Source organism: Mauremys reevesii, linkage group 14 (genome assembly GCF_016161935.1).
Source record: "Mauremys reevesii isolate NIE-2019 linkage group 14, ASM1616193v1, whole genome shotgun sequence".
Classification (NCBI taxonomy): domain Eukaryota; kingdom Metazoa; phylum Chordata; order Testudines; family Geoemydidae; genus Mauremys; species Mauremys reevesii.
Window position 1 is genome coordinate 32,126,619 of NC_052636.1, and position 71,377 is coordinate 32,197,995.

Here is a 71,377-nt window from a genome sequence, read left to right on the forward strand (position 1 = left end):
ACAGGACTGGGTAGAGGCATTTCAGTGTATGTATTTAATTTAGAAACTTTTCATTCACATCTAAACACCTTGGAGCTAAGTTGGGTTGATACATTTCCACATACAGTGGTACAGTTGTAATTAGGTGCTTAATCAGATGCTCATGCAGCACAAAGCAGTCAATAATGGGTGTGCTTTCATTCATTAACTTGACTGTGTGCTGTGCATCGCTTTGAAAAAAAGATGCTGTTGTAGAACCAATGTGAATGAAATTGTTTTTAGTTCTTCACTGTATCATTGTAACTCCTGTTCACCATTTCATTACACTTGCCATTTTGCCTACATTGTAACTTCTGTGCAATATTGTAATTCAAAACCCATTTTAAAATGCTTACTCCATTTTGTAGAAGGCATGTGCTACAGCCTCCATTTTTGCAAGCCATACTGTAATTTTATTAGTCTAGTTAAGATGTGTGAATGAGGTATGTATGGGTGACAGAATCAACCTCCAGGACCAGCCCGTCCTGATGAAATAAAGTTCAAATACCAACGGCTAAAGAACTAGACAACAGCCCTAACTCAAGCAAGAAGCATCCACCCTAAAAAAAAAAAAAAAAAAAAGAAAAACAACAGAAGGAAGATCAAAGCCAGGTCCCAGGCTGACAGTCACGCCTGCAATTGACGGGTGATCAAGCACCAAACCCAGAGGCGGCGTGACTCAGCGAGACCTAGAGACTTTGAATCCAAACTAAAAGCCTATAAAAAGGAAGGGTGAGATGAGAGACTTTGTGTAACGTTCTGCTATCAACATCAAGGATCATTGGTGTGCGCCTGACAGAGACCCGGCTCCTCCTCGTGCTCAACTTTCCTGGCCAGTTAGCTGCCACGAGCAACGATCCCAAGCTGCAAACACAATTAGGACTGGTAACTATCCAGGAGGGAGGGAGAGGGAGAGGGAGAGGGAGAGGGAGAGAGAGTGGGTGGGTGGGTGGGTGTGTGTGTGTGTGTGTGTGTAAGTATTAAGGTATTTGCTAATAGTTATAGATAATAATAAATGTGGCATCTTTGTCTTGACTCCTAAAATGATCCTGTGTGGGTTTGTTTGAACAACACTGTGAGGGAGTGTCAAAATTTTAGGCATTAAGAAATGGTAAGTAGGTGTCAGTTCATTTCCCATGCGTTCCTCTCCTAATTTTAATTTCAGTTTTGAATCAGTATTAATACCATGTTGTTTTAACAGCAGTAGGGTCCATTTGTATAATTGTTTGCAAGATTTCATTGGATATTGTGAACCAGCCGTCTTCACCTTTTATTTTCAGATTCCTAAATACACCCCAGTGCACCTCTCCTGACAGACTGCAGGCCCTGGCCGGTGACATGTTCCTTAGAGAGCAAACACCTGACGAGCCCTTTCGCCCTAAAAGGTGCATCTGGCTCTTTGACGTTGCTTTATCCGCCCCACCAGAAAATGCTGTAGGGAACCCGGTCATTACAGCCGACCGTCACTAGGTACCGTTCTACCAGCTCTGGGCCAACATTCAAATGGTTCTGTTTGTTTATCTTTCATTCAGCTTTGCAATTCTTAGATCCCATTTTAAAACTGGAAGTGAAATAACCAAAGCAAGTTAAGAAGGGAGCGGCCTAGGGCAAAGGTGGGGGTAAAACAATAAATGGAAAGAACTGACTATGCAAAAAGGAACATCACAAACTATCAGAGCCCCAGACCCCCGCCCAACTGAACCCACCCCAGCCAGGCATATCAAGGTGGGTCCCTGAAAAATCGCCCAGCCCGTCTGGCAGTGAACGCTGCGTGTTCCAAGCAGAGCTACGGTGTGTGCGTCTGCTCTGCTGACGTGCTACTTTGGTATAGAACGAGCCACGGCCACAGGGAGCAGAGACATGGACTCCTACAAAACACAATCCCACATACACCTCCAATGCCACATCCTCCTGCCTCCCCACTGTCTGCCATCCCCTCCCTCACCTCCACATGGCCATTCTCAGCCTACTGCTAACAGTTCCTCCCAGCCTTCAGCGCTATAAATAAATAAAACATGGTGTTACAAAAGGTAGATTGTGCAGAGAAACCTGATCTGGACGTCAGTAAGGCTTTTGATACAGTTCCACATGGGAAACTATTTGTTAAATTGGAGACTATGGGGATTAATATGAGAACCGAAAGGTCAATAAAGAATTGGTTAAAGGGGAGTCTACAAGGGGGTCATACTGAACGGTGAGTTGTCAGGCTGGAGGGAGTTACTAGGGCAGTTCCTCAGATCAGTCTTGGGACCAATCTTACTCAACACTTTTATTAGTGATCTTGGCACAAGAAGTGGGAGTGGGACACAGAGCCGGGAGGGATTGCCAATACGGAGGAGGACAGGAAAATCATACAAGAAAAGATGCATGTCCTTGAAAGCTGGAGTAATCGAAATGGGATGAAAATCAATAGTGCACAAATTCGACTTGTTAGTCCCCAAGTGCAAAATTTTGCAATAAGCTGGGGGTTTGTCAATTGGAAGTGACAGAGGAGGAGACTGGTTGATCACAGGATAATTATGAGCTGCCAATGTGATGCAGCCGTGAAATAGGTTAATGCAGTGCTAGGATACATCAGGTGAGGGATTTCCAGCAGACACATAGAATCATAGATTATTAGGGTTGGAAGGGACCTCAGTAGATCATCTAGTCCAACCCCCTGCTCAAAGCAGGATCAATCCCCTGACAGATTTTTGCCCTAGATCTCTAAATGGCCCCCTCAAGGATTGAACTCACAACCCTGGGTTTAGCAGGCCAGTGCTAAAACCACTGAGCTATACATGAAAGGGTCAGTACTGTTATACAAGGCACCGATGAGACCTCATCTGACATACACCTCTACCTTCTGCCCTTAAAGTCTGTGAGTCTATAACCTGTGCTTTGTGTTGCACAGACACTGATGGAGATCAGGGCCCCATCGTGCAGCACATGGCAGAGAACCTGACTGAGACCAGCAGCCCCATTCTGCTGGGCACTGCACAGACAGAGAGGGACAGTCCTTGCCCCAAAGAGATCACAATCCAAGTAAACAATGGGGAGGAGGAAAACAGAGAGGGGCTGTGACTTCCCCAAGGTCACCAAGCAGGTCAGGGACAGAGCCAGGAACAGATCCCGTTAACGCCAGAGCCACATCACCCGCAGCTTGGAAAGGTCCCCAGACCCCACTGTATTAGGCTGCAGAAAGAGGTGGTTTGTCCATGGATGCACAGGCTGTCTTGGCAGGCAGCTCAACTGTGGTCCCTGCACACAGCTGGGTGTGTGGGTCATGGGTCAGGAGAAGTCAGTGTCCAGCCCTGTGGGGCTGTGCTCCTGGCTCATACCTCCAGCACTCACTGCTGCCCCTCCCTTACCAGCTGCACTGTTCAGCCAGCCCCAGGCCTCTGTGAGGTCACTGCCCCCCCTCCCCTATCCCCTGCAAGCCTTCAAATAGGGACATAGTGCACCAGAGCCAATCAGAGTGCACTAGTGTAAATTCTGTCTGTACTAAGGGTTTGCACCAGTGCCTAAAACACCAGGGTGGCAGAGATCTTCAGTGCCCAAAACAGCAGTACGGTGGCACTAGAACTGGGACCTAGTTCTAGCTCCATCACGGACAGTCTGGGTGACCTTGGATACGTCAATGTTTCTCCTTCCAACTTCAGTCTCTTTACCCAGCTGTCACTCACTGGGGTGGTCTCTCTCTCCAGAGCTGCTCACCACTACAGTCTGTGTGGGTGTCCCCACAGCTAAGGCAGGTCAGCTCGGGAATAGTCTTACAAGGGGGCTGGGGAGTCTCTGTCCCTGGAAGATTTTAAGAACAGGTAGGACAAAGCTCTGTCAGAGACAATCTACATACACTTGTCCTGCCTCGGCAGAAGGAGCTGGACATGACAACATCTTGAGGTCCTGTCCAGCTCTACATTGCTATGATGTTATGCAATATAGATAAGTATAAAACAACATGATGAAACCAAATGAAAACATGGTGTCAGGCAATTCAAAAAACAAAACAAAAAACTACACTGCACAGCATAAAATGACACAATACTAAGGAGAAGAAAGCAACACAATGCAAACTAACACACCTTAGAACAAAAGTACACAATGCAAAAGAGCTCAACTCAAACCAACATAACACAGACACCAAACCAGCTGAGGCAAAATAGCATCATAAAACTATGCAACACAGCATGGTGCATCATAGTTCCAAAAGGCAACAGACAAAACAGCTCAGCGTAGAACAGGACACAGCACAAAAGAGAATTCTTTCAATTAGGCCTGGAAGGGATCTTGAGAGGGCGTCTACTCCAGCCCCCTGTGCTGAGGCAGGACCAAGTATCCCTAGACATTCCCAGACTGGTGTATCTCTAACCTGGTCTTAAAAACCTCCAGTGAAGGAAATTCCACAGTCTCCTATGGAAGCCAATTGAAGGCAAACACAGGCCAAACAATGCTGCACACACACACGCTGGGCTTGGGTTTAAGGGGAGAGGCAAGAATTCAAACAATCTAGGTTCTGCCCCAAATTCTCCATGCAAACTTGAGCAAATTACTTCAGCTCTCTGAGCTTCAGTTTCCCCATCTGTAAAATGGAGTCGCCTCCCACCATTGGCCTATTTAGCCTTTGAGCTTTTTGTGGCAAGGCCTCTGTCCCTGTGGGCATGTCAACACTGCAGACACCGGCGGCTGGCCCGTGCCCGCTGACTTGGGCTCACACGGCTCAGGCTGTGGGGCTGTTTAATTGTGGTGTCCATGTTCCGGCTGGGGCTGCAGCCCAAGGTCTGGCACCCTCCCACCTCGCAAGGTCCTACAGCCTGGCCCCAGCCCGAGGCCAGACACCTACACTGCAATTCAACAGCCCCTTCACCTGAGAACTGTGAGCCTGAGTCACCTGGCATGGGCCAGCTGGGGGGTTTTAGTGGCAGGGTAGAGATACCCTTGGTGTCTGTTCAGCACCTGTCACAATGGGGACCCTGATCTCGGTGTCTGAGCAGAGCCCTGCGCAACAGGGGCCTGACCTCAGTCGGTGACTCTGCAACTCCCGGCATTACAGGATCCCTAATTTTGTTTAGGGCCCCTGCAGCAACTGGTAAAATGTGGGGGCAGGATCTCTGTCAGGGTCTGTGCAGTGCCCAGTACAGTGGTGGGGCATGATCTGGGTTGGGGTCAGTGCAGTGCCAGACTCAACGGGGACACAGATCTCAGTCGAGGTCTCTGAAGTGCCCAGCACAATGGATGCAGCAGTTTAGGTCACAGTCGTGCACCGCCTGGCTTAAAGGGGGCCGTGATCTCGGTCTAGGCCTCAGTTTTACCTGGCACAACAGTGGGGTCTGATCTCACCTGGGGTCTCTGCAGCGCCTGGAGAACAGGGCCACGCTCAGTACGATAAGAGTCCTGATCTCAGTCACACACCTGGAGAGAAAAGTGGGAAGATTTTTGAGAATTCGATATCAGTATTTCAGAACTGAGGAGAAAATGGGGCACAAACAATATATTTGCTAATGTGAGACAGAAGCACCAACATCTGGAAGATTTGACATCAGCATTTAACAGTTCAAGAGAACGGAGGGAAATTGGAGGATTATACAGGGATATTCAATCAACAACAGAATGAGATGGATTCTTCTTGCCTCACACTCACAGGGCCAGCAGGTGCTGGGGAATAGCTGGGACTGGAAAACCTGGGGCTGGGTCTTCTCCATGGGGGACACTTGCTCCTCCCTCCCCTCCCTGGCCCTTCCCAGGCCCCGTTGCCAGCAGAGAGTGGCCCCCCCAGCGCAGCCCAGAGGTGTCCCTGTCTCAGGGCCCCCCCAGCCTCTGCCCATTCACCCTCTGCCCAGCTCAGGAATCCCTCGGGGGAACCATTTCCCACCCGCACAAGGACAAATCCCTGCAGGTGGAAATGGGGGAAACCCCCAAACCTGAGACCTGAACTGGCCATTGGCGAAGGGGAGAGAAAATGGGGCACAATCGGGGGGGGGACAGGGAACTTCTCAGGGGTTGGGGGAGGGGGGGTCACCCTGGGCGCTGCTCGTGGCTCTCTAGGGAGAAAGGGGGCAGGACGGGGGAGGAGGGGGGTCCCCACGGGAGGGGGCAGCGGTAAATCCGAGGGGATCTCAGCCCCTGGCCGGGCCGGGGGCGCTGGGCTCCTGCGGGGCAGCAGCTCTGAGCCCCCGCGGGCGCTGCCCCCCCCCCCGGGAGCAGAGCCCGGCGCTGCGAGATGCTGGGGTCCCCCCCCCCGGGCACTGGGGCAGAGTCACCGCCCGGCCCCGCCCCGGGGCTCGCTCCGGGGCCTGGAGGCTGCAGCTCCGCAGCGGGGCGGGCGGAGCCCAGGCCGGGCACGGGGGGTTAATGAAGGGCTCTCCCGCCGCGATCTGCGCATGCCCAGAGCCCCACCGGCACCAACCCTTCTCCGGCCGGGAGAGGCCCCAACGGCCCCGCGCGAGCCAGGCAGAGCCGCAGCGGCTCGCGCGCGTTTGCAGATCGGTTTGGTCTCTCCAACAACGTCACTTCCGGTCCAGGGAGCATCAGGAACTACATCTCCCAGCCTGCCCCGGGATCGCGTTCGCCCTCTCCGCAGCCCAGGGAAGGGAGGGTTCCAGCAGCTGTTACTGCGCATGCTCCGTGCGAGCCCCGCTGGGGGCGGGAGAACAAAGCTGCTGCTGCCGTCTCCGCGTGAGCCGGACCCGGGCTGAGCCGCTGCTGCTCCCCGGGGGGGGGTGTTTCTCCAGCTGGGCCTCGGGCAGCCCCGGGCTCTGCCCGCCCCAGCCCCGCCCGGAGCCCTCGGGCAGCAGGATCCGCCCCAGCTGGGATGGGGGGGCGGGGCCCGGCGGGGGGGCCCTGGGGGTGTCGGGCGGGGGCGGTGCATTAAATTGCTCTCAATAGCGCTGTGCTACTCCCGGGCACTGCGCATGCTCAGTAGCAGCTGCTGAAGCCGCTGCCCTTCCTCCCCTGCCCGTATCAGCCGGAACGTTCCGCCGGAGGCGGGGCTGGGACGGGCGAGGAGCAACAGGGGCGGGGGCTGAGCAGGGAATTGATGGTGGGGAGTCAGGAAGGTGGGGGCGGGGCTGGGGCTAAAGGGAAGATCCGGGCGGGGGCACTGGAGTTGAGCTGGAGGGTGCAGGGGGGGAAGGTCATTGGGGCGGGAAATATGAATTGGTTTGTGCAGCCAGGAAATTCCCGCGGGGGGGGGGGGGAGTGAGTTCACTGAATCCTGCCCTGTTTGTGCCCCGTCCTCCCACATACAAAGTCTCTCCAGCTTTTCCCCTTTTCCCCCTGGTCTCTCTGTATTTCTCAAGTGTCAATTCAAAATCTCTCCAATGGGGCAGTTTTTCCCACCCATTTTATCTGCAGTGATTTGTCCTCATTTAGGTGGGAAATTGTTGCCCTGAGTCATTCCCCAGCACATGGCTGCCCCTGGAATGGGGATGGGAAGAGGAGCCCGTTTTCATCCCCACCTTGGCAGAGAAGAGCACGTGTCCCCCATGGAGACTGCCCAGACCCGAGTTTCCCAATCCCACCACTGCCCCCAAACTACCAACACAGTTTCCCCCAGCCCTCAGTTGCCAGTCACCTGCCCGTCCCCCACTTCCGCCCCCTTCCTTTATCCAGGGAGCCTTCCAGCTCCCCCTCCCCCCTTAAATCAGCTCCTCACAGGGCTCCCTAGAAAGGAAGGAGAAAACTCGAAAGAGGTTCCTACTGGCGCTCTTAAAAAGCCCGAATACTCTCTCAGTCCTCAGAGAGAGACCTGGAGAAGGAGACTTGCTGAAGCAAAGCCACAGGGGTCTCTGAGGTTTCCCTGGCCCCTCGCCCCTGTCCTGCCTGGCTGATGTCAGCATCTCTCTGTGAGGTCACCACCTCCCCACCACCTCTGACCAATAGTCTGAGGTCCTGCCAAAGGCCTTTGTGATGTCACTGCCACACCCCTCCCTTGCTGTGCCAATGTCCTGCCCCTGGCCAGGCACTTTGGAGGTTTGAGCTACTCCCTGGGGATCACCCCACTCAAGGAGCTTTTCTGCAGAGCATCCTCAGATGTCTGAGCACACAAGTGCCATGGCAACGAACACACATGACACCAAAATGAGATCATTAATATACTAACCTAGAAGAGAAGGACAATGCAGCATTAGTAGGGGAGAAACCCCTACTGAACATGCATTACACCTGGCAGCGTCAGCAGAACATATCGGCTACACAACTAAAGAAAGGGATCTGCACGTTGCTGTAGACCCTAATGAAGATCACACCCCACCACTGTACTGGGCACTGCACAGAACCTGACAGAGATCCTGGCCCCACATTTTGCCAGATACTGCAGGGGCCCTAAACAAAATCAGGGATCCTGTAATGCTGGGAGTTGCAGAGCCCCCAACTGAGCTCAGGCTCCCCTGTTGGTCAGGACTCTGCACACTGACCAAGATCAGGGTCCCCATTGAAACAGGTGTTGAACAGACACCAAGGGTATCTTTACCCTGCTATTAAAACCCCCCAGCTGGCCCATGCCAGGTGACTCAGGCTCATAGGGCTCAGGCGAAGGGGCTGTTTAATTGCAGTGTAGATGTCTGGGCTCGGGCTGGGGCCAGGCTGTAGGACCCTGCGAGGTGGGAGGGTGCCAGACCTTGGGCTGCAGCCCCAGCTGGAACATGGACACCACAATTAAACTGCCCCACAGCCTGAGCCGTATGAGCCCAAGTCAGTGGGCACGGGCCAGCCGCCGGTATCTAACAAGTTTGCATGGAGAATTTGGGGCAAAACTGGGAACTGAACCCAGATTGTTTGAATTCTTGCCTCTCCCCTTAACCCCAGGCCCAGCGTGTGTGTGTGCAGCGTTGTTTTGGTCTGTGTTTGCCTTGCATTGGCTTCCAAGGGAGACTGTGGAATTTCCTTCATTGGAGGTTTTTAAGACCAGGTTAGAGATACACCAGTCTGGGAATGTCTAGGGATACTTGGTCCTGCCTCAGCACAGGCGGCTGGAGTAGACGCCCTCTCAAGATCCCTTCCAGGCCTACACTGAAATAATTCTCTTTTGTGCTGTGTCCTGTTCTACGCTGAGCTGTTTTGCATGGTGCCATTTGGAACTGTGATCGCACCATGTTGTGGAGCAGTTTTACGGTGAATTGTTTTGCCTCAGCATGTTTGGTGCCTGTGTTGTGCTGGTTTGAGATGAGCTCTTTTTTTTTTTTTTTCATTGTGTAATATTGTCCTAGGGTGTGTTAGTTTGCATCGTGTTTTCTTTTCCTCTGTATTGTCATTTTATGCTGTGGCTTTTGTTGTTTGTTTTTTCTTTTTTTTTCCTGAGTTTCCTGACATTATGTTGTGGTGGGTTTTACTCTGGATGTTGTGTTTTGTACGTATATATCGCATGGCATCCTAGAAATGTAGTGCTGGACAGAACCTCAAGATGTCATCAAGTCCAGCTCTCTCTGCCGAGGCAGGACCAAGTATCTGTAGATTGTCTCTGACAGAGCTTTGTCCTATTTGTTCTTAAAAACTTCCAGGGAAAGAGACTCCCCAGCCTCCCTTGTAAGACTATTCCAGAGCTGACCTGCCTTAGCTCTGGGGACACCCACACAGACTGTAGTGGTGAGCAGCTCTGGAGAGAGGAGACCCCGGTGAGTGGGCAGCTGGGGAAAGAGACTAAAGTTGGGAGGAGAAACATTGACGTGGCCAAGGTCACCCAGGCTGTCTGTGACCGAGCTAGAAATAGGTTCTAGTGCCACCGCACTGCTGTTTTGGCACTGAAGGTCTCTGCCACCCTGGTGTTTTAGGCACTGGTGCAAACCCTTAGTGTAGACAGAAGTTACACTAGTGCACTCTGATTGGTACTGGTGCACCAGGTCCCAGTTTGAAGGTTTGAGGTGGTGGAGGCGGGGGGAAGTGACCTCACAGAGGCCTGGGGCTGGCTGACCAGTGCAGCTGGGAAGGGAGGGGCAGCAGTGAGTGCTGGAGGTATGAGCCAGGAGCGCAGCCCCACAGGGCTGGACACTGACTTCTCCTGACCCAGGGGACACCCCCTAGCGAGGTGGTTTGTTCAGGGATGCACAGGCTGTCTTGGCAGGACAGCTCAGCTGCAGTCCCTGCACACCTCTTCCTGCAGCCTAATACAGTGTGCTCGGGGGCTTTTCCAAGCTGCGGGTGACGGGGCTGTGGAGTTAACAGGGTCTGTTCCTGGCTCTGTCACAGGATTGCATTATGTTTTGAAACAGGCATTTAAACTATGGGTTTTTTATTGTTTTGGGGGGGTAATGAAGTGAACTATGCACATTTCTTGCAGTTGTACTCTTTCTTCTCATCTGTCAGGTTTTCTTGATTGGTTCCTTCTGTAATGCAGGGTATACGTGCCCACCTCTTGCAAGAATCACACTGGACCTTTGATAAGTAACAATTAAGAAATGAAATCACAGAAGTTATAATGTTACACATACTTTGCATTCACTCATGCTGTTCCTTCCACATGGGAGCGTTACCTAATATATGACTATCAGCATGAAGAAAATGATTACTGTTGTGGAATTTTTACAGGAATTATGATCCTTAGCCAGTTTATGGCACATATTTTCATTCAATCCTACATTTCTTACCATTGTGCAATCCTCAATTTCTTTTTCACAGTTGATAAAGTTGCAGTATATGCAGTAGTCCTCCACGCTTTCTTAAAAATAATTATAGTGTTATGAAATGATGAATATAATACAACCAACTCTGAAAATGCAAACCTTAATTTATTACTTGTCAATATTTTAATGCAGTCAATGGTTTGAACTTTTTTCTTCTTTTTTTGGAATCATATTTTCTCAAATTTTTACTTTACTGCACCTGTATCTAAAAATGCAAATTTCATTCAACTGGTCGATCAATAGCAATCATTCACCCCATTCAAATTTTTGAGTACTTAGAGATATTATTGATTCACAGTCACCATTATAGAACCAAACCTATGAGATATCCCATTTTAGGGGTATTAAAATAACTGTCTACTATGTGACAAAGTTCCACTCTTCATGTTATCTTCACATGTGCCCAATGAGTCCACAAGACATGGAAGAAAGTAATTACCTGACTCCTTCATTAGAAGAATTGCTATATGTCTTCTAAACGCAGTATTAGCCTCTTGTGTTGTTTCTACCGCACTGATGTCTTTGTGCTGCAAATACGTTTCTGCAACCTAACAACACAGATATTTAGAATACACTTAAGTACCAGAGGTGAAAGTGGGCCGGTCCAGTGTACCGGTAAGAACTGTCCACTGGTTCCTTCCCGTACATGGCTGACATGACACTTCCGCTATGGCAGTGCTTTATGCTTTAACGGCGCGGCCCCCTTTATCCCATCTCCCCGCATCAGCGGCCCAGCCATAGGGTCCGACAATGCTGTTGAATGCTCCTGGCAGGGCTGCCTACAGTGGGGGAGCGAAAGGGGCTCTGGGTTACAGTGATTTACAAGCACCTGGTGCTCCTGGCCACTGCAGCAGCTGTCAGGAAGGGCTGGCTGGTAGAATCTGGTCCCCAAGCACTGCACCTTCCACTGGAGACCCCATCCCTTCTTGGGGCCAGAAGCGCACCCCGTACACCCTGGCAAGGACACCGGTGCAGTGCCCACTGGTAATCTCTGGCATTTACTTTCAACATGGATAAGTAAACATACATAACCAATATTAATGGCAATTTGGTATTGTGGAAGTAGGGAAAGAATTAACAAGGATTTGAAGGGGATTTTAATGCATGTCAGTCAGTTAGCAAGAGTCAGGCTAGTAGTTAGCAAGAGTCAGGCCACACTGTAACCCTAATGACGTGAGACTTGTAGAAGCGAGGATGGTGTGAGGCGAGAGGGAAAGAACTGTGTAAGGAGTTATTACGACCTTGCAACTGATAACCAAATATGTAGACTGGTGTTTCCTAGAAGTGAGAAAAATAAGATAGCAGGATGGCTTATGTACAAACAAAATGCAGTTGTTGCTCATTATTGTCTGTATTATTGCTTGTTATTGTCTGTAACAAAGGTATAAATGCTTGCTGTAATTGTTTACCTGTTGAGAGACCTGTCCGGGACTGGGGCGACCCTGTGTCCTAGGGCACTCTCTCCCTCTATTGTAATTACTGGAGAAATAATAAAGTATTTGATTTTGCTGCACCCAAAGAAAAAGCGAGAACTGAGTTTTTCTCCGACAGTATTCAATAACTTTAAGATGAGTGGTCCGCAGTTGTGGCCATCACTTTGTCTGGGTTGCAGAACAATTTTACTGTTCCAATCAGATGAGGATTTACTAGTTAATCGTTTGATAAAGTTTTTGAAATTTTTAGAGAGTACATTAGCAGATTGCATAAATGAGCTTTGCTTTCCTTTTTTCCCCCCTCTGGTTTCTGGACATAGATAAAAATCCATTCTCTCTCTTTTTAATTAGTAATTGAAATGACTTATTGCTCACATATATACACACTTGTTTTCATATTATTGTCTCACACTTACACAAAGTATCACCTGATTTGCTGTGCCCCATGTTGATGATAATACATTCTCAAACATGCAACATGCTACTGTTTTGTGTCCACATTCTGTGAAGTCTTTCCCCAGAGTCAAGTCACACAAGTTCACTCAAAGTCCATTATTAAGCATATTCAGTAGAAGTACATGCTGTTTCAATGTTTACTTGTAGCTAACAGGAAGATATTAGTCTCACTATTGTTACATTCCCTTTAAAAAAATTTCAGTGGAACAGTTAATGTCCAATGTAAAAGTAAGTATCTAATAAATCACCTCCAATTCCTCAGGCATGTTCTTTCATATCTGATCTCATCACACAAGGGGTCAATTATTAACAATTCCTTTTTTCATCAAGGCTATCTGTAAGTTTCAATATATTCACAAATTTTATTGGTAATGAGATTTTTCAAAACTTTATACTGATTTATCAACAATCATTATGCAATTAACATATTGTCGTTTGTAATGTCTCAGTAACACACAAGATATAAGCATATTGTGAAATCAATCAATTCTTTACAGAATGTATTCTTCCAGGATACATGAACAATGTAAAGTGACAGTAGCAATTTTTTATAACATTCACATTCCTCTTTCCTTTGCATGCACTGAACTCACTGAAAACCCGCAACAAGGAAAATTATAGTACAATATAAAACATCTTACCTCAATAACCCAATGACCTGGTGTGTGGTAAGGAAGCAATAATATATCATTTTGAAGTAATTCACTCTGTTTATTTAAAAAATTAGAAATTCAATTATAGTTTCCAGTGAAGCAAACCATGAAATATACATTATACTGTATTTCCCAAATTCATTACATGTATTACTATTAGACTACTCCTCCACATCAAACATACCACTGCATTTGCTGTTTCACACTGTGTTTAACTCACTGAATTAAATTGTGCTTTTCTCATGCTATGTATGAAAGTGTGTTAGCATTCCCCACTCCCAGCCCTATGCATGCTGGCTTGGGAATATCACTACTGTAGTGTCAGCTTTTAAGAGAGCTTCACATGCAGAGCCGTAACTAGGGATTTTTGCACACAAGGCAAGGAACAGAGGCAGCATGTCTGGCTCTTCCCTATTGGAGGGAAGGCTCCACCAACGAATTTCTGCAAAAGAGCCATATGTGCCGCCCCTCTCCATTGCTGACGACCAGCGGCAATTCGGCAATGAGTACCCCAGTCCCTCTCAGAGGGAAGGACTTGCTGCCGAATTGCCGCTGAAGGAGAGACTTTCTGAGCCCCTCACTTTCCGTGCCCGAGGCAAGTGCCTGGCTCGCTTTGCTCTTGTTACGGCAATGTTCACATGCACCACGTCTAGTATTACGGTAAGTTAAAACAAGGTACAGTACATTGGGACATTAATGCTCTATTACAGTGTTTGCATTAGCATATTAAAAGCTATAACACTGAACAGACTAGTTAGGGCCGGCTGTAGGAAGTTTGGGGCCCACCCAATTCAAACATTTTCGGCAGGGCCCCAGCAGGGATGACTTTTTAAAAAAGGAAAACAAGGTTAAAAAAAAGCCTTTCCTTTCTTAGCAACCGGTTCCCTATAAAAAGTTCTGATGTAAGGGATGTGCCAGAGTATGTATTTTTGGTACCAATAGGGTTACCATAAGTCCATATTTAAAAATTCCTCCCGGACAGCAATTCAAGAATCAAAAAGTCTGACATGTCTGGGAAAATACGGCTGTATGTTAACCCTACCTACAGTTCTTTTTTACAAAGATGGGCCTGAACTAGAAATGACTCCGCTTCACATGTGTGGGTGCCCGCCACTCCCTGGGAGTGTGCTAGGGTGACCACATGTCCCGATTTTATAGAGACAGTCCCAATTTTGGGGTCTCTTTCTTATATAGGATCCTATTAACCTCCACCCCATCCCGATGTTTCACACTTGCTATCTTGTCACCCCAGGGTGTGCACATGTGTGTGGGTACCAGCTGCTCTCTTCTCCCATCATTGAAGCAGGTATGCAGGGTTACTGCCCAGGGAATTGCAAGGCACCAGTGGACATGGGGCTGGCTGCAGGCAGGGCAAGGGGTGCAGCAATGGCTGGAGACGGGGGGGTGGGGTGGGGTGGGCTGGCTGGCTTCAAGCAGGGCCATAGGGGGGTGCGGCATAGATTTGCAGTGCTGAAGACAGAGAAGTGCAGGAATGGCTGGCTTCAGGCAGGGGGGGTGCAGCAGGGGTTGGCTGGAGACAGGGCAGGGAGTGGTTGGCTGGAGACAGGGCAGGGGGTGTGGGTACAGGGGGTACAGACCACCCCGTATGGTAAGTGCTCCCTCCCCCTCCTCTCTCCCCCACCAGGGTAGCAGCAGCCGCCTGGGGCTCCCCTGCTTCCACAGCCCTGGCCATGTACACAGCTGCTGGAGCCCTGGGGGAGCGGCGGGGCTCCAGGGGCTATTTAAAGGACTGGGGCGATAGAAGCAACGGGAGCCACAGACTTTTTAAGTAGCCCACAGATCCCCACAGCCCTACCCCAGGGCTCCAGCAGTGTGGCTGTGGTGGCAATTTAAAGGGCCCCCAGGCCCTTTAAATTGTCCCCTGGAGAAGCTGGGCCACCCTGGTACAGTGCACCGACTCTTGCCAATACACCGAACCGGGGCTTGGGCGCGGGACCCTCTTAGGGGCAGGGCCCGATTCAGGGGAATTGGTTGAATTGGCCTAAAGCCGGCCCTGCCAGTATATCCAGGACATTAGTAGCACACTTTTCCCCCACCAATACCTAGTAGTTGCACTGTCTTCTCCCATAGCTACGTACGTTGCAGCTTTATTGTTAAAACTAAATTGGGAAGAAAGACAACTGATTCAGAACTTGTTTAATGGTTACTTTATTGCTAAAGGGTGTAGTGGGGTGTAGACTTGGAGAGAGGAAGGTTTCTATGATGTAGGCAAGATCAAGTATTTTATCCAAAACCAGAATACGAATGGTGCTGGTCTTCTTGGTGTCTGACCTTGAGCTATTGTCAAAAGTTTTCCTTATATTTTGGTTGAGGATTCCATTGATAAAGGGATTGGCCTCCAATACCTGGTTGTAGGACTCTTCCACGGTGTATTCTTCTTCTTGGGTTGCCCGGTCCTAATTATATTAAAGCATGTACTTTAGTCTTTGTTATTATCTGTTAAAACTCGGTAGCTTTTTATGAAGGCAGGAGTAAGATAAAAGTAGCTGCAATAGTTTCATACTTAACTAACACTGAAAATGTACATAATTTAAATCAGACTCCTAATCTTAATTTTTGCTTTATAAATAAATCCATAAGAAAAGTATGTTGGGAAACTGCTATAGGGAAGTGCACTTCTCCTATATAGGTCAAAAGGATCCTATCTGTCTGAAACTGGCTGCTCTTTCTTTCTTTGATCTGCAGAGTGACTGATGCTTTTCAGACATCAGTTGTGGGTACAGGAGGGTTTCATCTCTTGGCACCAGCTACTGTTCTCCTTTCTTGTTGTACTGATAGTGGGTGGGTGTGTCTCACCTTTCTTTAAAATCACATATGCTAGGGACAGTCTTGTCCTCTTCTCCTCTCCTGATGTCAGTGTAGATGCAGGCAGTGCAAAATGTACTACAGTCATATAGTATTTCAAATGCAAAGCTGCATTTAAATGATCTGAGGTTTGAAGAACAATGTGGAACTCGCTGTTTTACGGGATGGCTCAATTTCATTCCTGTAGTAACATAACTGGTGATAGGAAAGCAGGGAGAGAGAGAGGTGTGTGCTCTGCAAGGCTGATGGCCACGGGGCCAATGGGTGTGAGTGGGCTGGGTGGGATCTCAGGAGTCACGTCTCAGGGATCTGCCCCACTCCCCAGCACTGCTCCAGCTCTGAGCTGTCTCCACTGCCTGGGACCTGTGTGGCCCCACCTGCCTCCCCGGGGAAGAGCCACCTGGGACTGGTGCAGAGGCTGGGCCAGTCTCAGCCACTCACAGGGGACAGTCGGGGAGGGGGGAGGCTCAGCTGGATCCTGAGGGAGCCTGGCCCGGGTAGGCTCTGCTCCTGCTCCAGCCTGGCTGCTTCCACCACTCCCAAGGGGCCGGAGTTCTCCTGCCCCAGGACCAGCTCTGGCTGCACTGCCAGCTCAGCCTGGCAGACACAGTCACCTCCCATCAGGGCCGGCTACTGTGGCTGGGGGTTAGGGTGTGGGAGAGTAGGTCTCTAGTGGGTCTGGGGGGTGCTGGGCCCGGGGGGCTTTGGGGGGGTCTCTGGGTGGCCCGGCCCGGGGCGCCGGGCGTGGGCGGGGCGCCGGGCAGGGGGTTTGTGGGGGTCTCTGGGTGGCACGGCGCTGGGCGTAGGGAGTCGGAGAGGTGCCAGGCAGGGAGTTTGTGGGGGTCTCTGGGTGGTGCGGCACTGGGCGTAGGGAGTCGGAGGGGTGCCGGGCAGGGGGTTGGTGGGGGTCTCTGGGTGCTGCGGCGCTGGGCGTAGGAAGTCGGAGGGGTGCTGGGCAGGGGGTTGGTGGGGGTCTCTGGGTGGTGCGGCGCTGGGCCTAGGGAGCCGGAGGGGTGCTGGGCAGGCGGTAGCATGGTGCAGCATGGGCCCGCTCCCAAGGGGAAGACGCACGATGGCAGTGCAGGGCTGGGCTGGACAGTGTGGGTCTGGCAGCTCCCGGTTTGTAAACAGGGCCCTTGTACTGGGCTGGGTGGAGTGGGGCTGTCCCTGCCGTGCCATGACCCATCTCCCATTGCCCCCAGCCAGCCCCTCGCTCTGAGGACTCTGCCCTCTGCCCCCATTTCCCCCATGGGGGCCCACAAATATGTTTAGCACCCGGCCCACAAAAGGTTAATCCGGCCCTGTTTGGGGTGCAGGCTGTGGGATGGAGTTGGGGGGTGGGAGGGTTGCAGGCTATGGGGAGGTTGAGTGAGGGGCAGGCTCTGACCTGGGGCAGGGATAGGGGTGCAGGGGGTGCGGACACGCGGGCTCGGGAGGGAGTTGGGGGCAGGAGGGGTGCAAGCTATGGGGAGGTTGAGTAAGGGGTGCAGGCTCTGAGCTGGGGCAGGGGGTGCAGGGGGGTGTGGACACGCGGGCTCTGGGAGGGAGTTGGGGGGCGGGAGGGTTGCAGGCTATAGGGAGGTTGAGTGAGGGGTGCAGGCTCTGAGCTGGGGCAGGGGATCGGGGGGCAGGGGGTGCGGACACGCGGGCTCCGGGATGGAGTTGGGGGTGGGAGGTGCAGGCTATGGGGAGGTTGAGTGAGGGGCAGGCTCTGGGCTGGGGCAGGGGCTGGGGTGCAGGGGGTGCGGACACGCGGGCTCTGGGGGAGTTGGGGGCGGGAGGGGTGCATGCTATGGGGAGGTTGAGTGAGGGGGGCAGGCTCTGAGCTGGGGCAGGGGATGGGGTGCAGACACGTGGGCTCAGGGGGGGAATTGGCAGCTCGGCGCTGTACCAGGGGAAGGGGCTGCGGGGGTTTCACACGGACACAGACACTTTCCCACAGTCTCGGGGCGGGAGGCAGAGCCGGGGGGGCGGGGGGGTCTGGCCGGTGTGTCCCGCACTCGGGCTCCCGGCCGGAGCAGGGGCCGCCCCGCAGCGCTGGCACAGACCGAGCGGCGCTGCGGGGTCGGAGCTCGGACAGGCCGGTGCCTGGAGCCCCGGGAACCCGCCCCCCTCCACCCCCCGGGCTGACGCTGCAGAACTGAGACAGCCGGTGCCCCCCACAACCCCAACCCCCCCCAGATTTGGGAGACCAGCAGGTAGCTCGTCCTGAGGGGCCCATTTCCCCCTACCCCCTCCCTAAACAGGGGTTTTGTCCCCGCACAGGGTCTGGCAGCGTCTCCCCCCTCCCAGCTTAACCCCCACCCCTGATTTTTCCCCTTCAGCCCCTCTCCTGCCGCTACCTGCAGCAGCTTGATCCCCGCCTGGCCAGTAAATTTCTGCCCCGCTTGGACCTTGGCAGCCCCCACTGCGATTTGCCCCTTGCTGTTTTTAACCCCCCCTCCGAAGAGGAGGCAGCAAATCGTAAGTAGAAGTGAGGGCAGTGGCAACAGCAGAGATTACTGGGCATGCTCCGTTCGGGTGCGCATGCTCAGTGCAGCCCAAGTAGCAAATCTGGAGCAGGAGCTGTTTCTGTTGTTACACCGGCTTGCTGCCTAGAACTAAGAGGGAAGGAGAAAACTCGAAAGAGGTTCCTCCTGGCGCTCACGTCTGTGAACCCGAATACTCTCTCAGTCCTCAAAGAGAGACCTGGAGAAGGAGACTTGCTGGAGCAAAGCCACAGGGGTCTCTGAGGTTTCCCTGGCCCCTCGCCCCTGTCCTGCCTGGCTGATGTCAGCATCTCTCTGTGAGGTCACCACCTCCCCACCACCTTGGACCAATAGGCTGAGGTCCTGCCAAAAATCTTTGTGATGTCACTGCCACACCCCTCCCTTGCTGTGCTAATGTCCTGCCCCTGGCCAGGCACTTTTGAGGACTGAGAGAGTATTCATTTGAATTTTCTCCATGTCATCATGCAGGGATAAGGGGAAAAACAAACCTGAAGTTAAAAAAAAATGGTAATTTGTCTGAAATTTCCCAAAAAATCTGAGCTACATTTTGTCAAACAAAACTAATACACAGTTATTAGATAGAAAACCCATATCACAGAGAGGTAGAAGACACTTTCAATTTAATTTAAAGTGAAATTCCAGACTAGGTTACATCTGATGTCTCAGAATCAGGATGAGAGATTCTCCCATGATCCACTGAAACCTGCTTCACCCAGCGCTTTCTCATGCATCCGACGAAGCGGGTATTCACCCACGAAAGCTCATGCTCCAAAAGTCTGATAGTCTATAAGGTGCCACAGGATTCTTTCCTGCTTTTACAGATCCAGACTAACACGGCTACCCCTCTGATACCTCTCTCATTAGTGTTATTTACAGGAGTTTTAGCACCTTCATAACGGGAGAAAAAACAGCCGACCTTCCCAGAAGCAGCTTTGCCATTGAGGGAAAAGGGGATTTGAACGGTGCTTGGGATCCATTTGAAATCCCCTTCCAAGTCTGACACTTTCATCTCCTGCCAGACTGATTCTGATTTAGGATCAAAGACGTGTACAAGCACCATTCCCAAGCATGGACAGCCAAGAACATGACCCCACCAGACACGCTGGGAAGCGAAGGAATACGAAGGGGTGAACTGTGCATGGCTCAGGCTCAAGGTAACAGTTCTGGGGTGATGGGAAGGATGGAATGTCTGAGTCGCCCCATCTCCTTCCAGTGTCACAGAGCCTAAAATGACCCTTATTTCCCTGACACTGCTCCAGCTCTTCTTCATATTTAAATATATTATAAATGAGAAAAAAACGCAACCAAATAAATGCTGTTCAGCACAAACAAGGGTCATGAGAGAACAACAGGGAAAGACACAATGTCTCATCACAGAGTAACTTGACGTCTCTAACACTAACTTTGCACTGGGAGGAGGAGTATAAATGTGAATCTCCAGGTTTGTTTAGAAAAGGAAATGTGATGATGGTTAGCTCAGACAGGAGGAAATGTGCAAGATAACTCCACCGACTATCCATGGCCCATGTCTTTAGTGCAAGAATAGTTCTCTTTTTACATCAGGAAAGTGAACTCAAGCTAGCTAACTCCATGGCAACCACAGTGATGAGACCCAGGTAGATTTTATCTCAACGTAGCTGGTTGAAGACACCCCCCATCTCCCCCACCTGGGGTGATGACATTCCTGGTAGAAAGGACACACGCTCCAATGACTCACAGGACAATGGAGTTGATACAAAGGACCACAGGATCCAGCCCAAAGACGGGCGAGCTTCAAAAGTGGGCAACTCATGTATGGGGAGCTGAGGAACTACAGTGTGCAAAAGATGCAAACAGCCTTAACACTCACTACTGTCAACAGAATTAAAGAAAAAATCTCCTGACAGCTCTAGAGAGGGTTTTTATGAAGTTTATCTCCTTTACGAATTCTCTGATGTTTAGAAAGGCCTGAACTATGAGTGAAGCTTTTCCCACACTCGCAGCATTCATATGGTCTCTCTCCAGTGTGGACTCTGTAATGTGTAACAAGGGTTGAGCTCCGAGAGAAGCTTTTCCCACATTCACTGCATTCATAGGGTTTCTCTCCTGTGTGGACTCTCTGGTGAGAGATAAGAGAGAAGAGGTGAGTGAAACTTTTCCTGCACTCACTGCATTCATAGGGTCTCTCTCCTGTGTGGATCCTCTGATGCACAGTAAGGTGTGAGCTCCGAGAGAAGCTTTTCCACACTTGCAACATTCATAGGGTCTCTCCTGTGTGGACTCTCTGGTGAGAGATAAGGAGGAGATGTGACTGAAACTTTTCCCGCACTCACGGCATTCATAAGGTCTCTCTCCTGTGTGGATCCTCTGATGCACAGTAAGGTTTGAGCTCTGAGAGAAGCTTTTTCCACACTCGCAACATTCGTAGGGTTTCTCTCCCGTGTGCGTTGTCTGATGAGAGATAAGGGCTGATCTCTGAGTGAAGCTTTTCCCGCACTTGCAGCATTTGTAGGGTCGCTCTTCTGTGTGGATTCTCTGATGAGAGTTAAGGGTATATCTCTGAGTGAAGCTTTTCCCGCACTCACAGCATTCATAGGGTCTTTCTCCTCTGTGTATTCGCTGATGCCTACTAAGGGCTGAGGTACGATTGAAGCTTTTCCCACACTCACAGCATTTGTAAGGTGTCTCTTTCGTGTGGATTATCTCATGTTGAATAAGGGCTGAGCGGTAATGGAAGTTTTTCCCACACTCACTACATGTATTCTCTCGCTTTTCCGTGAGGATTTTCTCCTGGGACGTAGTTTCCTTGAGGTCCCTGTGAGTTCCCTGACAATTAATGGGTTCATCCACTCTCTCCTCTGAGTGGTTTCCCTGCTCTCTCTCTGGTCTGGGGTAATTTTCACCAGCTTTTCCCTGCTCATGGAGGCTGGACACACTCCCTTTGGCTCTTCGCAGTAATTCCCCATGCGCTTCGGCGAGCTCAGCATCTTCCTGCTCCTTGCTCTCCCTCACCACCCCATCACCTGCTAGAAGAGAGGAGAAATCTCAGAATTGGGGATGGAAAGGCAGAGAACAAACCCAAGTAAGTGCTGGAGAGACAGAAAATAAAAATCAGGGACTGAATTCCCCCTAACTCTCCCCCACAGGGGACAGTGGAGGGGATCAATTCTGCTCCCCACCCAGAACCGGCCTTTAGGGGGGGCCGTATGGGTGCCCCACCCAAGGGGGTGCCGGGCGCAGGGTTTGGATTCCCACCTGACCTGCTGCCGAGAGGCTTGCTGGGCTGATGAAAGCGGCACAGGGAGGCAGATAAGCAGCTGCGTGGGGGAGTGGGATAGACCTGAGCTGCAGGGGGAAATTGGACGACCAGCCGTCAGAGTCAGGTGACTGCTCCGGAGCAGAGGGGCCCCTCTCCGCCCTGTTCCACGTGTGCAGCTGCTGCTGTTCCTGTCCCCACCCCGTTCACCCCGGAGTCGCCCCGTCCACCCTCGACTGGGAGCATCCTCCTGACTGCTCTGCAGGGGAGGTGCTGATTGATGGCGGGGTGATCCCCTCCCCCCCACCCGGGTACCTGATTTCCACTGAGCTGGGGTGACGGGACAGGGGGAATCTGCGTGTGCTGCTGCCTCTCTGGGGCCGGAGCTGCCGGCAGCTGCTTGTGTCTGAACAAGCCTAGTTCAGGCTCCTGACCCTGGGAACTTTCTTAAAGAGACAGCGCGCTCACTCACTCAGGCACATACTACCTTCACACACACACACACACACACCAGGGCTCCCTGCATCCAGGTCACTTCCCCACCTGGGCTGTGCTGAGACATCAGGAGCAGCTGTTCTTCTGCCCTCCCTTACACAGCCTGCAGGAAGGTGACCTGGGTGCAGGAAGCCTGACATCGCTCCTTGCTCCTCTCCCAGCCCGCAGGGCTGTGTGGGGCGGGGAGCAGCAGTCCAGTGGGGGAGCGAGCAGCAATGCCAGCTGCTTTGTGCATCCAGGTCAGGTTCCCCACTTGGGTGCAGAAGGGGGATGCCAGGGTTAGAGGCAAAGGGGGCACAGTGCAGGGGTTGAGGGCACAGGAGAGTGGTGCAGGGGGTAGCAGTGAAGGGGTGCATAGAACCATAAAATATCAGGGTTGGAAGGGACCTCAGGGTGTATCTAGTCCACCCTTCTGCTCAAAGTAGGACCAATTCCCAACTAAATCATCCCAGCCAGGGCTTTGTCAAGCCTGACCTTAAAAACCTCTAAGGAAGGAGACTCCACCTCCTACGGAACCCATTCCAGTGCTTCACCACTCTCCTAGTGAAATAGTTTTACTAGTATCCAACCTAGTCCTCCCCCACGGCAACTTGAGGTCATTACTCCTTGTTCTGTCATCTGCTACCACTGAGAACAGTCTAGATCCATCCTCTTTGGAACCCTCCTTTAGGCAGTTGAAAGCAGCGATCAAATCCCCCCTCAGTCTTCTCTTCTGCAGACTAAAGAATCCCAGTTCCCTCAGCCTCTCCTCATAAGTCATGTGCTTCAGCCCACTAATCATTTTTTGTTGCCCTCTGCTGGACTCTTTCCAATTTTTCCACATCCTTCTTGTAGTGTGAGGCCCAAAACTGGATACAGTACTCCAGATGAGGCCTCACCAATGTCGAATAGAGGGGAACGATCTGCTGGCAATGCCCTATTTACAGCCAAAATGCCGTTAGCCTTCTTGGCAACAAGGGCACACTGTTGACTCAGCCAGCTTCTCATCCACTGTAACCCCTAGGTCCTTTTCTGCAGAACTGCTTCCTAGTCTGTAACAGTGAATGGCATTCTTCGGTCCTAAGTGCTGGACTCTGCACTGGTCCTGGTTGAACCGCATCAGGTGTCTTGTGGCCCAATCCTCTAATTTGTCTAGGTCCTCTGGGCCCTATCCCTACCCTCCATCGTATCTACCACTCTTCACAGTTTAGTGTCATCTGCAAACTTGCTGACAGTGCAGTCCACGCCATCCTCCAGATCATTAATGATTGCGGCACAGGAGTGGAGTGCAAGGGCTGGAGTGAAGGGGGCACAGTGCAGGGGTTAGGGGCTCAGGAGGGGGCAGGTATTGGGGTGCACGAGGGGGGCAGAGGTTAGGAATGAAGGGGTGTAGGGATTAGGGGTGCAGGAGGCGGAGCAGACATTTGGGGCAAAGGGACACAGTGCAGAGGTTGGGGGGAAGGGAACGTGGGTTGCCTAGGGAGCCCATGGGAGCCAGGGGCACCAAAATACAAGTTTGCCCAGGGTGCCATTTCCCCAAGGCCGGCCCTGCCCACATCCCATCCAAACACTCAGTAGGAAGGGAGGGAGCTCCAGCCAAGGTGTCAATCATCATCTGTAGGAAGCCAGGAGTGAGATCTGCTGGGGACTGTCCTGAGCTCACAGGGTCTGTGTGGGGAATCCCAGCGGGTTCTCTCAGGCACTTACAGTTTCTGGGTTGGTTTAATGTTTCCTCACCTGTGCAGGGACTTCCCAGGATCTCGCTTTCCACTGAAACAGGGAGAGCCAGGACCCACGGCTCTTCCCCTCCTTCCAGCTGGAAGATCACAGAGGGTTGAGAAACTGGAAACCCTGCTCAAGGGAAAGAAAACAAAGGAGATCAGGGGAATTCATAGGCCATTTATCATCATAAAAAACATTCTATTAGTTTAACCCCAGTCCATTTTAAACAATAAAATCACAGGGCCAGCTCCCCAGGTGCTCAAAGGTGCAGAACACTCTGCTTAGGAGGGATTTAACTATCCCCATCTTTGCTGGGAACACACACAGCCAGACACTCATTATCAAAGAGGCTCCTAAAAAACAGAGACTGGAACTGCATTTCCCAGAAAGTGAAGACTCCAGACAGAGGGCAAGTCTCCCTGGCACTGCTTCTTGCTGACAGACAGGTCCAGAGCCAAAGAGAGAGTCCAGGGGAAGCTGGGAACAGGAAGCATGGGCTGGGGGGTTCAGTGGAGTAAGGACCAGGAAGGGCAGGGATATCACTGAAGGCAGGATCTCAGCAGCATTAGATGTCAGGAAAGCACATCCTGCGGCATTAGGGAACCTAGCGAGTCAGGTATAAAGGGAGGGAGCATAAAAACCACTGTGTGGAGAAAGTTGGCAAATTAGATGGTGTAGTTCAAGAGCCACAGCCCAATTCTTCTGCCAAAGGAGAATGTGAAAAATAAGAATCAGGCCATGTGACTTCAGGAGGGACAAATTCGAAGATCCAAAGAACATGCAGAGAAGAGAGACGGCGGCTCTTGCAGGTGGGGATGGAAAAGGAAGAGTCTCCGTGGTTCATGGAGCCAATTAGTTCATCTTATCATTCATTGATCATTGTTATGGTGATCTCATGTTATTTCAGATGTAGTCACTGTGTACGAAATAGATTTAAGTTGTAGGTAGAAACAGAAGTAAGACAGGTAGAGCCCTGCACGGATACAAAATTTATATCTGCATCCGATCTGCGATCCGCAAAAATGGTCCATGGATATCTGCAGATTTTTAGGGCTCTAGGAACAAAATTTGTACCCACAGCCGATCCACAAAAATGGTCCAAATTCTCCACCTGGAGACGTGATCAAAGCGAAGGGCTAAGGCAATGAATCCTAAAATCTTCTAATATAGGCTGGAAGGGACCTCAAGAAGTCATCTACTCCATTCCCATCGCCCTGTGGCAGGATCAGGTGTAAATATGCCAGAAGTTTGTCTGACCTGTTCTTAAAACCCTCCTGGGACAATAATTCCACAACCTCTCTTTGTAATCCATTCCAGCACTCCCCTATCCTTATCGCTGGAAAGGTTTTTGTATTACCCACCCTCAACCTCCCTTGCAGCAGATCAAGCCAATTACTTCTCCTCCTACCTTCAGTGGACGTGACGAACAATTAATCACTGCTCCCTTATAACAACCCTTGACATATTTGAAGACTGTTCTCAGTTCCCCACTCACTCTTTTTTCAAAACTAAACATGCCCAGTTCTTTCAACCTTCCCTCATAAGTCATGTTCGAGGACCAGGAGGGCGCTTTTTCCTTCTGAATGGAGACGCGCAAGGTGAGGTCAGAGAAAAGGATGTTGGAGTAACTGAGACAGGAGAGGATGACTAAGAGCTCTCGCTGCACGGATGGATAGGAAAGGCCAATTGTTAAGGATATTAGGCAAAAAGAAAATGCCAGGTGTAGGCACAGCCTGGATAGGAGGCCCAGAGGGAGCTCCGTGACAAAGGTATTGCACAGTTAGGGGCCTGAGTGACAGGCAGCACAATGGTGCTGTCTGCGGCGGTAGAGAAAGAAGGTGGGGGGAGGGCTTGGGGGAAATATTAAGAGCTTTGCTTCAGCTGTTGATCTTTAGCTGATGGCTGGACATCAGTGAGGAGATGAGAGAGAGGGGCTGAGATTTCAGTTGCGACAGAAGGAGACAGGCCAGGAGCAGAGAGGCAGAACTGGGAGTTAGGCGCACAGAGATGGTAGCTGAATGTGTGTGTGCGGATGAGATTCCCCAGAAATAAAGTGCAGAGGAAGAAAAGAAGAGGCCCAAGGACAGAGCCCCGTGGAACCCAAACAGAAGGCTGGAACGGGGGTCAGCCGGCTCATTCTAAAGACACTCTAATGCAGCGACTGGAGGAGGAGAAGGATGTGACTCATCATGGACCTCTTGATGCCACCTGGCAGAGGGCACAGGGTGCCTAATGTTTTTCTGGGATCCCATGGACCAGGCACACACATATTCGTTCACCCAAAGGTGGCGTGTCAGGTGTCTGTCGAGGAACTAGTTAGGTAGGTCTTAGGTAGCTCTTAAAAGCTTTGCCAGTCCAGCTCTATTGTTGAAGGTTGTGAAAACATGCACACACACATGCGCACACACGCACACCATCCAACATGGCTCTGCTGGCCAAAGCTCAATTACAGACACAGCTATAGCGGCAAAAGCATCCATTTTTTAAAACAGCAAACTAAATGCTCATAAGCTACATTAATGCAGAGTTAAGGTTGCCCAGTGCTGTCTCCTGCCTTGCACCATATGGACGGTGAGTAAACTTAAACCTCTGCAGACCAGGAAATGAAAAGTTAATGTAAACTTTCCCCCAACCCTTAACCCTGTAGCTGGCCAGAACCAGTGAGAATGGTTCTGTGTGGGCCGTGCGAATCCCACATTTATCTGCATGCCTCCAGCTGTGTGCACTGGGCCAGCTGTAGCTGTGACTGGCTGATGGAGGGATTGGTTGCAGCAGCTGGGCAGAGCTGTGCCTGTGCTATGCAGAGAGGTGCATGTGAAACTTGGGGGTCAACTCTGCCTCATTTCCGTGCTGAGTGTTGTAGGCTTTGTCAGCAAAGGTGCCCAAGGGTGTGTTCTTGCCATGGGGGTTGTCAGCACCCTGGTGGCGTATGTTCGAGTGATCTGTGGGGCTTAGTGAGGGGTAAGTGAAGGCAGTGACTCAAAAGGAAAACTCAGGTTGAGGGCAAGGGGGTAGTAACACTGTACAAGTCTCAGATGGCCTGGGTGCAGGAGGTTCAGTACTGGAGAGCAGGCCGTGAGGAGGAAGTTGCTGTTTGCTATGATGGAGTTGAACCCGAATATTATCTTAGCAAAGAGAAGAGCATATTAGACATTCTGCTGTACTGCTCTGTTCCCAGAGCGCTCTGCAACAGGGGAGGGGAGAGGGCTAGTGTGGGTGTCTCTGGCATGTCGGGGTAATGCTGAAACAGGGCAGAGCAGAGGTGGAATTGTGGGAGTGGCATGAACCTTAACTCTGCGTTTCCCCTTCTAAAAACCGAGGGAACAGGAATCCTTACCCAGCGAGGTCACATTCTCACAGTTCTCCTGCATGACCTCCTGTAGAGGGCTCTCTGAGTGGGGTCCAGCAGAGCCCCTCTTCCCTGGTGAAATACACAGCCACCTCCTCGAAGGTCACCGGCCCTGAAAGAGCAAGAGCCCAAAACTCAGTACCTGCTGCCCCACTCACAGCCCCACTATTCATGGAGGAAAGGAGCCAATCAAATGGAAGCTCTGAGAGAGTCAGCAGAGTCCTATCCCCACACTGCTGAGAGCAGCCAGGAGACATCTGGGTGAGGGGATGAAGTGAGAGCCCCTCGTCTCTCCCAGCAGATCCACCACAGACCTATTCGCCAGAGGCTGATACAGGAGATGGAGCCCCCAGTAGGGTCCAGGCACAGCCCCATGGTGGGGAACCCTAACACCCTCCCCACTGCCAGCAGCTGGATGTGAGGGGCCGGGACATCTTCCCTACACCTCCCTGCTGGGTGCCCCCTTTCCATGTCACACCAGCCCCTGGCTAGCAGGCTGAGGGTTCAGCACTGGAAACCTGGTCAGCTTTCCTAGCCCTGCCCAGGGAGTTGCTTTGTCTGTTTCCTGTTTCACAAATTAGGGAATTTTCTCCCCCAACACCCAAGTGTTTGTTCTGAGGATCTAGGCCCATATTAACATAAGAACATAAGAACGGCTGTACCGGGTCAGACCAAAGGTCCATCTAGCCCAGTATCTGTCTACCGACAGTGGCCAATGCCAGGTGCCCCTGAGGGAGTGAACCTAACAGGCAATGATCAAGTGATCTCTCTCCTGCCATCCATCTCCATCCTCTGACGAACAGAGGCTAGGGGCACCATTCTTACCCATCCTAGCTAATAGCCATTTATGGACTTAGCCACCATGAATTTATCCAGTCCCCTTTTAAACATTGTTATAGTCCTAGCCTTCACAGCCTCCTCAGGTAGAGTTCCACAAGTTGACTGTGCGCTGCGTGAAGAAGAACTTCCTTTTATTTGTTTTAAACTTGCTGCCTATTAATTTCATTTGGTAACCCCTAGTTCTTGGATTATGGGAATAAGTAAATAACTTTTCCTTATCCACTTTCTCCACATCACTCATGATTTTGTAGACCTCTATCATATCCTTAGTCTTCTCTTTCTAAACCCCTAATCATTTTAGTTGCCCTTCTCTGAACCTTTTCTAGTGCTAGAATATCTTTTTTGAGGTGAGGAGACCACATCTGTATACAGTATTCGAGATGTGGGTGTACCATGGATTTATATAAGGGCAATAAAATATTCTCTGTCTTATTTTCTCTCCCCTTTTTAATGATTCCTAACATCCTGTTTGCTTTTTTGACCGCCTCTGCACACTGCGTGGACATCTTCAGAGAACTATCCACGATGACTCCGAGATCTTGTTCCTGACTCGTTGTAGCTAAATTAGCCCCATAATGTTGTATGTATAGTTGGGGTTATTTTTTCCCAATGTGCATTACTTTACATTTATCCACATTAAATTTCATTTGCCATTTGTTGCCCAATCACTTAGTTTTGTGAGACCTTTTGAAGTTCTTCACAATCTGCTTTGGTCTTAACTATCTTGAGCAGTTTAGTATCATCTGCAAACTTTGCCACCTCACTGTTTACCCTTTCTCCAGATCATTTATGAATAAACTGAATAGGATTGGTCCCAGGACAAGTTCCAGCAGGTTTGTCACACTCTGTCCCCACTCCCTATCCTCACCCAGACCTAACTCCCAGAAGTTGCCACCTCTTCAGTATTTCCTGCCTCTCTCCTCCAGCAGGAACCCACCAGCAACCCCCAATAACCCCTACCTGAGCTGGCTCCACTGCAGCCATTTCTCCTGTCCCATGGGAGGCTGGGATGAGCTGGAGCGAGAGGTGGGCGTCATTCTGCAGCCTGGCAGGGCGAGAAGGGCAGTTGTGGAGGTTTCAGAACAGGCTTCAGTTCATTTCAAATCACGATTCCCCCAGGCCCTTTCCCTGCAGACAGAGATTGTAGATTCTGCCAGGCTGGGAACATGCTCAGTCCCCACAGTGCAGCACAGACCTGGCCCCCGGCCCCTCCTGTCCCCCTTGTGCTCCCCCCAGCAGCAGTAACAAACCAAGACATTTTGAAGCCCTCCCAGCAACAGGGTGTGAATCAAACCCTGGACCAGACCAGACCCAAAGGAGCCCCCTTGGGGGGGGTCCCCTGACCCTGCCCCCAGGGCAGCGCACTCCTGCCGCAGGGGGAACAGGGAGAGTCCGGGGCTGGTTCTTCCTCTCTCTGCTCCTCACCTCGGTCACAGGGCAGTGACCCTGGGCAGGGACGCTGCAGTGACTGTGCGGGGGTCAGAGATCTGGGAACCTGCCCCCTCTAATTTCCCCTCACACCTCTCCCATCCCCTCCCCACTTCCCTAGCGCCCTGCCGGGCTGGGAGCCGGGTCACCGCCCGTTCGGGGCTCCCCGCGGCTGCCCCGCTCCGCCCGTGCGGGGAAGGGGGCACCGGGCGGGGGGACCCGCTTCACCCCCCGGTACCGGGCACAGCAGAGCCGGGGGGGGGCGGCTCAGACTCGCTGCGGGAAGGATCCTCCCGGCCTCAGCGCTGCAGCAGCTCTGGGCCCCCGGGGGCAGCGATGGGGGGGGGCACCGCGCAGAGCCGGGACCTGCCCCGACCCCCGGGCTCCGTCACCGGGAGCCTCAGCAGAGCCCGGGTGGTTACTAGCCGGAGAAGCCCCCGCCACCGCCGGGCCCAGAGGGGTTAATGCTGGGCTCCCCACCGCACAGACCCCGCTGGGGAAGCAGCAGCTGCTCAGCTCCCAGCTCCCGATGGAGGCAGCAGCGTCTGGTCTCTCAGGAACTGCCGGGGGCTGATCGTCCCGGTTCTTTGTTCTCCGGCTCCTGCCTCCTTCCTCCCAGCGCCTCCCCCAGTCCCAGCTGCCCCAGCCCCTCCCCGTGCCCCGCAACCCCACTCCCAGCTGCCCCAGCCCCTCCTGTGCCCCGCAACCCCCGCTCCCAGCTGCCCCAGCCCCTCCTGTGCCCCGCAACCCCGCTCCCAGCTGCCCCAGCCCCTCCTGTGCCCCGCAACCCCCTTCCCAGCTGCCCCAGCCCTCCCCGTGCCCCGCAACCCCCCGTTCCCAGCTGCCCCAGCCCCTCCCGTGCCCGCAAGCCCCCGCTCCCAGCTGCCCCAGCCCCTCCCGTGCCCCGCAAGCCCCCGCTCCCAGCTGCCCCAGCCCCTCCCCGTGCCCCGCAACCCCCGTGCCCCGCAACCCCCGTTCCCAGCTGCCCCAGCCCCTCCCCGTGCCCGCAACCCCCGCTCCCAGCTGCCCCAGCCCCTCCCCGTGCCCCGCAAGCCCCCGCTCCCAGCTGCCCCAGCCCCTCCCGTGCCCCGCAACCTCCCCGCTCCCAGCTGCCCCAGCCCCTCCCGTGCCCCGCAAACCCCCGCTCCCAGCTGCCCCAGCCCCTCCCGTGCCCGCAACCTCCCCGCTCCCAGCTGCCCCAGCCCCTCCCGTGCCCCGCAACCCCCGCTCCCAGCTGCCCCAGCCACTCCCGTGCTCCGCAACCCCCGCTCCCAGCTGCCCCAGCCCCTCCCCGTGCCCCGCAAACCCCCGCTCCCAGCTGCCCCAGCCCCTCCCCGTGCCCCCGCAAACCCCTGCTCCCAGCTGCCCCAGCCCCTCCCGTGCCCTGCCAAACCCCGCTCCCAGCTGCCCCAGCCCCTCCCCGTGCCCCGCCAACCCCCTGCTCCCAGCTGCCCCAGCCCCTCCCGTGCCCCGCCAAACCCCCACTCCCAGCTGCCCCAGCCCCTCCCCGTGCCCTGCAACCCCCTGCTCCCAGCTGCCCCAGCCCCTCCCTGTGCCCCAAACCCCGCTCCCAGCTGCCCCAGCCCCTCCCGTGCCCGCAACCCCCACTCCCAGCTGCCCCAGCCCCTCCCGTGCCCCGCAAACCCCGCTCCCAGCTGTCCCAGCCCCTCCCGGTGCCCTGCAACCCCCACCGCTCCCAGCTGCCCCAGCCCCTCCCGTGCCCCGCAACCCCCGCTCCCAGCTGCCCCAGCCCCTCCCCGTGCCCCGCAAACCCCGCTCCCAGCTGCCCCAGCCCCTCCCGTGCCCCGCAAACCCCTGCTCCCAGCTGCCCCAGCCCCTCCCTGGTAACTGGTTCTGACTTATTTCCTTGGTCCTGAAAGAGAACAACAAGGACCTGAGTCTCCTCCCTGTCAATAACCCCCTGCTCAGCCAATCAGGGTAGAGACTGAGGACGGGAGGCTGAGGGTTCTCACCAGAGAGCCCAAAGGATGGCCCAGGTCACTGGTGGGGATCACTGCCCGAGCACTATTTCAGCCCCACATTTTTGGGTGGACCTCCCACAGTGGGAGCTGCAGAGCACTCCCCCGCAACACACACACACACACACACACACACACACACACACACTCACCCCTCCTGGTGTTGGGAGGGGAACAGGTGAAAGGACAAAAGAAGCAAGAGACAAAGAGTAAGGAGGGAGGAAGAGGTGAAGCAAAAAGAACAAACCCCAATGTCCCCAGTGATTCTAAGGGACAAAATCCCAGGTGCAGAATAAAATTCTGCCTCCTTAACCTCGTGTTTTCCATGCCTAGAATTCAACTGTCACCAGATGGATCAGACTGAACAGGTTTCAAACCTCCAGGAGGCTCTTACCTTCTAAACAGGGATGGCTGTTTTCTAGTAAAATCACTGAAAGGGAAGGAGAAAACTCGAAAGAGGTTCCTCTGGCGCTCACGTCCGTGAACCCGAATACTCTCTCAGTCCTCAGAGAGAGACCTGGAGAAGGAGACTTGCTGGAGCAAAGCCACAGGGGTCTCTGAGGTTTCCCTGGCCCCTCGCCCTTGTCCTACCTGGCTGATGTCAGCATCTCTCTGTGAGGTCACCACCTCCCCACCACCTTGGACCAATAGTCTGAGGTCCTGCAAAAGGCCTTTGTGATGTCACTGACGCACCCCTCCCTTGCTGTGCCAATGTCCTGCCCCTGGCCAGGCACTTTGGAGGTTTGAGCTACTCCCTGTGGATCACCCCACTCAAGGAGCGTTCGTTCTAGGCAGCAAGCCGGCTAGACAGGAAAACATCAGACGCTGCTCCCAATGCTACACTCGGTTTTTCAGAAATTAGTCGACTTTATGGCCAGAAGAGACCATTAGAGCATCTAATCTGACCCCCTGCGTATCACAGGCCTCCTGTATGACACAATAGCTACTTTGGGGGCAAACACATTCCAGAAAGGCATCTTGTCTTCATAAAATGACATCAGGAGATGGAGAATCCACCACTTTCCTTGGTAGCTTGTTCTTGTGGTGAATCATCCTCGCTGTTGAATTTTTGTGCCTTAGTTGTAATATGAATTTATCTGTCTTCACCTTCTAGCCATTGGGTCTTATGCCTTTCTCTGCTAGATTAAAGAGCCCTTAAATACCCAATCTTTTCTCTCCATTAAGGCACTTCAATGAAGTCACCTTTCAATCTTCTTTTGATAAGCTAATCAGGTTGAGCTCTTTCAATAGCTCACTAGAAGGTATTTTTTCCAGTCCTCAGAACATTAGGTGGCTCTTTGCTGCCCCAGCTCCAATTTCACAACATCTTTTTCAAACGAGGACACCAAAACTGGAGGCAGTATTCCAGTATCAGTCTCGCTGATGCTGTGTCACCTCCTGTGAAGTTATTGATATAATCTGTAACTGTATAGATCACCATTGCGACCACCAATATTTGCAGCCAATATTACAGAGAAGTGGTCGTGTAAGGGGTCTATGGAGAGGTTCTGACTGGCAGATTATAATGATGCTATCTCTAGACGTGTATCGTTTTTTGTAGTTGACGTTATGAATATTGGCTCTATGCTGCCTGTATTTCAAACTTGTGCTCTGCTTCAGGGAATGATACCTTTGTTTAATTGATGAAAACATAAACTAGACACTTAGAGGATTGGAACTGATTTCAGCTGATGGACAGGTTTGCTAGGTTTTTATGCATTTGGACAGTGAAATGTTGAGTGTTCACATTCATTTCAAGCATCCTTGTACGGTGGAGCTCCTGAACATAATGGAGAATAGAAATGATTTTTTTTTTCAAGAGGGCACCTGGGTTTGAACCAAGGACCACTTGATCTGCAATCAAACACTCTACCCCTGAGCTATGCCCCCATTACAACAGGAGTATGGAATCGTGATCTCCAGGACTTTGAAGGACAGACCCTGCTTCATCGAGCTCCTTTGCCATTCCCAGACCACAGGTGGTTTTAAAAATGGGGTTTGATTAAACTTCTTAAATGTGGTAAACACCACAGCTTGCACACCCACCGATATAGCTTCTCCCCATGACAGAGCTGCCACCTCCTGGGGAAGTGGATTGACTACACCAACAGGAAAGCTCCCCCCCCCCCTCCCTCAGCATGGAGCAGTGGTTCTCAAGCTGTGGATCAGGAAAGCAAAGTGGGTCGTGACCCTGTTTTAATGGGGTCACCAGGGCTGGTATTAGACTTGTTGGGTCCTGGGGCTGAAGACAAAAGTCTGAGCCCCCCCACTCAGGGCTGAATCCCTCAGGCTTTGGTTTTGCCCTCCCCCCACTGGGGCTCAGTCTTTGGCACCCCCCGAGTGGAGGGGCTTGGTCCCTCTTTCCAGGGCTATGTATTAAGTTATTTTGGCAGAAGGAGGTTGCAGTGAAAGGATGTTTGAGAAACCCTGTCATAGAGCATCTCCATTACTGAGCTGCAGCAGCATAGACTCACTGTTTGAAATATTGACCTGGCCTTAGCCTCTGAATATGTCTAGGCTTGGCTCCCTGTGGCACTGTTGTGATCAGACCCTGAAAGTACAGCCATGGAGACACCACACGCCAGCCTTGTCTAGCTGGCAAGGATCAAACCTTCACAGAAAGGCCCCCATGGTGTGTTAGCCCAGCTGCCTAAGGCCTCAGCCACAACCACTTAACACAGGGGCCTTTCTACACTCTGGTTCTGTTCTCACTGAAGGGTCATTACAAATTGTTTGCTCAGACCCGCTTCCCCAGCACACTCACTGCTGTGCAGCTCTGTACGTGTGGCCATGGCTGAACAGCCAGAGTTCCTGCCCATTTCCCCAGTGGCTGGAGCATGGCTAGAGTGTGTCTGTGGTTAATGATGTTGCTGTAGATTGTTCATTCCCTGCCTTGGCAATTCAGACAGTCCCTTTTCCCGTTGTATCGCCAGCACCTCTGGGAGTCCAATAACAGAGGCAGGTTTTCTCTGGGCACTGAGATTTTTGAGGGCGTTGGTGGCTCCTTTCTTTCCTCACCCTGGAGTAAACTCAGCTTTTTATTCCATCCTTGATGGCTCATGGAATAACAAAAGCAGCATGAAGAGGAGAGTGAATATCTCACTGCCAGGGGGAAGGTGGACGCATTCCCTCTGTCTGACCATTGCCATTGCAGGAGAGAAGGTTTCAGTGGAATCGAATGCCCTGGCTCAGACAATAGACACAGGGAGGTTTTGCTGTTCATGGATCTGTGCAAAGGAAATTGTGTGTCTGTGTGAAAATGAGGAGGAATAATAAATGCCCACGTGGTGGTGCCTAAGGCAAAAGGGAACCCTAGAGGATTAGAACAGGATAAGTTCTCAGGCAACATGTTTCTTACTTTGCCCATCTGTTAGTTGTGATGATTATCGATGGAAAGATTTTGCCATTGGGTCGTGTGTTTACACAGAAATTGACATTTACCAACAAATACGTAATTCTTCCAAGCCTGCCTAGTCTGCTGGTGGTGAGTTTAGAGGGACACACTCACTCTTCCCACCCCCCATGCCAGGCCTGTGCTCTCCAGAATGTCAACTTCCCACAGAGCTGGGATCCTTCCCTCATCTCCCCCCAGACCACTGCCCTACCCCCACTTCTGGGGTCCCCTCCCAACACTGTCCAACTCCCCTGCTGGCAGGATCCCTTCCCATTCCTTTCATTTCCTGCCTCCCCTCTGAGCAAAAGCTCTGCATTGTTCCCACACTGGGAATTGAACCCAGGCCACCTGGGTGAAAACCAGGAATCCAAATCACGAGACCATATGGGACTTGTATAGTCAATAGCATGTTTACACATTCACACCCAATAATTCAAAGTAGCCATTCAAAAAACCTTCAAAAACAGACTTCAAAGAGAAATTGCAGAGTTACAATTGATTTGCAAACTTAACACCATTAATTTGAGCTTGAATAAGGACTGGGAGTAGCTGGCTCACGACAAAAGCAATTTTCCTCTCTTGGTATTGACACCTCCCCATCAATTACGGGAGAGGACCACATCCACCCTGACTGAATTAGCCTTCAACACTGGTTCTCCCCTTGTACGGTAACTCCTGTCACTTCATGTTCCAATCTATATTTATGCCTCTATCTGCAATTTTCACTCCATGCATCTGAAGAAGTGGGCTTTTACCCACGAATGCTTATGCCCAAATAAATCTGTTAGTCCTTAAGGTGCCACCGGACTCCTCATTGCTTTTAATTCTAAGCTGACCTTAACCCTTTCAGTACCCTTACAAACTCAGATGCTTCTCACCACAGGCTGGCTGGTGGCTTTTCAGCCAGGCTCTCCCCTTTCATCAGCGCTTCAGTTGCTTGGTGTGGGGGTGTCTGTAGATGTAGGTGACAGAGAGAGATAAAGCCTGGCAAATGTCTCTCCTTTTATCATGTCCTTTCTTCCCTCATGGCTTTGTCCCCCCTCCCCCCTTCAGAGTCAGGTGAGCATCACTGCATCTCTCCAAGCAAGTCTGAGCAATTCCCCTGGGGTGTCCTCATGCAGGTGAGTTATTGCATTGTAGCTCCCTTGCTGGACAATGGCTGTCGATGGGTTGTTTGACACCCTGTCTGGGTGTTGGTTACTTTCCTTGCTGGTGCCACTGGGGAGCTAATATTTGGCTGACTCCCCCACCTTGCAGCACAGTGACAACCACACTGCACAATTCTCATAACTTCATATGCATGAATGGTCTACATCTATGGGTAGAGAAGTGACTTTCAGCAGATCATATCCTTTCCCTGATACCTTACAAGTCATGCTCTATATGTAAGATCACGATGATATGAAAATGAGGATTAAGGGGTTACAGCCGCTCCCCCAAAGGTATAGTATGTCACACTGAGATTCTATTTTCCTTTGTTCTGTAACAGCATTACAGAGATCCAATGACTGACCAATGGCATTTCCAAGTGCTAAAATAGCAAGCGGTGTTGGTCTCTCATTGGCCATCAGCGACTGAAGATGTGGTTTAATGAGCCGGATCTTCAAGGCGAGGGTGGCTCTGTCCACTGCCTTCCGTTGCGCTGCTGGGCCTCAAGTCCCTGGTGGCCAATATGTGATGCTGGGAGAAGAGAGTGGGGTGGCAAGTGGCGGCAGGACTTTTGCCACCAGGGTCTAGCTGCCCAACTTCCTCCTTGTACTGCTGGCCCCCCGTCGCCTTCAGGTAACCCAGGAACTACGGCAGGAATAGGGCGAGGAAGCAAGTAAAGCCGAGCAAGGAAGGCAAAAGTGAATCTTGTCTTCATGGGCCGCTCGCAATGACGTCCTTTTTCTGTGCCACAGCTGACAACAACATCCCAGACGGAAAAGCAGGAGGCCAAAAAGAAACCGAGCAGCTGCTGAAGTAGTTCAGTTGGGAGCGTGCTAGACTAACAGGCTCTTCTATCCCCCTTTGTGCACAGGTGGGATGTTTTCTGAAAATGCAGCAGTTCCTTTAACTGCCACGAGTCGCTCATTTCAGGCTATGCAGCAGGAAAAGGCAGCATGGGCTTCTGCACCGAGTTGGCCCACCTGCCCTTTCATTCTTCTCTTGCTCTTTGTCAGCAAGGGGAAGAAAAAGAAGCTCTCCCTCAAGCTGGAGTCACAAGGGTGACGTAAGGACGACTTCCTGAGCCCCGGCTCCAGTCTTCTGCTCTGCCCAGCTGACCCATCGAAGGGCTGTCACCACTTTCTCCAGGTTTGTCCATCGGTCTGTGCTAGGGTGAGCAACAGCCAAGCAGATGGAGTTTCTGTAGTGTAGTGGTTATCACGTTTGCTTTACACGCAAAAGGTCCCTGGTGCAGAAACATGCTGGCTTCCTTTTCCCAGATCCCCTTGCTGTTCAGGAAGGCCTCCTCCTTCTCCTATTGGCCTGTCCCTGGGATAACTCCAACCCCTGCATGACAGAGGGTGCTGACAGCAGTGGAGAAAGCACCTTGGCGGCAGGCTGGAGAACCTAGAGGAGTGCGGCGTATCACCTTTTGGAGGCTTGTGGCTTGGCCTCCTCTGCTGTTGGAGGTTGGCTGGGGGAGGCCGGCTCTTCCTGCTGGCCTCCTCTGCGTGACTTGCCAAAGGAGGAAGTGAGGCAGGAATGGGGGAAAAGAGGAAAGTCGAGCTGAGGAAGGCAGGGCAGAAGCGAAGCACCTCAGTGCGGCTAAGTGGGGTTAGTAGAGCGTCACCATTTGTTCTGCAAAGCCGGGGGAGGTGCGGTTGGCTGCTGGGAGGCAGAATCCTGTGCCTGCCTCTTGGCTTCCCAGGGGTGGCTCCTTGCAGCCCAGGAGAAGAGGGGTTCTAGGGGGAAGGAAAAGCAGCAATGGCGAGGCTGAGTGGGCTCCTTTCTGGCTGACATGGTGGGCTGTGGTGGGTCTGGGAGTTGCCTGTAAGCCATAAGTGGACTTGGTGGAGTGAAAACCGCTGCTCCATTCTGGCTGACCTGGGGGCTTGGGAGTGGGGGCAGGGCGCTAGCTGTGAGCAAATGGGATCCAGGAAGCCCCAGCCTGCCCCTCCAGGGGCCCAGTCTTCTTCTTCTCTCCTGCCATGGGGAGCCCGGCCTAGAGCCTGCCCAGCATGCACTGCAGCTCGAGCATTAAGCCTTCCTGTGGCATAACCGAACTGCGGCCTAGTGTAATAAGGTGTAAAATTAAGATTGTGAATTTATCTTTAATTTCCATGGTAACTTACTTTGCTCTTTTATGCCTACCACTTATAATCCTTAAAACTCCATCTTTCTGTAGTTAATAAATCTGTTTTACGCTGTACTGAAACTGGTGTATTTTGCTTGAAGTTCTTGGGAAATCGCAGCTCCATTACAATGCTGGTTCATGTACTATTCACAGTGAGGGAGAGGTGGACCCTGTGTAATAAGCTCACACTGATCAGGCTTCTGATTAAGGCAAGATGGTATGGTCCAGGGGTGCAAGGCTGCAGAGCTGGGGGGAATTGGCGGGAGGCTCTCTATCATTAGTGTTATGAGTGGCTGGGAGAAGCATTCATGTAACAGTTGGATGTGTCCCTACCTGTAGATGTCTGTGTAAGTGCAATATCTGCCAGAGATTCACAGCTCCTCACAACATCATAGTGTGAGAGGGAGCCCAGGCAGTGGGACACAGGGCTCAGGTGTCCCACTGTTCAGGTTGCATCCCATAGATCCCATCATAGACTTTCAACAACCACAGCAGATGTTCACTGAAACAGTGAGAGAGATGGCAAAATAGTGATCTCCAGTGCCTGCAGACATCAAATTATCAGGAATTCTGCGCACAGAGAGGACCCTGCAAGTGGAAAATGCCTTTGGAAAAGACCCTTCTCTCCCCAGCTGTGGTCGTACAGTGCTTAGTGCTCTGCGTTGTGGCCTCAAGAGCCATGGATGCAAGTTGAGTTATGGCGACCTTTTCCTTGTCTCCACGTTTCTTAGGTGCCTCCTTCCAACACTTGTCAGAAAAAACTACCGATTTCTTTTGGAAGCATTGCAAGGCAGAGGCAGTCCTCTCTGTTTCCTCAAAAATTGATCAAAAGGTGGGAGGAGTGGACACATTTCGCAAGGCACTACTGGGTGCTACATCTCTAACCTTGAGGAGCTTGGTTTGTTTTCCTTAACCAAAAGAAGGTTGAGAGGAGATATGATTGCTCTCTTTAAATATATCAGAGGGATAAATACCAGGGAGGGAGAGGAATTATTTCAGCTCAGTACTAATGTGGACACGAGAAGAAATGGATATAAATTGGCAGTCGGGAAGTTTAGGCTTGAAATTAGACAAAGGTTTCTAACCATCAGGGGAGTGAAATTCTGGAACAGCCTACCGAGGGAAACGGTGGGGGCGAAGGACCTCTCTGGCTTTAAGATTAAGCTTGATAAGTTTATGGAGGGAATGGTTTGATAGGAGAACGTGATTTAGTCAATAGGTCAATAACGTGCGACCACTGGTATTTAGTACCGAGGGTCAATGTTGGGCTATTGAAAGTCTTTTTCCTGAGTGTCTGGCTGGAGAGTCTTGCCCGCATGCTCGGGGTTCAGCTGATCGCCATATTTGGGGTCGGGAAGGAATTTTCCTCCAGGGTAGATTGGCAGTGGCCCTGGAGGTTTTTTCGCCTTCCTCCGCAGCATGGGGCAGGGGTCGCTTGCTGGAGGATTATCTGCTACTTGAAGTCTTTAAATCAGGATTTGGGGACTTCAACAGCTGAGTCAAGGGAGAGAATTATTTCAGGAGTGGGTGGGTCAGCTTTTGTGGCCTGCATCTTGCGGGAGGTCAGACTAGATGATCATAATGGTCCCTTCTGATCTTAAGTTCTATGATTCTATGATTCTATGAACCTCCACTTTATCTGGCAGGTTCCTCTGGGACTTTTCTCCCAGCTGCTCCATTTTTCATCAGTGACAATCAAAAGGAAGATGACATGACATCTGTGTGCAGACATCCCCAGCGAATCACAAGGACGTGTGGCGCAGGCTTTTGTGTCGCAGCAATTGCAGTTGAAGCAACCACCATGCTAATGCCAGTCACAGCAGCCTTTTCATCAGCTCCAGGCTTGTGATCTGATTCTTTCCAATGTTTCTCTCCAAAGAAACCTTTTCCTTAGCAAGCAATTACTTGGATACCAAGGGAGGTCTCTTCTGTTTCCCGGAAAGACACAGGAAAATGTGAGCAGGGGAGACAAAAGTCATAGAACAAGGCACCACTGGGAGTTGAACCCAGGATCTCCTGTTTACTAGACAGGTGCTTTAAGCCAGCTAAGCCATGGTGCCTGCCTCAAGAAAGTATTTGCCACTGTTCCATTTGATGGTCCAGGACAACACCTGCAAATTCCAAACTACAGACGTTCCCCATTTCCCTCAAGACTTGCAAGGAAGAACTGGCAGGCCAAGCCAGGATCTCCTGCTTACTAGGAAGACACTTCAGCCAGCTCTTCCCAAAGATCACTATCCAGAGACCTTTAAACAGACACTGCAGATGTTCACCGACAAAGAGATGCCAAAATGGAGTTCTCCACTGCCTGCAGCCATCATGCTACCAGGAGTTCTGTGCACAGAGAGGCCCCTGCTGGTGGGAAAGGCTTTGGTAGAGACTCTTCTGACACCAGCCATTCTCATATAGTGTTTAGCGCTCTGTGTTGTGGCTTCAGCATCCAGAGATGCCAGTTCAGTTAGGGGACATTTTTCCTGTCTCCACATTTGTCTAATGGCTCCTTTCAACACTTGTCACCAAAAAGACCTGTTTCTTTTGCAAGCGATGTACAGCCAGGCAAAGGCAGTCTTCTCCATTTCCTCAAAAGATCACCAAGCTGTGGGGAGAGGAGACACATTCAGCCAAGCTGGATGCTGAATCTCCTCTTTATTCAGCAGGAGTCTGTGAAGGACATAAATCTCCATTGTGTAGAGGTCAAGAATAGGAGTTTATTACACACAGTGCTGGCGGAGTGGGCTTATTAGGCTCAGAGACACTATTAATTAATTAATTACAATAGAATATATAGATTTTCCATGGGTGAGGGAAAGTGACGGCGAAGGCAGTTCCAAAACCTAGGATAGGTTTTGCAGCAAGACAAGATAGCACAGTAGCCAATGGTTAACAGGTCACATAATGTCTCCACCCATGGTCTCAAGTTAGCAAGTTAACATTTCATTAATACTTTGATAATATGTTATTAGTATAAAATATATATGTTGAATTCTGATTTGAGGTCCATAGGAATGGAGCAACTCCTTTGATTGTCCAACAGGTACATTCCTAGGGGTTAAAGCAAAGAAAGAGTGAAAGTATATGGCAATAAAGATTGTTTTCTGTGTGTCTTAAGGCAGGCATTGGTCCCTCGGAAGGGAGGTGGAAGGATGCCATATCTTATACTGACGTGCCAACTTTTCATAAACTCAAGGTTGGCTCTGTGGGAAAACGTCTCCTACAGAAGAGACTAACACAATAGGAACAGGGATTCTTTGCTCAATCTGCAACTCTGAATAAGACACAATTATTTAGTTCTTAGCTCCAACACCTGCCAATTTGCTGACCAGGCCTATCTTAGCAAGCAAGGCTTTCTGTTTACCCAGCTTTCTCTTAGCTGATCACTATTTGCTAGGCCTCTCGTCCCCTGACCATACTCTGGATTTTGGGTCTGGAAAAGAGCTGGCACAAGCCATAGACCAGGTTGTTATATAAAATGCACATGGATTTTAACCCTTCACATACAGTAATAGCAAAATTCTTGGTTCAGGCTTGTAGCAGTGATGGAATAAACTGCAGGTTCAAATCAAGTCTCGGGAGTCCATCCACAGCTGGGATGGGTCAGTCAGTCCTTTGTACAGAGCTTCAGTTTGTAGCAAAGTCCCTCCAGAGGTAAAAAGCAGGATTGGAGACGAGGCATCAGCCTTTTATAGTTTCTTGCCATGTGGTCTTTGCTTTCTTTGTCACAAGGACACTCTATCCAGCACGTGGCACAGAAAAACCTTAGAGTTCTCTCCATAGGCAGGTCCCTGCAGACCTTGCTGTGTCACAAGGTGTATCTGCCTTCTCTCAGTGGGTCGATTGTGTAGCTGATAGTCCTTAATGGGCCATCAAGCAGGCTAGGCAGAACTGACACCAACTTGTCCGGGGTGTTCCCCAGAAGCATATCACAAGTTTGAAATATCGACAGCATAGAGCCAATATTAATAACGTCAACTACAAAAATGATACACAACTAGAGATAGCATCATTATAATCAGCCAGTCAGAACCTCTCCATGGACCCCTTACACGACAACCTTTCTACAATATTGGCTGCAAATATAGAACAGTGGTTGCAATGGTGATCTATACAGTTACAAATCATGTCAATAACATCACAGGAGCTGACACGGCATCAGTGAGACTGATATTGGAAAACTGCCTCCAGTTTTGGTGTCCTCATTTGAAAAAGATGTTGTGAAATTGGAGCTGGGGCAGCAAAGAGCCACCTAATGTTCTGAGGGCTGGAGAAAAATGCCTTCTAGGGAGCTATTGAAAGAGCTCAACCTGTTTAACTTATCAAAAGATTGAAAGGTGATTTCACTGAAGTGTTGAAGTGCCTTCATGCAGAGAAAAGATTGGGTATTAAAGGGCTCTTTAATTGAGCAGAGAAAGGCATAACAAGACCAAATGGCTGGAAGGTGAAAAGGGACAAATTCATATTACAACTAAGGCACAAAAATTCAACAGCGAGGATGATTCACCACAGGAACAAGCTACCAAGGAAAGTGGTGGATTCTCCATCTCCTGAGGTCATTTAATGAAGACAAGATGCCTTTCTGGAATGTGTTTGCCCCCAAAGTAGCTATTGTGTCATACAGGAGGCCTGTGATATGCAGGGGGTCAGATTAGATGCTCTAATGGTCTCTTCTGGCCATAAAGTCGACTAATTTCTGAAAAACTGAGTGTAGCATTAGGAGCAACGTCTGATGTTTCCCTGTCTAGCCGGCTTGCTGCCTAGAATGAACGCTCCTTGAGTGGGGTGATCCACAGGGAGTAGCTCAAACCTCCAAAGTGCCTGGCCGGGGCAGGACATTGGCACAGCAAGGGAGGGGTGCGGCAGTGATATCACAAAGGCCTTTGGCAGGACCTCAGCCTATTGGTCGGAGGTGGTGACCTCACAGAGAGATGCTGACATCAGGCAGGCAGGACAGGGGCGAGGGGCCAGGGAAACCTCAGAGACCCCTGTGGCTTTGCTTCAGCAAGTCTCCTTCTCCAGGTCTCTCTTTGAGGACTGAGAGAGTATTCAGGTTCACGGACGTGAGCGCCAGGAGGAACCTCTTTCAAGTTTTCTCCTTTCCTTTTAGTGATTTTACTAGAAAACAGCCATCCCTATTTAGAACGTTAAGAGCCTCCTCGAGGGAAGGGGTGTCATGGGGTGTCACAGTTCGGATGCTGGTGGCCCCCCCATGTATGGAAGTTCCCGCCCCCTGCTCTGTGTTCGCAGGGCCGGAGAGCAGCATTCCACGTCAGTGATTTGCTCCTGGCTGCCGGAGCAGAGCAGCAGGCTCAACTGCCAGAACTTCCTGGAGCTAGGAAAGGGGAGGGGCCCAGCCTCTGTAGCAGAAATGCAGGGCAGGTAAGTTCACGGCGGGCATTGTGGGATACTGGCAGAGGCCAGTTATGGTGATTTAATGACCAGCAGCATTTACACTGGCACTCTGTCACTGTAAGTTTGCTGCAAAAAGCTCTAGGCCTCTCATCGAAGTGGTTTTATTTTGTCACCAAAACAGGGCAGTTTTGTCGCCAGACGTGGCATTGCAGTGTGTACACCAGCCACACCAACTTGCCGACCAAGGGAGCGTTGTGTGTTCTTCACACACCCGAGCAATATATTTCTGCTGAAACAACTTTGTAGTGCAGACCTGGCCAAAGATTCACTCAACACACACAGCTTGCAAGGAAAACGTCACCTGCTCCTCTGCTTTGCAGAATCCAAACACAAGGAAAGCTTGTCAGGGCCTGGTGGAGATGGCAGGGAGTCAGGTGTGGGCAGACACTATGTCTTACACCCAGGCAGGCAGCATGGCTTAGCTGACTAAAGCCCCTGCTTTGTAAATAGGTGATCATGGGTTCAACTCCCAGTGGTGGCTGTTGGGGCACCTGCTATTGGCTACTGTCAGAGGACAAGATTCAGAGCTAGATGGGCCTTTGGTCTAGCCCAGTGTGGTTTTTCTCATGGTTTAAATTACACTCATGGGCACTGATAATAGAGTTACTGAAAGTTTGGGAGTTAGGCGCTGATAGATCAGTGGTCCAAGCCCCTTGTAGACACCCCCCCTCCCTCTGGGACAGGGGCAGGTCTGAGCTCTCTCACCAAATGCTCATTGGGGCCGCAAGAACCTGAGTGGCTCATTTCATTTGCACCCTGGGTTGAGTCCTGCTCTGTGCACCGTGTCTGAGAATGAAAATCCTAAACCACCCTTTGAAATGACAAATGCAGCAGGACATGTCATTGTCCCAGCCCCAAAGCAGACAGACCAATGGAGAAATGCCGTCGAGTCCAAGGTAATACTTCACTGCGGTTTTACCATTTCCACTTGCTAACCTCCCTCCTATCTGCCCAGCCCAGGTGTCCTCTGCCTCAGCTGCTGCTCCCGGCCTGCTCTAGAGTCAAACATGCAGGGCCCCCAGGGGAACAGAGGCTGGGACAGGGCAGCAGCCTGGGCTGTGCTGGGCAGATGCTGGAAGTTCTCGTTCCCTGAGAACTGGCCTGGCTCCCTTCTCAACAGCAAACAACTCAATTCCACGCCCCCTCCACAGAAAAATCAGCCTGGAGCTAAGGGCAGCAGGGGACGATTCCCTCGAGTTCCCACCGAGGCAGGAGAGAACCCAGGGCCTTTCTAGCAGAGCTTATGGAACTGACGTGGGGAAACCAGCCTTTAATAACAGGCAGTTCAAGTTTAAGCTCAGTGTTTTTAACAATTTTTACAACCTTAAATCACCCTTCAATCGCAGTGTCACTATCCATAACATTGCTTCAGCCTTATAGGTTCCCAAGTGCAAAACTAAACATCTCTTCAAACACAAGAGAGTGCAGATCAGTCAGTGTTCAGAGTCATCCCACATAAAAGAATCATGTTGTGGTACATATTGGCCTCATCATGTGGCCGTTCCCTTTCCCTCCGCTCTGTTAAAAGGTTTAGTATTTTGCACAGAAACTTTCTTCCCTCAGGAGAGACCTGGGAACCAAGGCTGCCAGATAAACACCTTTAAGAGGAGGCGTAACCTGTCAAAAAATGATCTCCCTCCTTCAGTTCAGTGACAGCCTGAAATGTTACTTATCCCGGCAGAGCCGGAGGATTGAAAGCAGCTACATCAAATACCTGTGTAGCTAGCAGGAATGAACACAAACACTCCCTGGTACCTGAAGAGATGTTTAGTTTTACCCTTGGTAAACTAGAAGTCTAAAGGCAAGGAAGGTGGTGCCATAATAAAGAGTGAAACACAAAACAATTATCATAGTTATACCCATAGTGACTGCAAAATATTTCTATATTCTTCTTCTTATCAGTGTATTATTTTCTCTGGCGTCTATACATTGACTATACTTTGACCAAGAAATTTGAATCTTGATAAAATAATCGACTACCCCTGGTTACGGCAATGGACTTGATACGCACTCGGGCGTCCCTACCCAAGTTCAGGTACTAACAACAGTGGCTGCCTTTTAGCCATAGCTTTTAATCAGGGCAATACACTGATCCTGTGAAATCATTTCCCAGCCGGAGTCCATCGCCCACATTCCTTAGGGCATTGGGCCACCATGTGGACGTTTCATTTCCCTCCTCAATTTCACACAGAGACACAATTTCCCTTGCACAGATCCATGAACAGCAAAACCTCCCTGTGTCTCTTGTCTGAGCCAGGGCATTCGATTCCATTGACACCTTCTCTCCTGCAATGGCAATGGTCATGCAGACAGGATGAGGCCACCTTCACCTCTGACAGTGAGATATTGGATCAGCTCTTTCTTTACGCTGCTGTTGTTAGTCCATGAAACATCAGGGATGGATGCAAGGCTGAGTTCATGCACCAACCCCCTGAAACATTTCAGTGCCCTAGAGGAATCCTGACTCCGGCTATTGGCATGATCTGGTGGAGATTCGAATAGGAACGGGACGGTCTGAATTGTCAGTGTGGGGAATGAACAACAATCTATAGCAATGTCGTTATCCACAAACACACTCTAATCATGCTCCAGCTGGAAGGGAAATGGGCAGAAACACTTGTTGTTCAGCCATGGACACACTTACACTAATGCACAGCCAGGAGTGTGCTGGGGGAGCTCGTCAGAGCAATGTGAAGTGACAATTCAATGAGAACAGAATCATTGTGTAGTGGAGCACCTATACACCAAGTAGTTGTGGCCGAGTGGTTAAGGCGATGGACTCAAAATCCATTGGGGTCTCCCCAGGCAAGTTTGAATCCTGCCAACTACGGAAGCATTAGTGTATTGTCACTGCTCTTGTTGTAGTGCCTGAGCATCCACAGAGCCAGACCTGGTCTCACTCTGAGGCTGTCTACACTTAAAATGCTGCTGTGACAGTGCTACAGCACTGTGGAGTAGACAGTTGCTACAGTGAGTGGAGGGGTTTTCCATCCCTGTAATAGCTACATTGACAGAACAATCTTTCCTTTCATTTAGCACTATTTAACCACGGCTTAGATCAGCTTAATTATACTGATTCCAGGGTTTTTCACACCCTGAAAGACGTACTTCTTAGAGGGTTTATCCCATCACGCCCCCATTCCCTGGTCCTTCTCGCATGACCTGAGAGCAGCAATACCCGCAGTTCAAGAGGTGCAAACAATTCAATGTTTATTGGGGTAAACTTCCAGCAAGCAATGATTCCAATTTCCTTCCTTGGTATCGCCCTTCCCAACTCTGACACCACAGAGGCTTGTCTGTGTCCCTGTTCCCATTCCCTCTTCCTATTCCCCCCCTTAGCAAAACATAACTCCAATTCCCCTACCCCCAATCCCATTCCCCCCCTTACTTCCTGATTGACTGCAGACTATATAGTAAAACTGGAGTTCTGCTTAGCTATACCTTAACCAATCATTTTACTGAAATGTAACTAACCAATCCTAACATATTGTAACATGATTATCTAACCAGTTATACCCCACCACCTGAATTGCTTTACACCCAACAAATTAATTATCCAGCAGACAGAGGTTGTGGATGCTGGTTGCTTAACTGTCTGGCCCCCAGGGCAGGATTTTGAGGGTCTCAGAATGCCAGCACCCATCTTTTGTTCGCTTAAAACGTGAGCAGGGAGATTCCAACACCACAGAACTCATGGAACTCCAGGAAACGTGTAACTTTAGGTCTGGGTGAGTGTGCCTAAAAATCAGCTGTGCTGGAGAAGGTCTCTAGGAGTTGAAAGAGATGTGCCATCTTGGCCTCCCTAAAGAGTGTCATCAAATATTAATGAAAACTAGGGTTGATAAGTCACATTCTTTGTAGTGTTAGGATTGTGGACTGGTCCAAAGTGCCAATTTTAAGGCTCTTTTTTCCTCTCTCTTGGGTGTTCTGGTTTCTGCATAGAGACGTGGTTTCAAATCCCACTTCTGACATGACCATTTTCTTTTATCTGGAGAAAATGGCCTCACTTCAATCTCCTTTACAACAATAGAACACCATTTGTTTAGCTTTTCTATTCCAGTAGTTGTGAGAGAAGTTCCAAACTAGGGGGAAACAGGGCCTTTTCTCTCGACCGATCAAGTTTTGTCTTCCTTCATTCCAAGCCATTTTCTCAGATACATCCGTACTTCCCACACTTTTTTGTTCAGCGTTCTTTGCTTTTATGAAATTTTAGGGTCATCATTTAATTGCCACACAACTGTACTTATGAAGTGAAGTGAAACACAATATTTTTTGGATATTCTTGCAGAAGAGTTTTGCTTTCTGACCTGGAATTGAACAGGGGCTACCCAAGAGGGATAATGCTACTCCCTTTTCTTGCCTCATCCGAAAAAACATACATTCCTGATGCCCTTTGTTTCCTTGCCCTTTTTAGGGTAAATTTACACTTCTCAGAAGTAGAATCCTTTACAAAACCACTCAAAATCTCAGCAGTGTCGTAAGCAATGGCTTCCGGAAACGTGCCCAGCTTTTCTTTAATTTGGTGACACACGTCCAGGCAAGGGACTGGATACAGGCCTGGATCAGAATCTTCGTTACCAGAGCAAGAATTCCTATTTAAAAAGAGATATTTTTCTGCTGCTATTAGATTTCCAACATTGATTTCATTTTATACACATTTTGAGCATCTATTAAGGATAAATTGATTAAAAATACCACTTCTCTTTCCTCAACATCTGCATCATGAAAGGGAGCATTCCGAATAGGAAAGATCTTCTGTGGGGCATGGGTTACAAAAATGCTTTGGGAATCAAATACATGGGCATTTTGCCAAGTTAAAAATCACTTAATGTGGAATTCTCTCCCCAAATCATCCGAGAAAATACTGACAAATAATTGAACTACACTGTGATCATATGCACTTCCTTCAGTTAGTTGGGCTTCTGCTGTTGTTCACCATTTCCGAATAGAGATTTTAAATCACTGCTGTTTCTTTGTTAGCATGTGCAGTAAATTGGAGAGTTCTCCACTGTTGACAGAACTGCACTTGAACTTTCTCCGTGTCATCATGGAGGGGTGGGGAAAAAGCAAAGCTGAAGTGACAAATGAGGACTTTAGGAAATCGGTCATTTGTCTTCAATTCTCCAAGAAATCTGAGCTACGTCCTATCGAACTGAACTAATATCCAATTGGGTGAGCAAACAGCCTTCAGGAAAGAGAGAAACCCACATCACAGAGAGACAGAATACATGGCAATGAAAGTATCAAGAGAAATTCCAGAGCAGGTTACATCTGATTAGTTAGAATCAGGACAAGAGATTCTCCCATCACATTCTCCTCTGATCCATTCAAAGCAGCTTCACTCAGCACTCTCTCAATAGTCAGTTATGTTATTTACAAAATTGTAAGTATCCCAGCATCCCATAATGGGGGACAAAATAGTCCTCTTGCCAGAAGTGGCTTTACCAATAGATGAAACCTGGAATTTAAACGCCAAATAATCACACTATGTTTGGGATCCATTTAAATTCCCCTTCCAGGTCTTTCACATGTTCATCTCCAGTCATAGCGACTCTGATATAGGAGGAAAGAAATCAAAGCATCATCTCCAAGCACAGACAGCTGAGAACTCTTCCTCACATGACATTTTGAGACGTGGAGGGATAGAATGTGATGAAAATAAACTCTGCACAGAGAAGCCAAAATGTAACAGTTCTGGAGTGATAGGGAAGGAGGGAATCTCTGAACCACCCCATCTCCTTCCAGTGTCACAGAGGCTGAAATGACACTTTTTTCCCCTGCTCCTCTTTATTTAACTATAACATGAAAAATTCCCAATGTAACTGCTCTTCAGCACAACCCAGAGCAACGTGAGAACAACTGGCAAGGATACAATCTGTATCACTGGCGACTCTAACAATCACTTTGCAATAGGAGCAATGGTATAAATGTGATGCTCCCTGGTTCCTCATAGGAAGGGCACAGTCCAGTTACTTGTGGGATAATTGAGTTGATAGAAAGGACAAATGGGCCAACCTCAAAAGAAGGCAAACTACAAAAGGCATAAATGGGCCACTCATCTGGCCAAGCTGAGGGATAACAGTGCTGCAAACAGTTCAAACAGATTTAAAAAGTTACTATGTTGGAATCAGGAAAAAATATTAAAGAAAAAAAATTGATAGCCCTAGAGGTTTTTATGGTGTTCACTGCCCTTGCAGATTCTCTGATGGCTAATATGGGCTGAGTGCCAAGAGAAGGTTTTCCCACACTCCCGGCATGCGTAGGGCCTGTTCCCCGGTGTGGATTCTTTGATGTCTAGAAAGGTGTGAGCTGTTAGTGAAGTTTTTCCCACACTCATGGCATTCGTAGGGCCTGTCCCCTGTGTGGCTCCTCTGATGTCTAGAAAGGTTTGATCTGTGAGTGAAGCTTTTCCCACACTCACGGCATTCATAGAGCCTCTCCCCTGTGTGGATTCTCTGATGGGTAAAAAGGGCTGATCTGCGATTGAAGGTTTTCCCACACTCACGGCATTCATAGGGCCTCTCCCCTGTGTGAATTCTCTGATGAACAGAAAGGTTGATCTTTGAGTGAAGGTTTTCCCACACTCACGGCATTTGTAGGGCCTGTCCCCTGTGTGGATTCTCCGATGTCTAGAAAGGGCTGATCTGTGAGTGAAGCTTTTCCCACACTCACGACATTCACAGGGCCTTCCCCCTGTGTGGATTCTCTGATGTTTAGAAAGGTCTGAGCTGCTAGTGAAGTTTTTCCCACACTCACAGCATTCATAGGGCCTGTCCCCTGTGTGGATTCTCTGATGTTTAGAAAGGTCTGATCTGCGATTGAAGGTTTTCCCACACTCACGGCATTCGTAGGGCCTGTCCCCTGTGTGGATTATCTGATGTTTAGAAAGGTCTGATCTGCAATTGAAGGTTTTCCCACACTCACGGCATTCGTAGGGCCTCTCCCCTGTGTGGATTCTCTGATGAACAGAAAGGGCTGATCTGTGAGTGAAGCTTTTCCCACACTCACAGCATTCATAGGGCCTGTCCCCTGTGTGGATTCTCTGATGTCTAGAAAGGACTGATCTTTGAGTGAAGCTTTTCCCACACTCACGGCATTCGTAGGGCCTGTCCCTTGTGTGGATTCTCTGATGATTAAGAAGGGCTGAGTAGTCACATAAGTTTTTTCCACACACTGTGCATGTATTTTTTCTCTTTCCAATGATGATTTCCTGCTTTGTTGTGGTTTCCTTGAGGTCCTTCTGAGTTCCCTGAGAGGAAATACGTTTACCCATTTTCACCCCCGGCTGGTTTCCTTGTTCTCTCTCTGGTCTGTGCTGAATCTCACAGGATTTTTCCTCCTCATGACTCCTGGACACATTGCTTTTTGATCTTTGCAATAATGCTCTGTGTTTATCCACTTGCTGAACATTTTTCTGCTGAGAATTCTGCTCCTCTTTCTCACATGCCATTGCATCACCTGCTGTGAAAAAGACAGAAACATCAAACAGGGATGAAAAGTGAAAAGCCAAAACAAACTAAGTGCTGGAGGAGGTCAAATAAAAATCACAAACTGAACTCCCCCGTACTCTTCCCCAAAACAGGAGAGAGGAGGGGATCAATTTGGCTTTCAAATCCCACCCAAATACGCAGGGGGAAGGGAGGAAGCTACTGCTGGTGTCTGCTAGGATCTACGGGAAGCCATGAGCTATAGTTACCCTGAGGATATGACCCCTGCTGGCAACAATAATGAACTGAGACACCTCTCAAGGGCTTGGTAGGGCATCCCAGATGTTTCCTTCAGGCACTTTCACACTCAGAGTTGGTTTAATGTTTCCTCACCTCTGCAGGGAGATCTCAGGGTCTGTTTTCCCTCTGAACCCTGCAGGTCTGAGACCCACGGCTCTTCCCCTTGTTCCAGCTGGGAGATCACATCAGGTTTGGAAAATGGAAACCCTGCTCAGAAGAAAGAAAACAAAGGAGTTCCATTGATTTCATAAAACTTTCTCATAAAAACATTCTATTAATTTAACTTTAATACTTAGTGTGACCCAGTGTGCCTGGGCTAGTCCTCACTGAAAATGCCAAGACCAGGGCAGGCTGAAAAACGGAGAGCAGAGGCTCCCCAAACTGGTCGTTAACACGGAAGTTAAACTCACCAACCAGTCACCAACTGTGCTTCTGATCCCCCACACTGGTTATCGAGAAACTGAAAAAAGAAATCACATGGCCCCCTTTATTGCATCCCAGTTCTCTGGCTCCTAATCAGCACCTAGGTCCAGCCCAGTGAGAGGTTATTTAAAAACTCTACTCACATAAACAAAGTGTTCCTCTGACCCCAGAGTCAGCCACATCAACAGATCAGTATAGGTTTGGATCTTACTCAAAATACTACGATGCCAGCCAATCATTGGCATCTAAACTAAAGGTTTATAAGCAAGAAAGCATCTAAACTAAAGGTTTATAAGCAAGAAAGCATCTAAACTAAAGGTTTATTATAAAAGAAAAAGAAAAAGGGAGTTGTTAAATGGGAAAGCAGTCAGACACATTCAGAAATCTATACATCTGGTTCTTAGCAGTATTGGTGAGTTTCTGGCTTGAAAGGCTCTCTGGTAAACATCCACATTATTCAGTCCTTTGTTCAAGCCTTCAGCTTGTAGAGAAGTTGCTCCAGAGGTAGGAAGAGGAATTGAAGACAAAATGGAGATGATGCAGCTGCCCTTTATATTCCTTTTGCCAAGTGGCTTCTAATTCCTGTGTCCCAAACACAAGCTTCACAGCACATGGCATGGAAAAGCCTTGGAGTTCTCAGTACACAGTGTGATACAGCATGGCCAGAGGGCAGCAGGAGAGGGTTAGAAGGGAGCCTTATTCCCTGTAGAGGGAGGAAGGTTTGCTATAGATTAACTAGAGCACCTGAAGCCAATTAGAGCACCAGCAGTCAGTCAGGTGATAAAAACCCCTGCTTCAGTCAGACAGTGTGGGAGTTGGAGCAGGAAGGTTTGGTTGGAGCAGAGAGCAGTTTGAAGGAGTTGGAGCAGAGAACAGTTTTGAAGAGAGACAAAAGGAAAGTTTGGAGGAGTGCTATGTGGGCTGAGAAATCCAAAGACCCTAGGTAAGGGCACCTGGCTTGTGTAGAAGGAAGGCAAGAAGCCCCTCCACAAGCTGAAGGGCAGGAGAGGGAAGTAGCCCAGGGGAAGGAACCGCCAGTTCAAGTGGTTCACCACTAACCTCAGGGCCCCTGGGTTGGGACCTGGAGAAGAGGGCGGGCCCAGGTCCCTCCCTCTCCCCTCCCCTCCTCAAGGACACTAGTGGGGTAATTAAAATACCGATTCAGAGGCAAGCAATGGCACCCTGAACCTTCCCCAAAGAAGAGAAAGCGCGAGACCCAGCATAACAGTATCGGCAATTTGCCACAGTATTTATAATAAAATAATATAAAGTGTCTCTCAATTCCATACAGTGTCACTTAATAAACCAGTGAATTCCCAGGACCGGTTCCTCAGGTGTTTGAAGATGCCGAACACCTTGCTTGTGAGGGACTAGAATACCCACATATATGTTGGGAACACACAGACACTGTGCTAGTCTGTTCCCCTATGTTCACTCGTCTAGAAAATTATGATCAATTTTGTTCATAGTATGTGTCAGAGCTGAATCCCCACTCTGTCACTCCAAGTGCAGAAAGTGGGGGCCCGACAGGATTCTACAAATTAATTTGTGCCACTCTAGGCTTGTATTAAAGCCCCAAAGTTACAGCTTTTCTCTGACCTTGGCTTGGTAAATGCTGCCACCACCCAAATGCAAAAAAAACCCCAAACCCTTGGACCCAGGAAGGAGCACTTGAGAATTCTTCCCTCTGGGGCACCCTCAAGCTCTTTCACCTCCCCTCCGGGAAGGAGCTGAGAAAGAAAACAAAGGAAATTAGCTGTGGCTACCAGCTAATCAAACAACACACAGAAACCTCTTAGGACACCAAAAATCCAATCCTGTTCTTAAAAGAGGTAAATTTTATTAAAATTGAAAAGGAAAACAATACATCTGGAACTTAGGCTTTTGCTAGATCTTAAAAGAAAATTTTTGTAAGCACCCAAAATAGCTTTCTTGGGGGTTCAGCTTAAAGCTTACAAGCAAACAAAAGCATCTGGGATAGCATAGAGGAGATCCAAAAGCCAAAATAAAAAATAAACCTGATTGTGTCTGTCTAAACATTCCCTATCCAAATCATTTCTTCTAGGTATGGAAGATGAATTTTCATACCCGCTTCAAGCCATACATAGCATTGCTACTCCATGTCGCCTTCTCCGGAGAACAACAGACAAAGGGAAAGTTACTTTCCCATTTAACAAAGTTCTAGCCTTTCCATTGGCTCTTTTGGTCAGGTGCCCAATGCTTTTTTTTTTTTAAACCCTGTTGGCTTGTTAACCCTTTAGAGGTAGAGCAAGCAGAGAACTCGCACCAACAGGGATTTTACAGCCCACTGGCTGGCTGGGTGTTTATAAAAGGGAGATCCCTCCCCTCCCCTTCATTTATCACTGTATGGCTTGTTAGGTACCATTTGAAAAGACATAATCTACTGAATATCCTCCTGTTAAACTGTGTAGCAACATTGTATGGAAAGTGATGAGATTTTACGGTATGATATTACTGAAAAAGCTGCAACCCTAACCCTAAGTTCCTCAGAGACAGCAAGGCAAACAGCTGGTCAAATAGCCATTCTCCACCAGGGGGAAGGTGTGAAGATGACATTTACATTCCATCACAGGGACACTTGAAGCTCGTACCTGTGGAAGCCAGTAAATAATTAACAAGGTTTTGAAGAGATCTTAATGAATGTTAGTTAGCATGAGTTAGGTTAACTGTGACCCTGGTGACGTGAGGAAGCAAGATAATGTAAGACAGAGTGAATTGTGTGAGAGTTATTACGACCTTGCAATGTGCAGTCTTGCAGTCTTGTTTTTCTAGTGAGATAGCAGGAAAGCTTATGTATAAACAAAATGTATTTGTTGTTTGTTTACTGTCTGTATTATTGATAGAAATTGTCTGTAAAAGGTATAAAGGCTTGCTGTGATTGTTTACCAGTTGAGAGACCTGTCCAGGACCCTGTGTCCTATGGCACTCTCTCCCTCCATGGTAATTACTGGAGAAATAATAAAGTATTTGATTTTGCTGCATCCAAACAAAAAGTGAGAACTGAGTTTTTCTTCGACATACCTATGACAGCCTGTCAACACGACTCAGCTGGGAACTGAAGTGGTTTCTAGTACAAAGGACTGAATTATAAAAAGAGGTGAGGAAAATGCATGAGACTCTCTCTCTCCCCCTTTTCCCTCTGCTCATGACAACTCCTGAAGAACTTAATGTGAGCGGCAGGGGCAGGTTAGGGGGAGTCCTGGCTGAAAGGAAAACCAGCCTGTCTCAGCACATGGTGAGAGAAACATTTGTTTTAAATCCCTTTTAGCTTGTTAGGTTAAACATTAGTTGGTGTTTTATCTTTGCATTTCTTTCATAAACAATTCTGACTTTTATGCCTCATTACTTGTAGTCACTTCAAATCTTTTTTTTCAGTAGTTAATAATTTTGTTTCCTTTTTTTATCTAACCAGTGTGTTTGGATTAAAGTGTGTTGGAAACTCCATTTGGAAGGCTGGTGCATGTCATTTTCCACTGATGAAACAACAGATTTCATATGAGCTCCCATTGTTCAGGAGTGTGCTGGACAGTGCAAGATGCACATTTCTGGGGGAAGTCTGGGAGCAGAGAATTTTCTGGGGTTCTCCTGTGGGGTACTGTAATTTGTGAGTCACTGACTAGCAGCACTCAATACTGTGTAGCTGGGAGCGAGTTACATGCTGGAGACTGCGTGTGAACTGCCCAGGAGTGGCTGCTCTCACAGTAGAGCAGTGTAAAAGGCAACCCAGCCTGGGGAACTGAGGGGACACAGCTGTTAACAGTCCAGATTGTACTGTGCTTAATGTCACAGACACTCAATTTCAAAGAGTCTCCTAAAACACACAAAGTAAATCCACGTCCCAGAAATCAAAGTCTCCCTGGCACTGCTTCTTGCTGACAGATGGGTCCAGAGACAGAGTCCTGGGGAAGCTGGAAACATAAGCGTGGGGCTCAGTGGAGAACGGGAACAGGAAGGGCAGGGATATTATTGAATGCAGGATCTCAGCAGTACTAGATGTCAGGATAACACATAGTGCAGCCCATTGGCAAACATAATCCCAAATATACATAGAAAATGATGGGGTCTAAATTAGTTATTTCCATTGATTTATACAAGGGCAATAAGATATTCTCTGTATTACCGTCTATCCCTTTTTAAATAATTCCTAACATCCTGTTCACTTTTTTGACTTCCGCTGCACACTGCTGGATGTCTTCAGAGAACTATCCACAATGACAAAAAGATCTTTTTCCTGATTAGCCTAATTTTGCCCCCATCATATTGTATGTATAGTTGGGGTTATTTTTTCCAATCTGCATTACTTGACATTTATACACATTTGCCATTTTGTTGCCCAGTCACTTAGTTTTGTGAGATCTTTTTGAAGTTCTTCACAGTTTGCTTTGGTCCTAACTATCTTCAGCAGTTTAGTATTGTGACGTTATTGATATAATCTGGGACCATATAGAACATGGTTGCAACCAAGGTCCTGTAGTGGCAACAAATCTTATGTAAAGGGGGTCATATAAGGTGTCCAAGACCAGGTTATGGGTTGCTGGTTATAATTATGGTGTCTATATGTATGTATCATTTTGTAGTTGAAGTTATGAGTATTGGCTCTTTACTGTCTGTATTTCCAACTTATGCTGTGCTTCTGGGAGACATCCCAGACAAGTTGGTGTTAGCTCTGCCTAGCCTGCTTGATGGCCCATTAAGGACATCAGCTATTCAACTGACCCATTGAGAGAAGGCAGATACGCCTTGTAACTCAGCAAAGTATGCAGGGACTTGCCCATGTGACTCCAGACTCCATTTTGCTGTAATTTTCCACAGTAAGAACAAAGAAGTGTTCTTACACCTGGAAAAGCCTATAAAAGGCTGATGCCTCATCTCCATCTTGTTTTCAATCCTGCTTCTTACCTCTGGAGGAACTTTGCTACAAACTGAAGCTCTGAACAAAGGACTGACTGACCCATCCCAGAGGATGTACTCCAGAGACTTGATTTGAACCTGCAGTTTACTCCATCACTGCTACAAGCCTGAACTAAGAACTTTGCCATTACTGCATGTCATTGATTCCATTTAAGCAATTCTATCTCTCAGCTCTATCTTTTTCCTTTTATGAATAAACCTTTAGATTCTAAAGGATTGGCAATAGCATGATTTGTGGGTAAGATCTGATGTGTATATTGACCTGGGTCTGGGGCTTGATTCTTTGGGATCGAGAGAACCTTTTTCTTTTATTGGGGTGTTGGTTTTCATAACCCATTCGTCCCCAGGACGAGTGGGACTGGTGGTGATACTGGGAGACTGCAGTGTCTAAGGAAATTGCTTGTGTGACTTGTGGTTAGCCAGTAGGGTGAAACTAAAGTCATTTTTGTCTGGCTGGTTTGGTTTGCCTTAGAGGTGGAAAAAACCCAGCCTTGGGCTGTAACTGCCCTGTTTTAAGCGATTTGTCACTCTCAGTTGGGTCCCACCAGAACCGCATCATCACAAGTATCATCTGCAAACATTGCCACCTCACTGTTTACCCCTTTCTCCAGATCATTTATGAATATGTTGAATAGGATTGGTCCTAGGACTGACCCTTGGGGAACACCACTAGTTACTCCTCTCCATTCTGAAAATTTACCATTTATTCCTACCCTTTGTTCCCTGTCTTTTAACCAGTTCTCAATTCATGAAAAGATCTTCCCTCTTATCCCATGATAACATAATTTATGTAAGAGCCTTTGGTGAGGGACCTTGTCAAAGGCTTTCCGGAAATCTAAGAATACTATGTCCACCGGATCCCCCTTGTCCACATGTTTGTTGACACCTTCAGAGAACTCTAATAGATTAGTAAGACATGATTTCCCTTTACAGAAACCATATTGACTTTTGCTCAACAATTTTTGTTCTTCTATGTGCCTGACAATTTTATTCCTTTACTATTGTTTCAACTAATTTTCCTGGTACAGACGTTAGACTTACCAGTCTGCAACTGCCAGGATCGCCTCTAGAGCCCTTTTTAAATATTGGCGTTACATTAGCAATCTTCCAGTCATTGGGTACAGAAGCTGATTTAAAGGACAGGTTACAAACCATAGCTAATAGTTCCCCAATTTCACATTTTAGTTCCTCCAGAACTCTTGGAAAATACCATCTGGTTCCGGTGACTTGGTACAGTAAAGTTTATCAAGTAGTTCCAAAACCTGCTCTAGTGACACTTCAATCTGTGGCAGTTCCTCAGATTTGTCACCCACAAAAGGTTTGGGAATCTCACCAACATCCTCAGCCATGAAGACTGAAGCAAAGAATCCATTTAGTTTCTCCGCAATGACTTTATCGTCTTTAAGGGCTCCTTTCATATCTCAATCGTCCAGTGGCCCCACTGGTTGTTTAGCAGGCTTCCTGCTTTTGTTATTACCTTTTGAGTTTTTGGCTAGCCCCTTCTTCAAACTCCTCTTTGGCTTTTCTTATTACATTTTTACACTTAATTTGGTAGTGTTTATGCTCCTTTCTATGTACCTCACAAGGATTTGACTTCCACTTTTTAAAAGATGACTTTTTATCTCTCACTGCTTCTTTTACATGGTCATTAAGCCACGGTGACTCTTTTTTAGTTCTTTTGCTGTGTGTTTTAATTTGGGGTATATATTTAAGTTGGGCCTCTAATATTGTGTTTTTGAAAAGTGTCCATGCAGCTTGCAGGGATTTCACTCTAGTCATTGTACCTTTTAATTTCTGTTTAACTAACCCCCTCATTTTTGCATAATTCCCCTTCCTGAAATTAAATGCCAGTGTTGAGCTGTTCTTCCCACCACAGGAATGTTAAATGTTGTTATATTATGGTCACTATTTCCAAGCGGTCCTGTTATAGTTAGCCCTTGGACTAGATCCTGCGCTCCACTCAGGACTAAATTGAGTGTTGCTTCTCCCATTGCGGGTTCTTGTACCAGCTGCTCCAAGAAACAGTCATTTAAAGTATCCAGAAATTTTGTCTCTGCATTTTGTCCTGAGGTGATATGTACCCAGTCAATATGGGAATAATTGAAATCGCCCACTATTATGGAGTTCTTTATTTTGATACCCTCTCTAATCTCCCTTCGCATTTCATCCTCACTATCACTGTCTTTGACAGGTGGTCGATAACAGAGCCCTATTGTTATATTCTTATTAGAGCATGGAATTACTATCCATAGAGATTCTATGGAACATGTGGTTTCATTTAAGATTTTTACTTCATTTGAGTTCACATTTTCTTTAACATACAGTGCCACTCCCCTCCCCACCCCCTGAGTATGGGGGGAATCCAGTGGACATAGTGTACTTAGATTTCCAGAAAGCCTTTGACAAGGCTCTTACGTAAATTAAGCTGTCATGGGATAAAAGGGAAGGTCCTTTCATGGATTGAGAACTGGTTAAAAGACAGGGAACAAAGGGTAGGAATTAATGGTAAATACCCAGAATGGAGAGGGGTGTTCCCCAAGGGTCAGTCCTAGGACCAATCCTATTCAATTTATTCATAAATGATCTGGAGAAAGGGGTAAACAGTGAGGTGGCAAAGTTTGCAGATGACTCTAAACTGCTCAGGATAGTTAAGACCAAAGCAGATTGTGAAGAACTTCAAAAAGATCTCACAAAACTAAGCAATTGGGCAACAAAATGGCAAATGAAATTTAATGTGGATAAATGTAAAGTAATGCACATTGGAAAAAATAACCCCAACTATACATACAATATGATGGGGGCTAATTTAGCTACAACGAGTCAGGAAAAAGATCTTGGAGTCATCGTGGATAGTTCTCTGAAGATGTCCACGCAGCGTGCAGAGGCGGTCAAAAAAGCAAACAGGATGTTAGGAATCATTAAAAAGGAGATAGAGAATAAGACTGAGAATATATTATTGCCCTTATATAAATCCATGGTACGCCCACATCTCGAATACTGTGTACAGATGTGGTCTCCTCACCTCAAAAAAGATATTCTAGCACTAGAAAAGGTTCAGAAAAGGGCAACTAAAATGATTAGGGGGTTGGAGAGGGTCCCATACGAGGAAAGATTAAAGAAGCTAGGACTCTTCAGCTTGGAAAAGAGGAGACTAAGGAGGGATATGATAGAGGTCTATAAAATCATGAGTGATGTTGAGAAAGTGGATAAGGAAAAGTTATTTACTTGTTCCCATAATACAAGAACTAGGGGTCACTATATGAAATTAACAGGCAGCAGGTTTAAAACAAATAAAAGGAAGTTCTTCTTCACGCAGCGCACAGTCAACTTGTGGAACTCCTTACCTGAGGAGGTTGTGAAGGCTAGGACTATAAGAATGTTTAAAAGGGAACTGGATAAAGTCATGGTGGCTAAGTCCATAAATGGCTATTAGCTAGTATGGGTAAGAATGGTGTCCCTAGCCTCTGTTCGTCAGAGGATGGAGATGGATGGCAGGAGGAAGATCACTTGATCATTGCCTGTTAGGTTCACTCCCTCTGGGGCACCTGGCATTGGCCATTATCGGCAGACAGATACTGGGCTAGATGGACCTTTGGTCTGACCCGCACGGACGTTCTTATGACCTGCTCTGTCCTTCCGATATATTTTGTACCCTGGAATGATTGTGTCCCATTGATTGTCCTCACTCCACCAGGTTTCTGTGATGCCTATTATGTCAATATCCTCCTTTAACACGAGGCACTCTAATTCACCCATCTTATTATTTAGACTTCTAGCATTTGTGTACAAGCACTTGAAAAACTTGTCACTGTTTATTTGTCTGCCCTTTTCTGATGTGTCAGATTCTTGTGTGTGTGAATGATCTGGCCCCTACTTTATCCTCTTTCAGCCTCTCTTCCTGACTAGAACTAGAAAATCTCTATCACTAGACTCTCCTCTAAGACAAGTCTCTGTCCGATCCACGAGCTCCTCTGCAGACATTGGCTTTCCCCCATCTCTTAGTTTAAAAACTGCTCTGTAACCTTTTTAATGTTAAGTGCCAGCAGTCTGGTTCCACTTTGGTTTAGGTAGAGCCCATCCTTCCTGTATAGGCTCCCCCATCCCCAAAGTTTCCCCAGTTCCTAATCAATCTAAACGCCTCCTCTCTACACCATCATCTCATCCACCCATTGAGACTCTGAAGCTCTGCCTGCCTACCTGGCCCTGTGCATGGAACTGGAAGCATTTCTGAGAATGCCACCATAGAGGTCCCAGATTTCAGTCTCTTTCCTCGCAGACTAAATTTGGCCTCCAGGACGTCTCACCTACCGTTCCTTATGTCACTGGTGCCTACATGTACCATGACCACCGGCTCCTCCCCAGCACTACACATAAATCTATCTAGATGCCTCGAGAAATCAGCAACCTTTGCACCAGGCAGACAAGTCACCATACGGTTCTCCCGGTCATCAGAAACCCAGCTATCCTTGTTTCTAATGATCAAATCTCCCATTACTAACAGCTGCCTTTTCTTAATGCCTGGGGTTCCCTCCCCGGAGAGGTAACCGCAGTGCAAGAGGTTACCCCAACACCATCTGGGAGGAGGGTCCCAACTATGGGAAGGTTTTCCTCTGCTCCCATTGACAGCTCTCCTTCCCTGGGCCTTTCATCCTCCTCAACAGCACAGTGGCTGTCTGACCAGAGGTGGGAGAAATCTACAGTGTCCCGGAAAAGCCTCATCAACATACTTCTCTGCCTCCCTTAGCGTCTCCAGTTCCACCACCCTGGCCTCCAAAGCCTCCACGCGGTCTCTGCGGGCCAGGAGCTCCTTGCACCGAATGCACACGTAAGCCACCCGCCCACAGGGCAGGTAATCATACATGCTACATTAATAAGAACATAAGAACGGCTGTACCGGGTCAGACCAAATGTCCATCTAGCCCAGTATCTGTCTACCGACAGTGGCCAATGCCAGCTGCCCCAGAGGGAGTGAATCTAACAGGCAATGATCAAGTGATCTCTCTCCTGCCATCCATCTCCATCCTCTGACAAACAGAGGCTAGGGACACCATTCTTACCCACTCTGGCTAATAGCCATTTATGGACTTAGCCACCATGAATTTATCCAGTCCCCTTTTAAACATTGTTATAGTCCTAGCCTTCACAACCTCCTCAGGTAAGGAGTTCCACAAGTTGACTGTACATTGAGAGCAATAAACAGGATAGCCCCAACTCTGCTGCTGGGCTTCTGCCTGCATTCTCTCTTACAGCTACCTAGGTTAACAGGGTTTTTGTTTCAATCAAGAAGTTTGTATTATAGCTTAAATGTTTGAAGAATGGCAAGAGTACCTCGCCCCTTCCTACTCCCCTTCCAAACTCCCTCACGAAACTCCCCATTAGCAGCCCTGTTTGAAAAGCTCCCTGGTCACTTGCTCACTGCTTTACAAAGCACTCCCCTATCACATACCCCCAGCCCCTGCTTGAGCCACTCAGGGTAGGGGGCTGGGAGCACCCCCAGTACCCCAGCCCACCCTCCCAGCCCCGAGACTTGACTCCTGCATCCCCTCCCACATAACGAGCCCTCACACCCCATGCTCTGACTCCTGCACACACCCCCCACATCCTCAACCGCACCCTGAGCACCAAATGGGAGCTCCTGCACACCCCCCTCTACATTGCCATCTGCACCCCTCACACCAAATGTGAGCTGCCCCAGGTAAGCACTTCACACCCCAACCTCCTGCCCCAACCCTGAGCCCCCTCCTGCATCCTAAAATCTGGCCAGAACCTGAACCCCGATCTCCAGCTGCTCCTGCACCCTAACTCCCTCCCAGACCCTGCACCCCAGCCCTGACTCCTGCACCCCTCCCACCCAGCCTCCGGCCCACCCGCACTCCTGCCCCCCACATCCCCACCTGCATTGCTCGCATGAAACAGGAGCTGCTCCACACCCCAACCCTCAGCCCCCTCCCACACCCTAACTCCTGGCCAGACCCTGCACTCCAACATTTTTAATTTTTAATAAAGGGCTCTTATCCAAAGCGCTTTAAAATAGTTAGCTAACGGCACAAACAATATATGGAAAGATCATTAAGTGGTGCACCAAGACTCTCAGCGATTTTCAAGTGGTCTGTGGAAAAATCGGTTAGATGACAAAAACAATCAAGGTACCTCACTTTATTTTCATTTATTTCCTATTACTTATAGGAGGAGGAGGAGGAAGGAAAAAAGAATGAAAAATGGGGGTGGGAGGGAAATAAGCAACAAAAAGAACATTCTCTCATGTCCCAAGGAGGGACCCCTAAAATGGAGTTGAGCACAGGGCCCCACTAACGCTAAATCCGCCACTGAGCTTCCTTCTCTGGGTACCCCCAGCCAGCATTCTAGGACGCACGGAGTGTCTGTGTGATAAGTGACCATGGACCAGCAGCTCTGACTCCAGGGGCCTGCTTGTTACACCCTAAGCATTATTGTGGTCTGGGTGGAGAAGGCTCAGGGTTTGAGAGTTCAGGGGTAGGAAGCTTCTGCTGATTCTGCTGCACCGAACCCTCAATTTTACTTGAGCAAACAGGAGATATTTGACACTGTGCGATATGGCTCCTGTGCTCTGTTCCCAAAGTGTTCTACAGCAGGGGAGGGTCTCTGGTAGCTTGTGTGTCACTGGCATATTGGGGTGATGCTGAAACAGGGCAGAGTAGAGGTGGCATTGTGGGGCTGGCGTGAATCATATCTCTTCTTTTCCCCTCCCAAGAACAGGGGACAGGAACCCTTACCCAGCGAGGTCACATTCTCATAGTTCTCCTGCATGACATCCCTGTAGAGGGCTCTCTGAGCGGAGTCCAGCAGAGCCCACTCTTCCCTGGTGAAATACACAGCCACCTCCTTGAAGGTCACCGGCCCCTGAAAGAGCAAGAGTCCAACACTCAATACCTGCTGCCCCACTCACAGCCCCACTATACATGGGGGACAGGAGCCAAACAGAAACTCTGGGTGGATTGCAGTCAGAGTCCCACCCCCACCCTGCTCAGAGCATCCAGGAAACACCAGGGGGAGGGGATGAAGCGAGAGCCCCTCCTCTCTCCCAGCAGATCCATCACACACCTACTAGCCACAGACTGATTCAGGAGATGGAGCCCCTAGCAGGGTCCAGGGACAGCTCCCTCGTAGGAAGCCCAACAACCTCCCCATTCTGAAGAGCTGGATGTGAAGGGAGGGGAAGCTCCCCTAAGCCTCACTGGTGGGTGCCCCCTTCATATCTCACAGCAGCTGCTGGTTAGTCAGGTCGGGCTCCAGCACTAGGAGTCTGGTCAGTTTTCCCAGCCCCATGCAGCTGGGTTATTTTCTGCTCCACAAACTAGAGCATTTCCACTGCCGAACCTCATAGGTCTGTTCCTAGAATCTAGGCCACTTATTAAATAACTCCCAGCAGGTTTAGCACACCCCTGTCCTCCTCCCTTTCTCCACCCTGTGCATTTCCTGCAAACCAGACTGCAACCTCCAAACCAGCCTGTGCAAACCTTCCCATCTCCCACGTATTTGCTGTCCCTCTCCCGCCGTGGAGGAACCCACCAGCAACCCCCTGATAATACCTACCTGAACTGGCTCCTCTGCAGCCATTTCTCTCCCCTGTCCAACGAGAGGACGGGATGAACTGGAGCGAAACATGGACGTTATTCCGCAGCCTGGCAGGGCGAGAAGGGCAGTTGTGAAGGTTTCAGAACAGGCTTTAACTCATTTCACAGCATGATTCCCCCAGGCCCTTTCCCTGCAGACAGGCACCCTAGAGTCTGCCATGCTGAGAAAGGCTTGATCTCTTTGTACAGTGTAGACCTAGCCTCTCCTGCCAGGCTAAGCCCACAGAGACATTTTTAACCTCCCTTCTCCCTCCCCTCACCCCCTAACAAAGTCTCTGAACACAAGGCTAGAAAAAAGCAGAACCAAAGGAGTCACTGTGGGGGATCCCCTCAGACACTCACCCCACGGCAGCCACACCCCAGCAGGAGGGATATGGACTCAGGAATTGGATTTTCCTCTGTCTGATTCTCATCTTTTCCACAGGAAAGTGACTCTACCCAGGGTGCAGCAATACATCTGTCTGGGCAGATTAGAGATCTGGAAATCTCTCTCCAAACTCTTCTCTCACACAGCCCCTTTCAGTCAGTCTTTCTCCTTCTATCTCCTTTTCCCCTCTCCCTGCCCGTCTGGTAGGAAAGTCCCATTCCTGGGTAGTTTGCTCCCCCATGGCTGGATTTGCTCCTGCAATTGTTAATTGGACGAGAAATGAGGGGGGGTCTGTTTGTGTAGAGTCATTTTAAGGCCAGACCCCAGCATTTTCCCTTTGTTTCTTTCAGTTACTTGGAATGTCTGGTTCAGAATTTAGTATTAACAGGGCCCAGGGCTGCCCTAGGGGGCTAGGACCAGCTGGAGAAAGTCATCCCCTGGGCCAGGCAGAGAAGACGCTTTAATCCAGGTCACTTCCCAGCACAGAACCCCGCTGGGGGAGCAGCAGCTGCTAAGCCTGGTCTCCCCGATCACAATGGAGGCTGCAGCGTCTGACCCAGGAAGCTGAACCCCAGTATCCTGAGCAGAGAGGGACAGAGCGTTTGAGCAGCTTCCCTCCTTTAGGTCTCTAGGGAGAGCAGCTAATGAGAGCCCCTCCTCACAGGGAGAATTGCTAATCTCATTTGCCCCACTGTTGATCCGGAGTCACTCCTTGTCTTTCCATACAGTGACTCTGGATTAACATTGGTCTCAATGAAACCAGAGTTCAGAAAGAATGAGTCCAGAACGCTGTGGAAGAGACCATTGTGTGGCAGTGCTGACCCCCTTCCCACCTCCCTCATACCCCAGATCGAGGACAAGGACTGGGGGGCACAAATTTTCCAAACGGAACTAAAAGTTCCTGCAGTTTTCAAAAGAGGAGAAAAGCAAAATCTGTGATTTCTCACGAACAGTGACTGATAAGTGGACAGAAAGTTATCACAGTGACAGGGCCTGTGACTGGGGAATGCCCGGCAGTGCTTGGAGCCAGGACTCTGGCCCAAGTTGATCAGAGAGAAGGATCATGGTTAGTAGAAGTTCCCACAGCCAGGGGCCCAGCAGATATTCCCTGGGACGCAGCCCCCAGAGTCACCAGCCAGGGACCTCAGCTACCCCTCAAATCCCCACCGGCCAGGGAAGCCCCACCAGACCATGACTGTCAGGTTGGGAATCCCAAAGGGTTCTCCCCACCAAGAGCCCCCAGCAGCCAGGGACTGCCTGCCTAGGATCCCCCCACCCCCGCCCTCCAGCAGGATCTGCCCTGCTCTTTGCCTGGCACCCCCTCCGCAACCCCTGCGGGATCCCCTGATGCTTTACAGGGGCACCCCTTGGCCTAGCGCCAGGGATTCTCCCACACACACTCTGTGCACTGGGCACGGCAGCGATCCCAGGAGTCTGCGGGGGAAGCCCAGACAGAGCCCCTGGCATAGCACCAGGCTCCCTCTAACTTCCTGTCCCGCCTCCCCAGAGACACCCCCCTCCCCCTGTTCTGCAGCCAACAGGCCCCCAGCGATACCCACCTTCATGACCCATAGCCTCAGAGCTGGGCACATCACAACCACCCCTCAAAACCCCAAACCTCCAGAACCCACCAACCTGACTAGGGTACCCCCTGCCCAGCCACCTCCCCCCACCACAATGCATCTTCATATCCAGCTGCAATCTCCTCATACAGACACCCCTTGCCCCCAGAGCAACAGGGTTACCTCACAGTGTCTGATAAGTGGATAGAAAGTTATCACCGCCTCCTGCTGGCCAGTCGCACAGATAGAGGGAGCCGTGGGGGATGCTTCTTTAACAGGAGAATGGAAGGCCTGGAGGGCAAGAAAGGTAAGAAACTTCCATGGCCTGTCACTAGCAAATAATGGCCACCATGGATCCAACCCCAAGGTGGCTACATCTTAGCACTGCGGGAAGCAACCCCTCCTGAAGAGCATTTGTCATGGGATTTGGGAAACTTCTGGACCCACACTGCACTCAGAGAGACCTCCTCATCCCGTGCCAGCTGGAGAAAAGGATTCAGCCAACTCTCCTGTTATCAGCTGGGAAACACTGATCCCCAAACATGGGGTGGCCTCTGAATTTGATGGGTATTAAACGTGTGTCTGGTCTCTTTCTTTGACAAACATTTTAACAGAGATAAAGGAGGAAGAAATGATTCTCAAAGGAGACGGGAAAGATGATCTCTGGGCAATTTAACCCCCTGCAACAACCAGGATGGAGAATGACTCAGGGCAACAGGTTCCCTCCAATGAAGAAGTTGCTGGGATTTAGAGACATGGGGAACAGCCTCAAACCGGAGAGGATTTTTAATTGACATTTGATGATGACATAGAAAGAGGGAAAACCTGAGATTTGAGATCAGTGTTCAGAAATGAAAAAGAAAGGGTGGAAATCAGAGGGATTTTTGGATCCATTTTTGTAAATTAGTGAAAGGAAAGTGGAACATCAGAGGGATTTTATATCAGTTGTTGATATGAGGTAAAATCTGAGTGTAGTTCACATCAATATTTGATAAACAAATAAAGAGGAAATGGACAACATAAGGACACATTTTGTATCCATAGTCAAGAATCTGAGAAAAGGTGTAAATCTGAGATTTATTTTTTTTAGTAATTTATAAATAGAGACAAGGAAAAACTCAGGGCATAGTCACTTAGAAATAGACAAGTTGAGAGAAAGTGGGGCAAATTTTTAGGGTATTTTATATGAATCTTTGAGATTTGCAGAGAATACATGTCACAAGGTAAGCAATTGATAACAAGATAATTAATTCATCTACACGAGTTCCAATCAACACTCCTGAGGTGAATTTTGGGGAGGATATTGTGTGTCGAGCCAATGAAGAGTAATACATTTTTGTAACTCTCCTTTGTGCTGCGTAAAGTATTTCTTTCCACACAAATTAAAGCCCAATTGTAAGTAAAATATCTTGCTTATAAAAGGAGCCTGTTCCAGAATTCTCTTTCCTACAGGGCTACGGTGCTCTGATTCCTGACCTCTCTCTGAGGGTTACTGGTGTGTGATGCTCACAATACTTCAGAAGAAAAGTTCTCTTATTGCTGAGTGTCATTTGCATTAATAAAAAGTTACTGATTTCCTCAAATCACACAGAATAAAACCCACCACAACATAACGTCACGTCAGGCAATTCAGGGAAAAAACCAACCACCCCCCCCAGCCGGGGCAGGTGTTGATCAGGGATAAGATCTGAGCGGTTCCCATCCGTGTCTGACGGGGGGGGAAAAGCGGCGCCGTTGGCCCCCAAGGCCCCGTCCCGTGGGACCCGGGCTCAGGGTCGATCCGGGCGGGGCCCCGCGCTCGGCCCGGGCCGGCGGCCGCGGCGAAGGCGGGAGAACGGGGCGGGGTTGGGATGTTTTATACCCGGGTCTGAGAGTTGGGGGGAAAACGGGTCACAGACTCCGCCCCCGGCAGCGGGGAGACAAACCCCCAGCGCGGGGGGGCAGGGCGGGGTGAGGGGCCCCGGGGGATTTACGGACGCTCCAGCGCACGCGGGCAGTGACGGTTCCCCCTCACACGGGCCGCAGGAGCCCGGGGAGGGGGCGGCAGTGGGGAGGGCAGGGCGAGACACGGACACACACTCACCTCCCCCACGGGGGTTTCCCGCCCCGCCCCGCCCCGCCCCAGCTCCCGGCCCGGCCCAGGGCGGGGGGGGGGTCTCGGGCCCAGGTGTCTGTTCCCCGCGCCCCGCTCGGCTCTTACCGGTTCTGCCGCGCGCCCGGGGCCGCCCCGCAGCGGCCGGAAGTGACGCACCCCGCGGGGAGGGGGAGGAATCACGTGACGGGGCCGGTGTAACGACAGAAACAGCCCCCGCTCCGGATTCGCTACTTGGGCGGCACTGAGCATGCGCAGCCGAACGGAGCCTGCGCAGTAACCGCCGCTGTGGCCGCTGCCCGCTCTCTGCCCTCACCGCTCCCGGCGCTTCGCTGCCCGCTCCGCGGGGGTGAAAGCCCCGGGGGCAAATCGCAGCGGGGAGGGGCTGCCAGGGGCTGAGCGGGGCAGAAATTCACTGGCGGGGCCGGGGTCGAGCTGCTGCAGGGGCGGCGGGGAGGGCCGGGGGAGCCGCTGCCAGACCCTGTGCGGGACAAACCCCCGTTTGGGGGGGGGGAACAGGGACCCCTCGGACCGAGCCCCCCGCTGCGCGCGCAGATCCGGGGGGGCCGGGCGGGGGGGCACCGGCTGTCTCGGTTCTGCCGCGTGTCAGCCCGGGGGGGGGCGGGTTCCCGGGGCTCCAGGCACCGCCCCCCCCCCGCCTGTCCGAGCCCCGACCCCGCCGCGCCGCGCGGTCGGTGCCAGCGCTGCGGGGCGGCCCCTGCTCCGGCCGGGAGCCCGAGTGCGGGACACACCGGCCAGACCCCGCCCCCGGCTCTGCCTCCCGCCCCGGGACTGTGGGAAAGTGTCTGTGTCCGTGTGAAACCACCGCAGCCCCTTCCCTGGTGCAGCGCCGAGCTGCCACCGCCCCCCCCAGCCCACGTGTCCGCCCCCCCCTGCACCCCATCCCCTGCCCCAGCTCAGCGCCGGCCCCCCACACTCCACCTCCCCATAGCCTGCAACCCCGCCCCCAACCCCCAGAGCCCGCGTGTCTGCACCCCTGCACCCCATCCCTGCCCCAGCTCAGAGCCTGCACCCCTCACTCAACCTCCCCATAGCCTGCAACCCTCCCGCCCCCAACTCCCCAGCCCGCGTGTCCGCCCCTGCACCCCATCCCTGCCCCAGCTCAGAGCCTGCCCCCTCCTCAACCTCCCCATAGCCTGCAACCCCCGCCCCAACTCCCCCGAGCCCGCGTGTCCGCACCCCTGCACCCCCATCCCCTGCCCCAGCTCAGAGCCTGCCCCCTCCTCAACCTCCCCATAGCCTGCAACCCTCCCGCCCCAACTCCCCAGCCCGCGTGTCCGCACCCCCTGCATCCCCATCCCCTGCCCCAGCTCAGAGCCTGCCCCCCTCCCTCAACCGCCCCAGAGCCTGCAACCCTCGCGCCCCCCAACTCCCCCCCGAGCCCGCGTGTCCGCACCCCATCCCCTGCCCCAGCTCAGAGCCTGCCCCCTCACTCAACCTCCCCATAGCCTGCAACCCTCCCGCCCCAACTCCCCGAGCCCGCGTGTCCGCACTCCCATCCCCTGCCCCAGCTCAGAGCCTGCCCCCTCACTCAACCTCCCCATAGCCTGCAACCCTCCTGCCCCCAACTCCCTCCCGAGCCCGCGTGTCCGCACTCCCGTGCACCCCCATCCCCTGCCCCAGCTCAGAGCCTGCCCCCTCACTCAACCTCCCCATAGCCTGCAACCCCACCCCCAACTCCCTCCCAGAGCCCGCAAGTCCGCACCCCCATCCCCTGCCCCAGCTCAGAGCCTGCCCCTCACTCAACCTCTCCATAGCCTGCAGCCCTCCCACCCCTAACTCCCTCTCAGAGCCCGCGTGTCCGCACCCCCTGCCCCTGCCCCCGCAATCCCCTGCCCCAGCTCAGAGCCTGCACCCCTCACTCAACCTCCCCATAGCCTGCAACTCTCCTGATCCCCAACTCCTCCCGAGCCCGCGGGTCCGCACCCCCTGCACCCCATCCCCTGCCCCAGCTAAGAGCCTGCACCCTCACTCAACCTCCCCATAGCCTGCAACCCTCCCGCCCCAACTCCCCCGAGCCCATGTGCCTGCACCCCCCCTGCCCCCCCACCCCTGACCCAGCGCAGAGCCTGCACCCCTCACTCAACCTCCCCATAGCCTGCAACTCTCCTGCCCCCCAACTCCCTCCCAGAGCCCGCGTGTCCGCACTGAGCTACTCCCTGTGGATCACCCCACTCCAGGAGCGTTCGTTCTAGGCAGCAAGCCGGCTAGACAGGGAAACATCAGACGCTGCTCCCAATGCTACACTCAGTTTTTCAGAAATTAGTTGACTTCATGGCCAGAAGAGACCATTAGAGCATCTAATCTGACCCCCTGCATATCACAGGCCTCCTGTAGGACACCATAGCTACTTTTGAGGCAAACACATTCCAGAAAGGCATCTAGTCTTCATTAAATGACATCAAGAGATGGAGAATCCACCATTTTCCTTGGTAGCTTGTTCCTGTGGTGAATCATCCTCGCTGTTGAATATTTGTGCCTTTGTTGTAATATGAATTTGTCTCTTTTCATCTTCCAGCCATTGGGTCTTGTTAGGCCTTTCTCTGCTCGATTAAAGAGGCCTTTAATACCCAATAATTTCTCTCCATTAAGGCACTTCAATGAAGTCACCTTTCAATCTTCTTTTGATCAGCTAAACAGGTTGAGCTCTTTCAATAGCTCCCTAGAAGGCATTTTTCTCCGGCCCTCAGAACATTTGGTGGCTCTTTGCTGCCCCAGCTCCAATTTCACAACATCTTTTTCACATGAGGACACCAAAACTGGAGGCAGTATTCCAGTATCAGTCTCACTGATGCCATGTCACCTCTTGTAATGTTATTGACATAATCTGTAACTGTATAGATCACTGCTGCGACCACAGTTCTATATTTGCAGCCAATATTGTAGAAAGGTTGTCGTGTAAGAGGTCTATGGAGTGGTTCTGATTGGCTGATTATAATGATGCTATCTCTAGATGTGTATCATTTTTGTAGTTGACGTTATGAATATTGGCTCTATGCTGCCAGTATTTCAAACTTGTGCTCTGCTTCAGGGAACACCCCAGACAAGTTGGTGTCAGTTCTG

The 71,377-nt window shown here is 50.2% G+C and overlaps 1 long non-coding RNA gene and 3 other non-coding genes across 4 annotated transcripts; 1 reads left to right on the forward strand and 3 right to left on the reverse strand.

The window, feature by feature from the left end:
* Positions 1-33,315: 33,315 nt before the first annotated feature.
* On the reverse strand, positions 33,316-33,387 carry TRNAC-GCA. The gene has a single exon. It is a non-coding gene; the product is annotated as a tRNA-Cys (tRNA).
* A 6,769-nt stretch (positions 33,388-40,156) lies between these two features.
* TRNAT-AGU lies at positions 40,157-40,231 on the reverse strand. The gene has a single exon. It is a non-coding gene; the product is annotated as a tRNA-Thr (tRNA).
* Positions 40,232-46,325: 6,094 nt separating this feature from the next.
* TRNAL-CAA lies at positions 46,326-46,407 on the forward strand. Its single transcript has one exon. It is a non-coding gene; the product is annotated as a tRNA-Leu (tRNA).
* An 18,447-nt stretch (positions 46,408-64,854) lies between these two features.
* LOC120381971 lies at positions 64,855-68,443 on the reverse strand. The gene is made up of 3 exons (XR_005588194.1): positions 68,402-68,443; positions 66,385-66,492; positions 64,855-64,894 (listed from the first exon to the last, which is right to left on the reverse strand). It is a non-coding gene; the product is annotated as an uncharacterized LOC120381971 (long non-coding RNA).
* Between the last annotated feature and the right edge of the window lie 2,934 nt (positions 68,444-71,377).